General features: G+C 36.4%; 1 protein-coding gene across 3 annotated transcripts; it reads right to left on the minus strand.

Annotated features, from left to right (window-relative positions):
- Positions 1–19,260: 19,260 nt before the first annotated feature.
- Positions 19,261–27,161, minus strand: LOC113114239 (serine/arginine repetitive matrix protein 1-like). 3 transcript variants are annotated; one of them, XM_026281093.1, is made up of 10 exons: positions 27,041–27,161; positions 26,016–26,060; positions 23,593–23,776; positions 23,370–23,472; positions 23,184–23,264; positions 22,985–23,104; positions 22,191–22,882; positions 21,893–22,092; positions 21,038–21,197; positions 19,262–20,503 (listed from the first exon to the last, which is right to left on the minus strand). In XM_026281093.1, the coding sequence occupies exons 2-10, from the start codon at positions 26,016–26,018 to the stop codon at positions 20,328–20,330; spliced, it is 1,719 nt and encodes a 572-aa protein (XP_026136878.1). In that variant the 5' UTR covers positions 26,019–26,060; positions 27,041–27,161; the 3' UTR covers positions 19,262–20,327. The 3 variants fall into 3 exon arrangements, with proteins under 3 accessions (XP_026136881.1, XP_026136878.1, XP_026136880.1); XM_026281095.1 differs by having other exon boundaries at positions 26,025–26,060; positions 27,041–27,160; XM_026281096.1 differs by lacking the exon at positions 21,038–21,197 and having other exon boundaries at positions 19,261–20,503; positions 27,041–27,158.
- Positions 27,162–72,089: the final 44,928 nt, after the last annotated feature.

The following is a 72,089-nucleotide window of genomic DNA, read 5'->3' on the forward strand; positions in this document are numbered from 1 at the left end:
AGCAGGTGGCGCTATGACTATAAGTGAATATGGGCATGTAGATCTGTTAAGGGCAGAAGTCTTATCTACCAAGTGAAGTTTGGGGCAGATTGGACATTGTATGTCTGAGTTACAGCAACTTCCTTTTTCATGGCGAAACATCGAAATTTGTCAGGCTGCCATGGACACGCCCTTTAACGAAACCTCAAGATCTTCGCAATTTAACATTGCAAAGGGCTTAAGATTACACTGACCAAGTTTGGTGTTGATCTGAATAAATCTCTAGGAGGAGTTCGTTAAAGTACAACCCCTGAAAATGGCAAAAACAACACCAATTTTGCCGGGAAAATTCAAAATAACCGACTTCCTGTTGGGATTCGGATTTCATACCAAGAGACTTTTTTGTAGGTATTGGAGTGTTACATGTGTGTACCAATTTTTGTACATGTACGTGAAACATAGCTCGAGGCACATTCCATTGAATGTGTATAGGTGGCGCTATCGAGCCATTTTGCCACACCCGATGGAATATTGGCCTACAGATGTGTTCAGGCCAGGATTCTTATCACACATATGAAGTTTGGGGAAGATCGGACATTTTATGCCTGAGTTACAAATTTTTTTCCCATGGCGAGACATCAAACTTTGTCACGTCTCCAAGGACACACCCTTTATCGAAAACTCAAGATATTCACAATTCACTATCGCAAAGGCCTTTAGATTAAACTGACCATAACACAATTTTGATTTTATTAGTTTTCTAGGAGTAGTTCATTGCAGCGTAAAGCATTCACTTCCTGTTGCCAGCAGGTGGCGCTATGACTATAACTAAATTTGGGAATGTTGATCTGTTCAGGTCAGGAGTCTTATCAAACATGTGAAGTTTGTTGCAGATTGGACATTTTATGTCTGAGTTATAGCAACTTCATTTTTCATGGCGAATCATCGAAATTCGCCAGGCCACCACGGGCACGCCCTTAAACGAAAACTCTAGATCTTCGCAATTTAACATCGCAAAAGCCTTTAGATTACACTGACAAACTTTGGTGTTGATCTGAATAAATCTCTAGGAGGAGTTCGTTAAAGTACAACCCCCGAAAATGGCAAAAACGACAAAATTTTTGATGAGAAAAAAATAATAACCGACTTCCTGTTGGGATTTGGATTTCATACCAATAGACTTTTTTGTAGATATTGGTGTGTTACATGTGTGTACCGATTTTCGTACAAGTACGTGCAAACGTAGCTCAAGATGCACTTTGTTGAAAATTTATAGGTGGCGCTGTCGAGCCATTTTGCCACACCCACCTTAGCAAACCATTGCATACCTAATCTTTTGCCATTTCTGACGTGTGTGCCAAGTTTCATGACTTTTCGAGAAAGTTTCAGAAAAATAATAATAATAATAATAATAATAATTAAAGCTGCAAGCAGCGATGAACGGGCCCTCGCACCCGGGCTCACCGGCAGCGAGTGGCTTTAGTTAATAGGTGAACGGTGAGAAATATGCGTTTAAACTCATAAATATAAGTAGAATATATGAATGTTTATTCCATATATGTGCCAATCTTCCTGTTGCCAGCAGGTGGCGCTATCATTGTAATGGAATATTGGCCTTCAGATGTGTTCAGGGCAGGACTTTTATCGAACATGTGAGGTTTGGGGAGGATTGGACATTTTATGCCTGAGTTACAACAACTTCTCTTGCTGTGGCGAGACATCAAAATTTGTCATGGCTCCATGTACACGCCCTTTAACAAAAACTCAAGATCTCCACAAGTTAACATTGCACAGGCCTTTAGATTAGACTGAATAAAAAAAATACTTTAATCTCAAAAAAATTCTAGGAGTAGTTTGTTGCAGCGTAAAACATGTAACTTCCTGTTGCCAGCAGGTGGCGCTATGACTATAACTGAAAATGGGCATGTAGATCTGTTAAGGGCAGAAGTCTTATCTAACATGTGAAGTTTGGGGCAGATTGGACATTGTATGTCTGAGTTACAGCAACGTCCTTTTTCATGGCGAAACATCGAAATTTGGCAGGCCGCCATGGACACGCCCTTTAACGAAACCTCAAGATCTTCGCAATTTAACATCACAAAGGCCTTTAGATTACATTGAAGAAGTTTGGTGTTGATCTGAATAAATCTCTAGGAGGAGTTCGTTAAAGTACAACCCCTGAAAATGGCAAAAACAACACCAATTTTGAAGGGAAAATTCTAAATAACCGACTTCCTGTTGGGATCCGGATTTCGTACCAAGAGACTTTTTTGTAGGTATTGGAGTGTTACATGTGTGTACCAATTTTTGTACATGTACGTGAAACATAGCTCGAGGCGCACTCCGTTTAAAGTGTATAGGTGGCGCTATTGAGCCATTCTGCCACACCCAGTGGAATATTGGCCTGCAGATCTGTTCAGGCCAGGACTCTTATCACACATGTGAAGTTTGGGGAAGATCGGACATTTTATGCCTGAGTTATAACATCTTTTATTCCCATGGCGAGACATCGAACTTCGTTGCGGCGCCATGAACAAGCCTTTTAACGAAAATTCAAGATCTTCACAACTGAACATGGCACAGGCCTTTAGATTAGACTGACCACAAAAAAGACATTGATGTCATAAAATTTGTAGGAGTAGTTCGTCGCAGCGTAAAATATGTCACTTCCTGTTGCCAATAGGTGGCGCTATGACTATAACTGAATATGGGCATGTCAATCTGTTCAGGTTCGGAGTCTCATCAAACATGTGATGTTTGGGGCAGATTGGACATTGTATGTGTGAGTTATAGCAACTTCATTTTTCATGGCGAATCATCGAAATTCGCCAGGCCGCCACGGACACGCCCTTCAACGAAAACTCAAGATCTTCGCAATTTAACATCGCTAAGGCCTTTAGATTAGGCATACCAAATTTGGTGTTGATTTGAAGAAATCTCTAGGAGGAGTTCGTTAAAATACAACACATGGAAATGACCAAAATTACACAAAAAATGCTCATAATATTAAAAATAACCGACTTCCTGTTGGGTTTAGAATTTCGCTCCAAGAGTCTTTTTTGTAGGTATTGGTGTGTTACATATGTGTGCCAATTTTCGTGCATGTACGTGAAACATAGCTTGAAGGCTGTTGATTTTCTTGGTATAGGTGGCGCTGTCGAGCCATTTTGCCACACCCTCTTCTGAATCCTATATCACACGAAAATTTTCACCAGGTTTGACGCGTGTGCAAAGTTTCATGACTTTTTGAGCATGTTAAAGCCCTCAAAAATGCGATTCATTCGGGAGAAGAAGAAGAAGAAGAATAATAATAATAATTAAAGCTGCAAGCAGCGATGAACGGGCCCTCGCACCCGGGCTCACCGGCAGCGAGTGGCTTTAGTTAATAGGTGAACGGTGAGAAATATGCGTTTAAACTCATAAATATAAGTAGAATATATCAATGTTTATTCCATATATGTTCCAATCTTCCTGTTGCCAGCAGGTGGCGCTATCATTATAATGGAAAATTGGCCTTCAGATGTGTTCAGGGCAGGACTTTTATCGAACATGTGAGGTTTGGGGAGGATTGGACATTTTATGCCTGAGTTACAACAACATCCTATTTCATGGCGAAACAATGAAATTTGTCAGGCCGCCATGGACACGCCCTTTAACGAAACCTCAAGATCTTCGCAATTTAAGATCGCAAAAGGCTTTAGATTACACTGACCAAGTTTGGTGTTGATCTGAATAAATATCTAGGAGGAGTTCGTTAAAGTACAACCCCTGAAAATGGCCAAAACAACACTAATTTTGCAGAGAAAATTCCAAATAACTGACTTCCTGTTGGGATTCGGACTTCGTACCAAGAGACTTTTTCGTAGATATTGGTGTGTTACATGTGTGTACCGATTTTTGTACATGTACGTGAAACATAGCTCAAGGCGCACTCCGTTTAAAGTGTATACGCACTCCGTTGAAAGTTTATAGGTGGCGCTATTGAGCCATTTTGCCACACTCGATGGAATATTGGCCTTCAGATCTGTCCAGGCCAGGACCCTTATCACACAAGTGAAGTTTGGGCAAGATCGGACATTTTATGCCTGAGTTATAACATCTTTTATTCCCATGGCGAGACATTGAACTTCATCACGGCGCCATGGACACACCTTTTAACAAAAACTCAAGATCTTCACAACTAAACATCACACAGGTCTTTAGATTAGACTGACCACAAAAAAGACATTGATGTCATAAAATTTCTAGGAGTAGTTTGTCGCAGTGTAAAATATGTAACTTCCTGTTGCCAATAGGTGGCGCTATGACTATAACTGAATATTGGCATGTAGATCTGTTCAGGTCAAGAGTCTTATCCAACATGTGAAGTTTGGGGCAGATTGGACATTGTATGTCTGAGTTACAGCAACTTCCTTTTTCATGGCGAAACATCGAAATTTGTCAGGCCGCCATGGACCCGCCCTTTAACGAAACCTCAAGTCCTTCGCAATTTATTATCGCAAAGGGCTTTAGATTACACTGACCAAGTTTGGTGTTGATCTGAATAAATCTCTAGGAGGAGTTCGTTAAAGTACAACCCCTGAAAATGGCAAAAACAACAGCAATTTTGAAGGGAAAATTCAAAATAACCGACTTCCTGTTGGGATCCGGATTTCGTACCAAGAGACTTTTTTGTAGGTATTGGAGTGTTACATGTGTGTACCAATTTTTGTACATGTACGTGAAACATAGCTCGAGGCGCACTCCGTTGAAAGTGTATAGGTGGCGCTATAGAGCCATTCTGCCACACCCGGTGGAATATTGGCCTGAAGATCTGTTCAGGCCAGGACTCTTATCACACATGTGAAGTTTGGGGAAGATCGGACATCTTATGCCTGAGTTATAACATCTTTTATTCGCATGGCGAGACATCGAACTTCGTCGCGGCGCCATGAACAAGCCTTTTAACGAAAACTCAAGATCTTCACAACTGAACATCGCACAGGCCTTTAGATTAGACTGACCACAAAAAAGACATTGATGTCATAAAATTTCTAGGAGTAGTTCGTCGCAGCGTAAAATATGTCACTTCCTGTTGCCAATAGGTGGCGCTATGACTATAACTGAATATGGGCATGTCAATCTGTTCAGGTTCGGAGTCTCATCAAACATGTGAAGTTTGGGGCAGATTGGTCATTGTATGTGTGAGTTATAGCAACTTCATTTTTCATGGCGAATCATCGAAATTCGCCAGGCCGCCACGGACACGCCCTTCAACGAAAAGTCAGGATCTTCGCAATTTAACATCGCAAAGGCCTTTAGATTAGGCATACCAAATTTGGTGTTGATTTGAAGAACTCTCTAGGAGGAGTTCGTTAAAATACAACACATGGAAATGACCAAAATTACACAAAATATGCTCATAATATTAAAAATAACCGACTTCCTGTTGGGTTTAGAATTTCGCTCCAAGAGTCTTTTTTGTAGGTATTGGTGTGTTACATATGTGTGCCAATTTTCGTGCATGTACGTGAAACATAGCTGGAAGGCTGTTGATTTTCTTGGTATAGGTGGCGCTGTCGAGCCATTTTGCCACACCCTCTTCTGAATCCTATATCAGACGAAAATTTTCACCAGGTTTGACGAGTGTGCAAAGTTTCATGACTTTTTGAGCATGTTAAAGCCCTCAAAAATGCGATTCATTCGGGAGAAGAAGAAGAAGAAGAATAATAATAATAAATTAAAGCTGCAAGCAGCGATGAACGGGCCCTCGCACCCGGGCTCACCGGCAGCGAGTGGCTTTAGTTAATAGGTGAACGGTGAGAAATATGCGTTTAAACTCATAAATATAAGTAGAATATATCAATGTTTATTCCATATATGTGCCAATCTTCCTGTTGCCAGCAGGTGGCGCTATCATTATAATGGAATATTGGCCTTCAGATGTGTTCAGGGCAGGACTTTTATCGAACATGTGAGGTTTGGGGAGGATTGGACATTTTATGCCTGAGTTACAACAACATCCTATTTCATGGCGAAACAATGAAATTTGTCAGGCCGCCATGGACACGCCCTTTAACGAAACCTCAAGATCTTCGCAATTTAAGATCGCAAAAGGCTTTAGATTACACTGACCAAGTTTGGTGTTGATCTGAATAAATATCTAGGAGGAGTTCGTTAAAGTACAACCCCTGAAAATGGCCAAAACAACACTAATTTTGCAGAGAAAATTCCAAATAACTGACTTCCTGTTGGGATTCGGACTTCGTACCAAGAGACTTTTTCGTAGATATTGGTGTGTTACATGTGTGTACCGATTTTTGTACATGTACGTGAAACATAGCTCAAGGCGCACTCCGTTTAAAGTGTATACGCACTCCGTTGAAAGTGTATAGGTGGCGCTATTGAGCCATTTTGCCACACTCGATGGAATATTGGCCTTCAGATCTGTTCAGGCCAGGACCCTTATCACACAAGTGAAGTTTGGGCAAGATCGGACATTTTATGCCTGAGTTATAACATCTTTTATTCCCATGGCGAGACATCGAACTTCATCACGGCGCCATGGACACACCTTTTAACAAAAACTCAAGATCTTCACAACTAAACATCACACAGGTCTTTAGATTAGACTGACCACAAAAAAGACATTGATGTCATAAAATTTCTAGGAGTAGTTTGTCGCAGTGTAAAATATGTAACTTCCTGTTGCCAATAGGTGGCGCTATGACTATAACTGAATATTGGCATGTAGATCTGTTCAGGTCAAGAGTCTTATCCAACATGTGAAGTTTGGGGCAGATTGGACATTGTATGTCTGAGTTACAGCAACTTCCTTTTTCATGGCGAAACATCGAAATTTGTCAGGCCGCCATGGACCCGCCCTTTAACGAAACCTCAAGTCCTTCGCAATTTATTATCGCAAAGGGCTTTAGATTACACTGACCAAGTTTGGTGTTGATCTGAATAAATCTCTAGGAGGAGTTCGTTAAAGTACAACCCCTGAAAATGGCAAAAACAACAGCAATTTTGAAGGGAAAATTCAAAATAACCGACTTCCTGTTGGGATCCGGATTTCGTACCAAGAGACTTTTTTGTAGGTATTGGAGTGTTACATGTGTGTACCAATTTTTGTACATGTACGTGAAACATAGCTCGAGGCGCACTCCGTTGAAAGTGTATAGGTGGCGCTATAGAGCCATTCTGCCACACCCGGTGGAATATTGGCCTGAAGATCTGTTCAGGCCAGGACTCTTATCACACATGTGAAGTTTGGGGAAGATCGGACATCTTATGCCTGAGTTATAACATCTTTTATTCGCATGGCGAGACATCGAACTTCGTCGCGGCGCCATGAACAAGCCTTTTAACGAAAACTCAAGATCTTCACAACTGAACATCGCACAGGCCTTTAGATTAGACTGACCACAAAAAAGACATTGATGTCATAAAATTTCTAGGAGTAGTTCGTCGCAGCGTAAAATATGTCACTTCCTGTTGCCAATAGGTGGCGCTATGACTATAACTGAATATGGGCATGTCAATCTGTTCAGGTTCGGAGTCTCATCAAACATGTGAAGTTTGGGGCAGATTGGTCATTGTATGTGTGAGTTATAGCAACTTCATTTTTCATGGCGAATCATCGAAATTCGCCAGGCCGCCACGGACACGCCCTTCAACGAAAAGTCAGGATCTTCGCAATTTAACATCGCAAAGGCCTTTAGATTAGGCATACCAAATTTGGTGTTGATTTGAAGAACTCTCTAGGAGGAGTTCGTTAAAATACAACACATGGAAATGACCAAAATTACACAAAATATGCTCATAATATTAAAAATAACCGACTTCCTGTTGGGTTTAGAATTTCGCTCCAAGAGTCTTTTTTGTAGGTATTGGTGTGTTACATATGTGTGCCAATTTTCGTGCATGTACGTGAAACATAGCTGGAAGGCTGTTGATTTTCTTGGTATAGGTGGCGCTGTCGAGCCATTTTGCCACACCCTCTTCTGAATCCTATATCAGACGAAAATTTTCACCAGGTTTGACGAGTGTGCAAAGTTTCATGACTTTTTGAGCATGTTAAAGCCCTCAAAAATGCGATTCATTCGGGAGAAGAAGAAGAAGAAGAAGAATAATAATAATAAAAACAAAGCAGATACAAGAGGGTCCTCGCACCTCGGTGCTCGGGCCCTAATTAAAGCTGCAAGCAGCGATGAACGGGCCCTCGCACCCGGGCTCACCGGCAGCGAGTGGCTTTAGTTAATAGGTGAACGGTGAGAAATATGCGTTTAAACTCATAAATATAAGTAGAATATATCAATGTTTATTCCATATATGTGCCAATCTTCCTGTTGCCAGCAGGTGGCGCTATCATTATAATGGAATATTGGCCTTCAGATGTGTTCAGGGCAGGACTTTTATCGAACATGTGAGGTTTGGGGAGGATTGGACATTTTATGCCTGAGTTACAACAACATCCTATTTCATGGCGAAACAATGAAATTTGTCAGGCCGCCATGGACACGCCCTTTAACGAAACCTCAAGATCTTCGCAATTTAAGATCGCAAAAGGCTTTAGATTACACTGACCAAGTTTGGTGTTGATCTGAATAAATATCTAGGAGGAGTTCGTTAAAGTACAACCCCTGAAAATGGCCAAAACAACACTAATTTTGCAGAGAAAATTCCAAATAACTGACTTCCTGTTGGGATTCGGACTTCGTACCAAGAGACTTTTTCGTAGATATTGGTGTGTTACATGTGTGTACCGATTTTTGTACATGTACGTGAAACATAGCTCAAGGCGCACTCCGTTTAAAGTGTATACGCACTCCGTTGAAAGTGTATAGGTGGCGCTATTGAGCCATTTTGCCACACTCGATGGAATATTGGCCTTCAGATCTGTCCAGGCCAGGACCCTTATCACACAAGTGAAGTTTGGGCAAGATCGGACATTTTATGCCTGAGTTATAACATCTTTTATTCCCATGGCGAGACATTGAACTTCATCACGGCGCCATGGACACACCTTTTAACAAAAACTCAAGATCTTCACAACTAAACATCACACAGGTCTTTAGATTAGACTGACCACAAAAAAGACATTGATGTCATAAAATTTCTAGGAGTAGTTTGTCGCAGTGTAAAATATGTAACTTCCTGTTGCCAATAGGTGGCGCTATGACTATAACTGAATATTGGCATGTAGATCTGTTCAGGTCAAGAGTCTTATCCAACATGTGAAGTTTGGGGCAGATTGGACATTGTATGTCTGAGTTACAGCAACTTCCTTTTTCATGGCGAAACATCGAAATTTGTCAGGCCGCCATGGACCCGCCCTTTAACGAAACCTCAAGTCCTTCGCAATTTATTATCGCAAAGGGCTTTAGATTACACTGACCAAGTTTGGTGTTGATCTGAATAAATCTCTAGGAGGAGTTCGTTAAAGTACAACCCCTGAAAATGGCAAAAACAACAGCAATTTTGAAGGGAAAATTCAAAATAACCGACTTCCTGTTGGGATCCGGATTTCGTACCAAGAGACTTTTTTGTAGGTATTGGAGTGTTACATGTGTGTACCAATTTTTGTACATGTACGTGAAACATAGCTCGAGGCGCACTCCGTTGAAAGTGTATAGGTGGCGCTATAGAGCCATTCTGCCACACCCGGTGGAATATTGGCCTGCAGATCTGTTCAGGCCAGGACTCTTATCACACATGTGAAGTTTGGGGAAGATCGGACATCTTATGCCTGAGTTATAACATCTTTTATTCGCATGGCGAGACATCGAACTTCGTCGCGGCGCCATGAACAAGCCTTTTAACGAAAACTCAAGATCTTCACAACTGAACATCGCACAGGCCTTTAGATTAGACTGACCACAAAAAAGACATTGATGTCATAAAATTTCTAGGAGTAGTTCGTCGCAGCGTAAAATATGTCACTTCCTGTTGCCAATAGGTGGCGCTATGACTATAACTGAATATGGGCATGTCAATCTGTTCAGGTTCGGAGTCTCATCAAACATGTGAAGTTTGGGGCAGATTGGTCATTGTATGTGTGAGTTATAGCAACTTCATTTTTCATGGCGAATCATCGAAATTCGCCAGGCCGCCACGGACACGCCCTTCAACGAAAAGTCAGGATCTTCGCAATTTAACATCGCAAAGGCCTTTAGATTAGGCATACCAAATTTGGTGTTGATTTGAAGAACTCTCTAGGAGGAGTTCGTTAAAATACAACACATGGAAATGACCAAAATTACACAAAATATGCTCATAATATTAAAAATAACCGACTTCCTGTTGGGTTTAGAATTTCGCTCCAAGAGTCTTTTTTGTAGGTATTGGTGTGTTACATATGTGTGCCAATTTTCGTGCATGTACGTGAAACATAGCTGGAAGGCTGTTGATTTTCTTGGTATAGGTGGCGCTGTCGAGCCATTTTGCCACACCCTCTTCTGAATCCTATATCAGACGAAAATTTTCACCAGGTTTGACGAGTGTGCAAAGTTTCATGACTTTTTGAGCATGTTAAAGCCCTCAAAAATGCGATTCATTCGGGAGAAGAAGAAGAAGAAGAAGAATAATAATAATAAAAACAAAGCAGATACAAGAGGGTCCTCGCACCTCGGTGCTCGGGCCCTAATTAAAGCTGCAAGCAGCGATGAACGGGCCCTCGCACCCGGGCTCACCGCCATCGTGTGGCTTTAGTAAAAAGGTGAACGGTGAGAAATATGCATTTAATGTCCTAAATATAAGTGGAATATATCAAAGTCATTTCCATTATGTGCCAATCTCCCTGTTGCCAGCAGGTGGCGCTATCATTATAATGGAATATTGGCCTTCAGATGTGTTCAGGCCAGGACTCTTATCAAACATGTGAAGTTTGGGGAAGATTGAACATTTTATGCTTGAGTTACAACAACTTCTCTTGCTGTGGCAAGACATCAAATTTTGTCATGGCGCCATGGAAACGCCCTTTAACAAAAACTCAAGATCTCCAAAAGTTAACATTGCACAGGCCTTTAGATTAGACTGACCACAAAATATATGTTAATCTCAAAAAAATTATAGGAGTAGTTTGTCGCAGCGTAAAACATGTCACTTCCTGTTGCCAATAGGTGGCGCTATGACTATAACTGAATGTGGGCATGTAGATCTGTTAAGGGCAGAAGTTTTATCTAACATGTGAAGTTTGGGGCAGATTGGACATTGTATGTCTGAGTTACAGCAACTTCCTTTTTCATGGCGAAACATCGAAATTTGTCAGGCCGCCATGGACACGCCCTTTAACGAAATCTAAAGATCTTCGCAATTTAACATCGCAAAGGGCTTAAGATTACACTGACCAGGTTTGGTGTTGATCTGAATAAATCTCTAGGAGGAGTTCGTTAAAGTACAACCCCTGAAAATGGCAAAAACAACGCCAATTTTGCGGAGAAAATTCTAAATAACCGACTTCCTGTTGGGATTCGGATTTCGTACCAAGAGACTTTTTTGTAGGTATTGGTGTGTTACATGTGTATACCGATTTTTGTACATGTACGTGAAACATAGCTCGAGGCGCACTCTTTTGAAAGTGTATAGGTGGCGCTATCGAGCCATTTTGCCACACCTGATGGAATTTTGGCCTTCAGATGTGTTCAGGCCAGGACTCTTATCACAAATGTGCAGTTTGGGGAAGATCGGACATTTTATGCCTGAGTTATAACATATTTTATTCCCATGGCGAGACATCGAACTTCGTGACGGCGCCATGGACACGCCTTTTAACGAAAACTCAAGATCTTCACAACTTAACATCGCAGAGGCCTTTAGATTAGACTGACCACAAAAAATACATTGATGTCATAAAATTTCTAGGAGTAGTTCATTGCAGTGTAAAATATGTAACTTCCTGTTGCCAATAGGTGGCGCTATGACTATAACTGAATATGGGCATGTCAATCTGTTCAGGTCAGGAGTCTCATCAAACATGTGAAGTTTGGGGCAGATTGGTCATTGTATGTCTGAGTTATAGCAACTTCCTGTTTCATGGCGAATCATCGAAATTCGACAGGCCGCCACGGACACGCCCATTAACGAAAACTCAAAAGCTTCGCAATTTAACATCGCAAAGGCCTTCAGATTAGGCATACCAAATTTAGTGTTGATCTGAATGAATCTCTAGGAGGAGTTCGTTAAAATACAACGCATGGAAATGACAAAAATGACAAAAAATTTGCTCATAATATTAGTAATAACCGACTTCCTGTTGGGTTTCGGATTTTGCTCCAAGAGACTTTTTTGTAGGTATTGGAGAGTTACATGTGTATACCGATTTTCATACATGTACATGAAACGTAGCTCGAGGCGCACACCGTTGAACGTGTATAGGTGGCGCTGTTGAGCCATTTTGCCACACCCACTTCTGAAACCCATATCAGACGTAAATTTTCGCCAGTTCTGAGGTGTGTGCAAAGTTTCATGACTTTTCGAGCATGTTTAGGCCCTCAAAAATGCGATTCATTTTGGAGAAGAAGAATAATAATAATTAAAGCTGCAAGCAGCGATGAACGGGCCCTCGCACACGGGCTCACCGGCAGCGAGTGGCTTTAGTAAATAGGTGAACGGTGAGAAACATGCATTTAAACTCATAGACTGACCACAAAAAAATACATGAATCTAAAAAAAATTCTAGGAGTAGTTTGTTGCAGCATAAAACATGTAACTTCCTGTTGCCAGCAGGTGGCGCTATGAGTATAACTGAATATGGGCATGTAGATCTGTTAAGGGCAGAAGTCTTATCTAACATGTGAAGTTTGGGGCCGATTGGACATTGTATGTCTGAGTTAAAGCAACTTCCTTTTTCATGGCGAAACATCAAAATTTCTCAGGCCGCCATGGACACGCCCTTTAACGAAACCTCAAAATCTTCACAATTTAACATCGCAAAGGCCTTTAGATTTAACTGACCAAGTTTGGTGTTGATCTGAATATATCTCTAGGAGTAGTTTGTTCAAGTACAACCCCTGAAAATGGCAAAAACAACGCCAATTTTGCCAAGAAAATTCTAAATAACCGACTTCCTGATGGGATTCGGATTTCGTACCAGGATACTTTTTTGTAGGTATTGGTGTGTTACATGTGTGTACCGATTTTTGTACATGTACGTGAAAAATAGCTCGAGGCGCACTCCATTGAATGTGTATATGCACTCCGTTGAAAGTTTATAGGTGGCGCTATCGAGCCATTTTGCCACACCCAATGGAATATTGGCCTTCAAATGTGTTCAGGCCAGGACTCTTATCACACATGTGAAGTTTGGGGAAGATCGGACACTTTATGCCTGAGTTATAACATCTTTTATTCCCATGACGAGACATCGAACTTCGTCACGGCGCCATGGACATGCCTTTTAACAAAAACTCAAGATCTTCACAACTAAACATCACACAGGTCTTTAGATTAGACTGACCACAAAAAAGACATTGATGTAATAAAATTTCTAGGAGTAGTTCGTTGCAGTGTAAAATATGTCACTTCCTGTTGCCAATAGGTGGCGCTATGACTATAAATGAATATGGGCATGTAGATCTGTTCAGGTCAAGATTCTCATCCAACATGTGAAGTTTGGGGCAGATTGGACATTATATGTCTGAGTTACAGCAACTTCCTTTTTCATGGCGAAACATCGAAATTTGTGAGGCCGCCATGGACACGCCCTTTAACGAAACCTCAAGTCCTTCGCAATTTAACATCGCAAATGGCTTTAGATTACACTGACCAAGTTTGGTGTTGATCTGAATAAATCTCTAGGAGGAGTTCATTAAAGTACAACCCCTGAAAATGGCAAAAACAACACCAATTTTGAAGGGAAAATTCAAAATAACCGACTTCCTGTTGGGATCCGGATTTCGTACCAAGAGACTTTTTTGTAGGTATTGGTGTGTTACATGTGTGTACCAATTTTTGTACATGTACGTGAAACATAACTCGAGGCGCACTCCGTTGAAAGTGTATAGGTGGCGCTATAGAGCCATTCTGCCACACCCGGTGGAATATTGGCCTGCAGATCTGTTCAGGCCAGGCCTCTTATCACATATGTGAAGTTTGGGGAAGATCGGACATTTTTTGCCTGAGTTATAACATCTTTAATTCCCATGGCGAGACATCGAAATTCGTCGCGGCACCATGAACAAGCCTTTTAACGAAAACTCAAGATCTTCACAACTGAACATCGCACAGGCCTTTAGATTAGACTGACCACAAAAAAGACATTGATGTCATAAAATTTCTAGGAGTAGTTCGTCGCAGCGTAAAATATGTCACTTCCTGTTGCCAATAGGTGGCGCTATGACTATAACTGAATATGGGCATGTCAATCTGTTCAGGTTCGGAGTCTCATCAAACATATGAAGTTTGGGGCAGATTGGACATTGTATGTGTGAGTTATAGCAACTTCATTTTTCATGGCGAATCATTGAAATTCGCCAGGCCGCCACGGACACGCCCTTCAACAAAAACTCAAGATCTTCGCAATTTAACATCGCAAAGGCCTTTAGATTAGGCATACCAAATTTGGTGTTGATTTGAAGAAATCTCTAGGAGGAGTTCGTTAAAATACAACACATGGAAATGACCAAAATTACACGAAATATGCTCATAATATTAAAAATAACCGACTTCCTGTTGGGTTTAGAATTTCGCTCCAAGAGTCTTTTTTGTAGGTATTGGTGTGTTACATATGTGTGCCAATTTTCGTGCATGTACGTGAAACATAGCTGGAAGGCTGTTGATTTTCTTGGCATAGGTGGCGCTGTCGAGCCATTTTGCCACACCCTCTTCTGAATCCTATATCAGACGAAAATTTTCACCAGGTTTGACGCGTGTGCAAAGTTTCATGACTTTTTGAGCATGTTAAAGCCCTCAAAAATGCGATTCATTCGGGAGAAGAAGAAGAAGAATAATAATAATAATAATAATAAACAAAGCAGATACAAGAGGGTCCTCGCACCTCGGTGCTCGGGCCCTAATAATTAAAGCTGCAAGCAGCGATGAACGGGCCCTCGCACCCGGGCTCACCGCCATCGTGTTGCTTTAGTAAAAAGGTGAACGTTGAGAAATATGCATTTAATGTCCTAAATATAAGTGGAATATATCAAAGTATATCCCATATATGTGCCAATCTTTGTGTTGCCAGCAGGTGGCGCTATCATTATAATGGAATATTGGCCTTCAGATGTGTTCAGGCCAGGACTCTTATCAAACATTTGAAGTTTGGGGAAGATTTAACATTTTATGCTTGAGTTACAACAACTTCTCTTGCTGTGGAAAGACATCAAATTTTGTCATGGCGCCATGGAAACGCCCTTTAACAAAAACTCAAGATCTCCAAAAGTTAACATTGCACAGGCCTTTAGATTAGACTGACCACAAAATATATGTTAATCTCAAAAAAATTATAGGAGTAGTTTGTCGCAGCGTAAAACATGTCACTTCCTGTTGCCAATAGGTGGCGCTATGACTATAACTGAATGTGGGCATGTAGATCTGTTAAGGGCGGAAGTTTTATCTAACGTGAAGTTTGGGGCAGATTGGACATTGTATGTCTGAGTTACAGCAACTTCCTTTTTCATGGCGAAACATCGAAATTTGTCAGGCCGCCATGGACACGCCCTTTAACGAAATCTAAAGATCTTCGCAATTTAACATCGCAAAGGGCTTAAGATTACACTGACCAAGTTTGTTGTTGATCTGAATAAATCTCTAGGAGGAGTTCGTTAAAGTACAACCCCTGAAAATGGCAAAAACAACGCCAATTTTGCAGAGAAAATTCTAAATAACCGACTTCCTGTTGGGATTCGGATTTCGTGCCAAGAGACTTTTTTGTAGGTATTGCTGTGTTACATGTGTATACCGATTTTTGTACATGTACGTGAAACATAGCTCGAGGCGCACTCTGTTGAAAGTGTATAGGTGGCGCTATCGAGCCATTTTGCCACACCTCATGGAATTTTGGCCTTCAGATGCGTTCAGGCCAGGACTCTAATCACACATGTGCAGTTTGGGGAAGATCGGACATTTTATGCCTGAGTTATAACATCTTTTATTCCCATGGCGAGACATCGAACTTCGTGACGGCGCCATGGACACGCCTTTTAACGAAAACTCAAGATCTTCACAACTTAACATCGCACAGGCCTTTAGATTAGACTGACCACAAAAAAGACATTGATGTCATAAAATTTCTAGGAGTAGTTCTTCGCAGCATAAAATATGACACTTCCTGTTGCCAATAGGTGGCGCTATGACTATAACTGCATATGGGCATGTCAATCTATTCTGTTCCAGAGTCTTATCAACCATGTGAAGTTTGGGGCAGATTGGACATTGTATGTCTGAGTTATAGCAACTTCATTTTTCATGGCGAGTCATCGAAATTCGCCAGGCCGCCACGGACACGCCCTTCAACGAAAACTCAAAATCTTCGCAATTTAACATCGCAAAGGCCTTTAGATTAGGCATACCAAATTTGGTGTTGATTTGAAGAAATCTCTAGGAGGAGTTCGTTAAAATACAACGCATGGAAATGGCAAAAATGACACAAAATTTGCTCATAATATTAAAAATAACCGACTTCCTGTTGGGTTTAGAATTTTGCTCCAAGAGTCTTTTTTGTAGGTATTGATGTGTTACATGTGTGTACCGATTTTCATACATGTACGTGAAAGGTAGCTCGAGGCGCACACCGCTGAATGTGCATAGGTGGCGCTGTCGAGCCATTTTACCACGCCCACTTCTGAAACCCATATCAGACGTAAATTTTCGCCAGTTCGGAGGCGTCTGCAAAATTTGGTGACTTTTTGAGCATGTTTAGGCCCTCAAAAATGCGATTCATTTTGGAGAAGCGGAATAATAATAATAATAAACGGAGCAATTCCAATAGGGTCCTCACACCATCGGTGCTCGGGCCCTAATAATAATAATAATAATAATAATAATAATAATAAACGGAGCAATTCCAAGAGGGTCCTCACACCATCGGTGCTCGGGCCCTAATAAAAAACAAAGCAGATACAAGAGGGTCCTCGCACCTCGGTGCTCGGGCCCTAATAAAAAACAAAGCAGATACAAGAGGGTCCTCGCACCTCGGTGCTCGGGCCCTAATAAGTATTGAATGCATGTATTAATAAATAAATGCCACTCTGGGTCATTTGTGCCAATTCTGGGGACCCATCTTACCCCAAGTGTCAAATTTTATCCTCACAATAACCCACATCTGTTTATTGACCATAAAAATAAAATAATAATAAAAAAACGATAATGTATCCACAAATCTCTCATTAACAAACAGACACAAAAACTCTGACGTTCAACATGATATGATCACTATTATCCAGAGACACAAAATACAGTCGACTGAACTAAATCTTCCAAATGATGAAATTACAAAAATAAAAATAGCATAGCCATTAATCAAAACTGTTGAAATGAGATTAAGTGTCATCTATGGTCAAGAGAAAAAAAAGAAAAGAAAATAAAGTTGAGGTGTCATCTTACCCTGTCTTTAACCTACAAAATGTGTTGCTTATAAATAGTTATTATAATAAATACAATTTTGCCCACAGAATGGTGTAGTTATAGCTAAGTTTGTAGAAGAGTTTATTATCAGCTTTACACAGATGTGAGCTCGCCACAACCCTCCAGTGACCATGCTGGGACCACAAATAAGAAAGACCTGAGGTTTTTATGTATTCAGTAAAACAGCATTTTAAAGAGCATAAGAGGCGTAACCATTGGCTGCTGTGAAGCTGTTAGAAATGTTGTGTAAATTCTCAGACTCTGTCTGGCTGCACTTAAACAACAGTCGAACAAGGTTCATTCACTTATATTCAGTCCTCTAACAAACCTCCTGCTTGTCTGTGAATGATGGGGAAAAGCCTTAACAGATCATTTATTTATACATCAAACCCAAAAGAGACATGTGCAGTCATCTGCACTCATTGTACAGCAGAATTTAATTATCATCAAAGCTTGCAAAGTTTCAAATGTGAGAAAGCTCATTAAGTTCTCAAAAGATGCACATCATTTAGGCTGCTGAATGGGAAATAAAGGCACATCAATGTCATTTCTAAAAAAAATAAAATAAATAAATAAATACAAATATATTTCAATCATTTTTAATACATCGCAATAATAGAAATATATTTCAGTTATGTGCTAAATGGGAATGTAAATACTGTGATTATACTAAAGGTTAAAATTTTAGGACAAATGACTGAAGTTGTATTAATGAGTGAGCCACGGAGCAGAAAAGCTCTTAATATGAGTCATTAATTAATAGCTTTATTCCTCTGAGAACAGAAGTGATTTGAAGCTCATTTCATTGAAGATTATTTCAACTTTTGGAGAGAATTTGAACAGTTTTGGTGAAGGGGAAAGAAAAGTCTAAACATGTTTATATTTTAATCCTCTGCCTTAGGATGTGCATACAATACATAAGATTTATTTACTTATGTTTACATTTATTTATCACTTTATATATCAGCATCAAATATTATATTCACAGCAAACTGGAAAAAAATATGATTAAATTAAATCATAATAATACTTCAATTAATCATAGTCAATTTAACGTGCTATCATTAAAATATAATATAATATAATATAATATAATATAATATAATATTAAAACAAACAATCAAAAAATTACATATATATTAAAATAACAATTAGTATTTCAAATTAATATGTGATTAAAAACTGATCAACTTTATTATTATTACTATTATTATTATTATTATTATTGTTATTATTATTATATTATACATTAAAAAAAAATCTTATCTTTAAAGCAGGATACTCTAATAAAAAGCATTTTACAGTCAAGGACGACTCACAAACTTCACACAAAGAAAATTCTTCTTTAAATAAATATACATGGTTAAGTCTTGTACTTTCCATACATAAGAAAACACTGATTTTGATATGAACACACATCAGAGACATTTATATCAGCAAACAATGCTGTTTTGCAGACAATAAAACTCTAAAATGCTTCAAAACAGCTTCCAGCCATATCAAAGATTGTCACTGGTTATGTTTTCTTCTTGACTATAAAGGACATCATGCACATGCACTGACTTTGAAACAAATGGCAAAACGACAGATGACAGGTGACTAAAGGAATAACATCTTTGAGATTACAACCTTATTTGTCATGATATTATTTTGGAACATTTGCCATTGGAGTATCTTTAAATAAATATTCAAAAGTTTATTTATAACATATTAAAAATACAAGCAAACAAGTAAAAAGAGAAAGATGCTGCCGAATCCATTTCCTCATTATACAAAAAGAAGTGAAGTTCAATTGAAAAGCTGAATCCCACATAGCAATTTTTTTCTGGCCCAGCTCCGGGCCACACAATCACTTTTCCCTCGGCCCAAGTACCGCAAAGAATGACGGCCCTGAAGTGGCCCAGAACTGGATTAAATACAAGGGTCACACATGGGCCATAACTGGCCCGAATCTCAGCCAGTAAGTCACCCTTAACTGGCCCTGAACTGGGCCAAAACAGGTTTTATTATTGGTACCAATTCTCAGCCATAAGTTAACCATATCAACACCACCCTTTAACCAGAAACCCCAAAACTGAGCCATAACCCAGACTAATCTTACCCAAACCATGTGAACAAAAAAAGGCACAAGAAAATTCAATTCTCAAAAATAGTTCAGACACAAACCAATAACCCTCGGTCCAAGTACCGCAAAGAATGACGGCCCTGAAGTGGCCCAGAACTGGATTAAATACAAGGGTCACACATGGGCCATAACTGGCCCAAATCTCAGCCAGTAAGTCACCCTTAACTGGCCCTGAACTGGGCCAAAACAGGTTTTATTATTGGTACCAATTCTCAGTCATAAGTTAACCATATCAACACCACCCTTTAACCAGAAACCCCAAAACTGAGCCATAACCCAGACTAATCTTACCCAAACCATGTGAACAAATAAGTCACAGAAAAATTCTATATTTTATTCAATTTAAATTTTATTTAACAGTAATACCAGCCAAGAATATATATATATATATATTACACCTAGAATTGTGTAACAGTGTGAATGCTATTTTATTTTGTACATTCGAAGTGTAACATCTTATTACAACCCGTAAAAGAGCATATAATTTCAAAATGTTCAAGCTTAGATACTTTAGTAATGCACAAGCCAAAAAAAGAAAAGAAAGGACAGCTAGAGTTGTGCAACTGTGTGAACGCTATATGAGCTACCTAACTAAATGAATCTAAAAGAAATCTAGTACTGAAATTTGAACATTATAATCTAATTTACTCTAAACAAACATAGAGCAAATTAAAAAAATTTACACATCAGAATGTGTGTGTGTGGGAGAAAGTGATCCTATTTGGGCCTCTTTTTTCCTTAAGCACTCTCTCCTTCCTCCATCTCGATCAGGAGCAAGCTGAAGCCATCTTTGAATGGTTGATTCAATCTCCTGATCGGTGGCATGTTGTGTGAGGCGATTTTTTCTGACAGCAGCTAAAAGACAAAATACTAAATGAATAATACAAAATTAACATACATATAGAAACATTCATCCACCTACTGTACATAAATTTAGGTAACAAATTAAAATAAGGTTGCTTTGGTTACATTTTATACAGAAAATGATTGCTTATGTGGCATAATTGATTGACTAACTGGCTTGTCAGACTTTGACAACAGTATTATAACAAACAAGACCATTTTAGCAAACAAAAACCTTAAAAATATTTATATATGGAAACTGTGGTGTAAACAGTAACCAATGAACCGTTGAAGTACTGATAATGTAACGCATTCAAAGCATAACATCTTATTTTCACCCCCAAAAAATGCATTTAATAATCTTAAACAGTTGTTTACTTATTGCATTGGTCAATTTAAACTTTAAATTATGATACAGTTTTAAAATAACAGTTGTAGAAATTGAAGTACTGGGCATAAAAAAAAAAAAAAAAATGTTTTAGACTGTACAATTTTAAATTAATTAGATTTTTTTTTAAAAAGTGGTCATGCTCACAACAGACTTACCAAGAACAATGTTTCGTAACTGCAAGCTTTTAAAGCTGATTTTCCCATTAACACCACGCATATTTATATTCTTGGCCAGGGAGTTTGTGATTGTTGCTGTCATTATTCTCCAAACTCCATCTCTGGTGTCTGTCCCACCTTTCATTGCCAACATGCTTATCTGTGAATTAACATTTATTGGTTACACTTTATTTCGATAGTCCACTTTAGACATTCTACTGACTGTAAGTAACTTTGTAACTACGTCAACTACATATCAACTAAATCTCAGAAATTTGCAACTACATGTCTACTTACTCTCAGAGTAGACTGTTAGGGTAGGTTCAGGCTTAGTATAAGTTTACAATAAGTTGACAAAGAAAGTGTTAGAAGATATTAAGCAGACAGTCTACTAATACTCTACTAACTGCTAGTTGACATGTAGTTGCAAAGTTACTTACTGCTAGTAGAATGTCTAAAGTGGACTATCAAAATAAAGTGTTACCCATTTATTTTATTAATTGTTCAAATAAAATGCCAATTATCCACTAAAGGGATAGTTCAACCAAAAATGTAAATTCTGCCATCATTTCCTCACCTCCACTTGTATGAGTTTCTTTATTCTGTTGAACACAGCAGAATTTGTTTTAAATGTTAACCAGACAGTAGATGGTAACCACTGGCTTCCATATTTTTTATTTTTTAATACCAATGTTACCTTTGTCTGGTTACCAAAATTCCTCAAAATGTCTTCTTTGTGTTCATCAAAAGAAACCAACTCATCCAAGCTTAAGTTTTACATTTTCACAACATACAAAAAAAAAAAATTTTTAGTAAGCCTAAACAAAACATATGTCTTGAATATAACTGACTTACCAATTGCTTTTGAAAGTCAGGAAATTTTCTCAATCGCTCCTCCAAGTTTTGCAGAGACTGAAGATCAGCTACTGGCAGTAGGTTTGCTTCAAGGCCTATGTCTTCTTCACTGACAGATTTTAGACCCTGAACTGTCCTATAGATTATCTTCATTTGGTCCATCATGATCTCTTGATTTGTGAGAATGTTACGCAGGAGGGCTGAAACAAAAGCAAGAAACTGAAATAAACCCATATGGTACACAATATGTAAAAGTAGTACACGATAGTATCACATTTCCCAATAAACAAATACTTACAAGTATCAAGAACAGCTTGATGTCTTAATAGTCCTTGTGGCTGGTGATAAACAATCCCTCTCTGACACCGATCAGGGGAAATGCAGCTTCTTTGCAGTGGGTCAGGGGGAGAGTGACTTCTTTGAAAAGGGTCAGGGAGAGTATAATCTATCTCAAACAAGTCAGGAGAAATACAGCTTCTCTGAAGCAGGTCAGGGGAAGTGTTGCGTCTTTGTAACGGGTCAGAATTTGCATGGTTTCTTTGAAGCGGGTCAGGGGAAGTGTGGACTTTCTGAAACGGCTCAGCAGTTGTGTGGCTTCTCTGAAGCGGATCAGGGGAATTGCGGCCTCTCTGAACGGAGTCTGAAGTTTTGTGGCCACTTCGAAGTGGATCAGAGGAAGTCTGGACCTTCTGAAATGGCTCAGTAGTTGCACTTTTTCTCGGTCGTGAATCCGGGGAAGCATGGCATCTCTGAAGCAGGTCAGGTGGAGTGCAATCATTGTCAGACAAGTTGGGAGAAGTACAGCTTGTGTGGAATCTCTGAAGCTGGTTAGAAGTGCGGCTTCTCTGAAGCGGGTCAGGGTTAATGCGGCTCCTCTCAAGTGGATCAGCAGTTGCATGGTTTCTTCGAGACTGGTCAGAATGTGTGTGGGTCCTCTTAGGTACATTAGAAGTATGATGACTTTGGGAATTAGGAGGGATATTTGGTAAACTATGTCGGGATTTGAAGAAAGTTAGAACAGATCATTTTAGGCATTTTCACAAGTTAAATTAATCAATTACCTTACTCAAAATAACAACTTATACTGCTTACAATTTTGTTGGCTTAGATTTGGCCAACACAGACTTCTGAGTAGATCCAGTCTTCTGCATCCTTTGGGAGTCAGAAGCAAATGAGTGAAAGATCTTCGGAGCTCTAGGCAGTTCTTCTTTTCTGTTCAGAGAAAGAGAAAGAAGCTATATGTCATGTAAGAAATAAGTAGACAAAAAAAAGAAAATTAATGGAAACTTACCTTTTCTTTGCATTATCTTTTGACTGATCAACACTGATTTTTTCATCCTCATCTTCTCCAGGAAAAAATAGGTTCTTTGGCCTAAAGAATCACTTTGTTACTTACATATCATATACATGCATATCTGCCACATTTTACAATACATTGACTAAATAGAATCATAGATTACAAATAAAGACAACTCACATTCTTCTTCGTTTGGGTTTAATTGGGGAATCCTCCCTATCTGTTGCAAGGTCTGTGTGTTCGACAGCTTCAGGTAGTTTTAATCTTGCCTCACTGTAACTGTCTACAAAAGATTACAATAATTATATACATACATACATACATACACACATATATATGTATATATATATATGGCCAACGTATCTGAAACATTTCAACACACAATCTATAAAGTAATACTTACTCGATGTAAATATTATTCTGACCCTGTGTGGAGTCCATCCTTCCCCAGGTTGCTCCTTATTTTTTGTGGCTTTTACAACATCCACTTTATTTGGTGGCCACATACATTCATTTTCTTTGACCCAATTGGAAGGCACCACTTCTACTTCATTAGTTTTTTCAAAAATCACAATGTGATACATTGTCTAAACAAAATAAAATTGTAATTTAGTCATTTATATGCCTTTTCAAAATAATCTGTAGGAACACTTTTGAGTGGATAATGTGAGAAGAGAGACTATTTTTGGGAACTGTAATTGCACACAACATGTACCGCAGATACAAAGAAAGCAACAAAATATAAACTGCAGATTTACTGGACCCATAAACAACTGCATGCTACCAAAAAAATGTTTAAGTATAATGTAAATCAATAGCTGCCGTGTGGTTTGTTTAAATGCAGCAAAGGTATCACAACAAACTTGTCATGAAATGGCAGTCTGACATATTTTTGCACACTCTCCACTCTCTGAAAATGTTTCAGTGTCAAAGACAAGTTAGAAACCACAAAGATGTCCAACTCTGTAGAGTCAAAAGGGTATTCAAAGAATGATTCCTTGCATCTGTAGTCCCTACCGACAAAATATTCCACTCCCCTATCAACAATAATATTTTCAACCAAAACAAACTTGTTCTTTATTTTGATGCAGGAATCTCTATTTGTAGTTTTGATAACGGCACCATCCATGGACAACACTTTAAACTGTTTTACTTGTCCTGTGAAAAATTGTGGTACTGGCCCTTCAGTATGTTCCGATTTATAATCTTTGGATGTCTTTGCATTAAGATTACAGTTGGAGCTGGCTTCATCAATTTCAGACAACCTGCGGATCACTTGTGTCAAAGGATTTCGTGGGCCTCTAACCAGTTTTTTAAGATGACCCAAGAAATTCTCATATGGAAAAGATGAAAATAAATCCAAATTACCATGGATTTTTACATTTTCACAAAGATGGACCAAACCATGAAAATTGTAAACTAAAAATTCTTGTCCATAAAGCTGACCAAAATGTTCAACAAAAGACACCAAAAGGGAACTGGCCAGATTGTTCATCTTCAAACAATATTCTGAACTCAGTAATATGTGTACGCCAATTGACAAAAGCATGAAATTGTCATAAATTTGAGACTTTAATACACCCTTCAGTACAACAGGTCCAGTGTACAGCAGGAACTGACGAAATTCTGAGGCCTTCCACCTACTTTTTTCAGCCAGTGTACGTGGTCTTCTAGTGAACTCAGAAGGAATGTAATCCCTCAAAGAAAGTAGTCTCTCTGAAATCAAGGAAGCTTGACTGCTTGACATACGACAACGCAGGGGTCCAGGAGGACCCATCCACAAATCAAGCAGACGCCTCATAACCCCTAAGCATACTAAGTGCATGTAATCATAAGGGAAGCTGGCAACCATGTCAATATTAAGGTCAGCTAAAGGTGAGTGTTCATGGTGGTGTTCTACATCTGTATTTTTTCTAAAGCATTCGTCCGTTCTACGTCTTGCACTTAAATCAGGAAATGTCATTCGATGTCCTATACGGACACCAATTTGGTGACACTTGTCACATCCATGGTATGCACAGTGTGATTTCACTCCTTTCACAAAGGCTCGGGCTGGAGTGTCACATACAACAGAGCAGATGTTCAAAAAGAACCTCTTTCCCTGAAAAACAAACCCACTGCTCAGTGACTTTAATTCACACACCAGATGTTGCAAATACTCTGACAAAGACTTTGGTTTAGTGTTGCCACAAAAAAGACCAATCAACACTGGTTTCTCACTGTACCCCTGCAACATACCAAGAATGGGCCAAAACTGAGTACTACTGCTTTTGAACAGGGGTAGGCCGTCAAAATTCAGCTGTAATTTAAATAAGTGTCTATCTGGGACAATAGACCACACCTTATTCAACAGTCCATAAAACGAGCTTAGTATTCCAAAGTAGTGAAACATTCCACCTGATAGAGTTTCTATTTTGTATGCTGTTTTTGTTTTAAGTAATGTTCGCCCATCTTTTGGCAGAGAAGGATGGTGAACTTGTAAAATGCAGAGCAGGGCTGATAACGCAATCAGGGGAATGCTAAACTCAGTGGCCCAGTCAGCAAGAGAATCCTTCAAGTCATAAATAGTGTCACTGCATGCATCACTATGATCCATTTCCTCCTCATCAGACAGAAACCTATCCTTTGGAATCTGTTCATTCCCACTATCTCTGCTGCTCTGAAACTCCTCCTCAAACCATATAGAAGTTTCATCATTGAAGCTGTCTGCATAATTTATTTCAAACTCTTGCCTGCTACACTCACTATCTATTGTCTGTATTAGTTCATCAACTTTTTTTAATGCCCGTCTTCTCACATTGCTCCTCTCATTATAACTCCAATTACCATCCATACCAACAGTCTGTCAAGTTTTCTTGCCCATGCACAGTCCTGTAAAAAAATAAAAAATAAAACAAAATTAACATTGAATATGCCTCAACTATTCCAGATTTACCAATATAGGATACTAATGTAGCTCTAAAACTCATTTGTATTAATAATTTTGTTAGATCATGGAAAGTGAGTGCTTTTAGGCCAGTTTGCCATCTTTTTAAATAACTTTAATTTAATTGTTTTTATCAATCAATTTATATCCACATCTAAATATTTTATATTTAATTATTTTAACCATAATTATTACATTCCCTTTAATTTCATAGGACAATACTAGCCACTTGTATAGTTGTTCTCCTGGTTCAGTTTTGCCATAAATGGCAAATTGTTCATTGCATTCCTAGATGTGACCTCTAAACATTACCCAGGTTGAGAACTATTGTTTTAGACAACAACAAAAAAGTTATGTGATCAATTTCATTCCTTCAATGTAGATATTTTAATAGTACAGTATAATTATTTTTCTCTCAATCGCCTACAAATATGGCACACATGGGAATGAGATGACTAGCAATACATGACTAGCAAAAAGAACTAAGCAGGCCTCTGTGATCACAAATAAAAAACTTGGAGCATGTCCTTTTCATGTTAAACAATGATTAATCCAGATTTGATTCCACATGACTGGCTAAAACAAAAGTATCAGATATATAACGTTAGTTAAGTCAAAGATTAGATTTAGATATCATACAATCTGAATTTTCAACCATTGAATCACATTATAAGTCAATTGCGGTTGCTGAATTTGCTTTTCATTTTAACAGCATTAACGTTACATTGTTCCGCACACATGAAGCACCGCGCCTCGGACATTCCGCAGGCCGGTCTATCGCACCCCGTTCGCGTCTCATTTTCAGGGGCAGCTGAATCAGCTACCATATAGGCAAAAGTTCACTTCAATAAAGAAAAAAGTGGCATCCGAGTTTGAAATCAGGTATTAAAAAAAGCGCCAAAAAAAGAGAGTGAACTTCACTTACCTGAACAGCGGTTGTCTGAGACGTCTTCTTCAACTTCAGCGGGAGAAATTAACCGACGCATCACGTGAACCTCATTCACCAACCAGAAAAGCTGCTGTTACCGTGGAGATCGCGCCAAAAAAAAAAAACAATAGTTGACTGCAGTTGTTTTAAATAAACTGTTATTTAGAAAAAAAATATAGATATTAAGTTTTTAACATGATTTGGTCGTCCTTAAAATTTAAAAGTATGGAAAACGTAGACTTATTTGTGGATTAGTGTTGTTGTTTTTTTTATTATTTACACATTTATAAAAACAAATTAAAATAAATACTATAATAAAAAAAAAAAACTAAATTATGTTAGGAAAATGGGTTTAATGATTATTAAATTTTGTGAATATTGCTGAAAACTAAATGCTATATCTATTCATTATTAATCTTTTTTTTAAACAATTGGACATAAATTTTTTTTCACTGTCTCATTTATAATTCAATTAATATAATTATTATTAATTATTAAAATATTTACATCTTTTTCAGAACGGGGAGGGGAGAATAATCTTGCCTTGAAAATATAGGCTAGTAGCAGGCTTATAATTGTCCAGTACACAAATTATGGCCCATAATCGCTACACTAATTTGGGCCAGACACCTCTCATGCACAATCGGCCCAAATGTTGTCTGCCGTCATGCAGTGCCATCATTGCCACACTTGGCCCACAGTGGGCTGACATGATCTGGGCCACACACCTCCCATCCACATTCGGCCCAAATGTTGTCTGCCGTCATGCATGCAGTGCCATCATTGCCACACTTGGCCCACAGTTGGCTGACATGATGCATGCCAGTGCCGGCAACACGCCAGCAGTGCCACGAGGAGGCCACATTTGGGCCAAGTCTGTTTGCTATGTGGGATGTAGGTGTATTTTGTTGCGCTTGCTTTGTGTTGTGACAGTTGCCAGACCGACAGAATCTGGCATCATGGCAACCCGTTGGTTACGACCTTGCCATCAGGAAGCCTAAGGCAACAAAGTGCATGAGACGAGTTGTAAAAATCAGCTCATGTTTGGTTGGTAACTTGGCAAGTCATCATGCTATCAAGGGCATAAAATGTCACACTGCAGTAATTCAGAAATTGACAAATAAGAATGTGATTATTGTTGTGGCCCGTGAGGAACGGGATTCCTGCTGGAGATCCACAAAAGAAGCCAAACATAAATCATTTATAAAATCTGAGCCCAACGATTAAGTATAATATAATATAATATAACATAATATAATATAATATAATATAATATAATATAATATAATATAATATAATATAATATAATATAATATAATATAATATAATATAATATAATATAATATAATAAATTCTGAAAAGGACTCTTACATGATTACGTTGATCATTATATAATATATATATAAAATGACAATGACAACTCATGGTCACCTAACACCTACACAAGGTAATGGTTTATTAAGTAGACATAAAATCAATCTTTTACAAATTAGCCCATCAATATGGTCAAGCCGTCGATGACCCAGGCACTTAACCTTTGCAAAGGTTAAATCTTTTCTTAATCAGCATGGCGTGTCTTTAAGACAGAGTGGTACTGTATAGAAAACCTATGAATGTTAGCATTATGCGATGGAGTCACTTTTAATAAAAAAAAGTGATGCGGACAGATTAATGAAGGGTGTGTTTAAAGATATGGTTGCAATCTATCACAAAAAATTCAAATGCTTATTAGTTCATTTACTAATCCTTTACTGTTCTGTTAGTGTGTAACTCATAAAAAGTAATAACTGAGCACCAAAGCAACATATCAGAATGTTTTCTGAAGGACCAAAGACAGATAATTCATGCAATCACCATAATAAAAAAAAAAAAAAAAAAATGCCACAAGTTTTATATATAAATATATTAAACACATTATTATATATTTGAGTAAATGCATGCATCCTTGCTGAGTATGAAACAGTTTATTTAGAATGATTTTTTAAATATATAACTATTTCAAACTTTTGACAGGAAATGTAAGTCATTGGATGAACAGTATACAAGAAGTTTGCTTGTGTTTTATATTGTATATTTAACTGTAATATATTCTATACTAGGACATATCACAACAAACACATTAAAAATAGCATATAGCAGTGGCGCATTGTAGCACTAATAAGAGAAAGAAGTGTTTCTTCTGTTTTACATACAGTACATCCCTGACACAAGCTTTCAAATAGGTGTGAAAAAAATAAATAAAAAAGGGGGCCGTCTCTCCCATCCCTCTCTGTAAATAATGCCTTCATTTCATACAACCTGTTCAAACAGCAGATTATGTTATGTAAATGCTAACTTCTATAAAATGCGTTTATGTTTTGCTATAGTAAACACTTATTTTCTTTCAAACATTATAATTACCATCACTCCACAGAGGGACACATTTGCTTCATAATTGTAGAAAAAAAAAAAGAAAAGAAAACTATGTTGTGACTAGAAGAGCTCCACGCAGTTTTATCAGGCTTTGTATGAATTTTAATGGGAATACAATTGCTACATTTACATGTTAACTGGCTTGCGAGGCCCTAGAGAGCTTAATCAGAAGCAAGGTACTCTAAAATACTTCAGACCCAACATTAGCATAGATGTTCCCTGTCTGACTTGTAAATCAAAGATGGAATTTTCATGCACACTTTTTTTCTTTTTCTTTTTCTTTTTTCTGAGTATTTCATATTTGTCAACACTTGACCTTTGGACAGGCATCTTAGCAATTAGCAAAATAGATTTGAAGATTCTTTCAAATATCAGCACTAATTAGACCGCATTTACATTAGTGGTCCAAAAATATCATGTTGTCAAAAGCTCAGTCAACACCTCAGGTCTTTTCACACTAACAGTGTTTTGTGCCCCTCGAATTCAGCCACTGATTAACTGGCAGGGCAAAAACATGCAGACTATAGGGGGCATACTGTCTGAGACCATGCTCATATTTGGGTTTTTATAACTTAACCCTTTATTACTTGATTACGAATTATAACATATTAACAATTAGCTATTATTACAACATTATAACAATTAGTGTGAACGGGGTTTGTTTTTTGTTTCCCCCACAAAATAATGTATGTATCAGCTTGTCAAAAATAAATAAATAAATAAATACAGCTTAAAAAGTTTAATAAATAAATAAATCAATCAATCAGAAGTTTTGGCTTTCATGACATGAAAAGTAATCTGCAAAGGAGTGGAAAAAGTTTATATATATATATATATATATATATATATATATATATATATATATATATATATATATATATATATATATATATATAATATAATATATATATATATATATATATATATATATATATATATATATATATATATATATATATATATATTAATTATTAATTATTAATTAATTGATTTATTACTAATGTTATTTTTATTGATGTATTAAAACCAACAGATCTACATGTCATAAAAACAATATCTTGGTAACGTGTCTGTTTTCTTCTGTAACTGGCTACAATTCTAACCTTGAGATCAGGATTAGTCAAAAAAGATTGTGTTGGTCACATTTTATTTTAAAGTCCAATTCTCGCTATTAACAAGCCAGTAACATTGACATTGGCCTCAATAATCTCCTACATTGATGCTTACTTATAGTTAGTAAGCTATTGTTAAATTTAGGTATTAGTTAGGATAATGGATGTAGAATATGGTCATGCATAATATGTGCTTTATAATTATTAATCAACAGTAAATATGTTAATAATAGGCATGCTATAAGCAACTAGTTGAGAATTGGTCCCTATACTTAAGTGTTATCATAATATTTTCAGAATCATTCATACATGCGATTATTTGAGAACGAGAAATTGAGAACTGAACAAATAGTTGGCTCTGAGGAAGATAGGAATTGCATATTTGTTGCAGTTTTTGTGGTGATTATAGAATAATACAAGACTTCATCACCATGCAGATACTAGTCAAAAGCCAAAACTGCTACAAAATTCACAAAATGTTGGAGAAAGTGTGATGTGTTAGAGCAAACCCGACCCTGTTTTGCACTCAGCACCCCATGAACTAGGTTTTTAAGTATTACAAAATAATACTTTATTTTGTTTTAATCTCCGAGGTGCATTGTGGTCTCAGACTTTTAGACCCCTCCGTACCGCATATCTGGTTTATTTCTTTCAATGATAACACAGTGTGACTTTTGCGGGTATCTGTCAGGATAGGCTTTTCAGTGCGCTGTCACCTAGAGGGGGAAGTTACCTCAGAGCTGCCTGGTCTGGGCCACTGAGAGCCCACGAGGGAAGTGAGAGACAAATGCTAGTAAATAACCAAAATGACAGATCCAATCCTATATGTATTACCCAAATAGAGATGGATCGTTGCAGAGGCAAACCAAATATTAATAAATAGATGTGGTGCTTAGATGTGACGATAGCGGCAGCATTAAACCCATTTATCTTCCACTTTGCTTTTCGTCCTGGCAGTAATATTTCTCATCAGTCAGCAAGTCCGGTGTCAGCCGTGGCTCAGTCCGGCGATAGAAGAATCTCAGGCTGATCTGAGCCAGTTCAGCCTCCCGTTGTCAATCAATGACAATCCTGAGCTAATGAACGTATAACAAGCTTTGGAAGTGGTGAGTAATTAAATCTTCTCTTCATGAAAAGATCCTTGAAATGGCTGTTGACAAACTGTGGCTCGTCTGGTGCACTCTGTCCAATACACAGCAGTACAAAGAAAAATATACTTCAATAAAAAGTTATAAACATTATCAAATAAATAAAGTCCAAGCCTGGAAATATTACCGTGTAGGATGCTTTAGAAACTGCTACATAAAGAATATAAATGGAATAGAACAAATGGAATCCAGAACTGACATCCATTAATTTTACATTATAAAATAGTAGGATCTCAAACAAAAAATGATTGTGTAATCAGCATTTTAATTGAGTCTTAATGATTGCAATTAGCAGATAACAAAAGTGAAGAGTCAGCAGCGCTTGATTGACACAGAAAAGAAAGATTAAAGGATCTTTGTGCAGAAACATTGATCTACTTTAAGAACAACTGCCTTTATATAACCTGCCAGTTTCTGCTTTACTTTAATAATATGGTCAACTTTTATTTCAAGGTCCAATTTTAACTATTAACTATGACTTTTGCCTCAATATACTCCGAATTACTGCTTAAGGTAATAGTTTAATTTTGGTACAGTGGATTAATTGATGTAGAATATGGTCATGCAGAATATGTGCTTTATAAAGTACTAATAAACCACCAATTATTCTCTAAACCAAAACGTTAGCATTAATATTACTAATATGTGAATAAACTGCCTAAGATTTGTTTGATACGAGTCATCTAGGTTAGTTTAACCAATTCAAAAAATAATAACTAAAACAATAATAACAACAATGAACTGAAATGAGAAACAGGCCATGCATTATTACAAAGTTTTGTACGTCAAATACTGAAGAGCATAAATAGTTTATCACCAAAGAATATATTTGTAAGTTATTCTTGTAACCCAGAAAATGTTTGTTTTATAGATACAGTACATATTTGATGAAACAGTGCCATCTGAGACCAAAGCAAAGCATCCTGTTTGAAATCAACAAACATGAGCATTGTTTGAGAAGTCTATGGCAGGCCTGTTTTTGTCTGAGTCCGTTTGCCTTCGTACTTACAGTGACAGCCGGAGACGCAGAAGTGTCTGAATTCTCAAGAAGTACAAACCAAACAAGTTTTATCCATATCATCTCTAAGAAAAAAAAGTTTAGCACAGCTCTAATATCAGTAGCTACACAGTCTGGTAAAGCACCTACTGTATTCTCTGTCAAAATCCATTAAATGTTTTCTGGTTAAAACACATAAGAAGCATGGAAGCTGTTCAATCATTTTTAAATGTTTTCGAAAGAACGCTTCTTATGTTCACAAAGTTTGGATTTATTTAATTAGAAATACAGTAAAAACAGCAGTATTGTGAAATATAACTACTGTTTTCTTTTTATGTATTTTTTTTAATGCATAATCACTCCAGTTTTCATAACTTTGTTGTATATATACATACACACACACTCACACACACACACACATAACAAAGTACAAGTATTTACCTTAAAAAAAGAAAATAATAATAATAAAAATATAAAAATTCCTTAAGCAAGGATGGCAGATTTCAAATTGTAAATTGCATACTTCCACGGGGTCCCACACTGGATTTCTCCAATGGATATCTGAAGAGCCACTCATGCTTGAAACAATTTACTGACATCTGACAGACCTCGGAGAGCTGAAAAATTCGACATTGAATAAAAAGAACAGTTTATGGTAATAAAGCGCTTGATTGATTTTAGCCTGTTTCCTATTTTCAGTCTACACTTTCTGTTTATCGTGATTGTAGCAAAACACACGTTCAGTCGTGAACAGACACTGTAAGTGAAAGTGAATGTGAAAGATCATTTCTTGCTTGTCAGAGTCTTGGCATGCCGGTTTCACACATCACTCTTAAAGAAGAATGTGATGGGATCCAGAGACAGGACTACTCGTTTAGTCCTGTCACTTTCTTTTTACCTCCGCTTCAGGAAAATGAGTGAAAACAAATAGATAAGCTCAGAAAGGAAGGGCACACCCAGTGTGATTTCGCAATGCCAGTCAACGTAATGAGAAAAGGAAAGCCCTCTCTATAGAGTCTCGAGATAAGGGCTGTGCCTATCACTGAGAGGACCTCACTTGCTCCCGTCTTTCACCAGAGAAGAAAAACAGCCAAAGACCTTCACAGGGGCCCGGAGAGGTCGTCACTGTCACATGTATATTAATGACCCCAGAAAAGCACGAGACAAAGTTACAACATGCCAAACTTGAGACGACAAACTTCTTAAAGTCACCTTAACGCTTAGACTTCACTTATTTTTTAATGACTTTCTCATCATGTAATCCTCTTTGAAACAGTGAATGAAAGAATTGCTGCAATGTTACACTAAAGCAAACCCGTTCCCTCTGGGATTCCGCTTAAAACTTGGCATAAGTTGCTGTACGTCCACACTAATTACCACTGCATGTTCTCAAAAATTTCATCCAAAAATTTCATAAAGCGAGAGGGTGATTTGCAGAGCGAATCTATCTGATTTATGTAGTCTTTTTGTACAAGGATCACAGAATTAAAAGATATTGCATCCTGCCTGTGTAACGACGAGGCAAAGCGCATTACGCTCTTCTATGGTTCATTTAATGCAATTGTAAATGTGAGAAGACAGAGTGGATAAAAAAAGGTTGTCATTAAGTATCATATATTCAATTTATATTTAAGTTAGAAGAAAAAAACTGTTTTCCTCTTAATAACAAGTTTAATCACTTTTTTATACCAAGAATATATATATATATATATATATATATATATATATATATATATATATATATATATATATATATATATGATATAAATAAGTATATGTATATATATATATATTAGATCTAAATTTTCAAAGTAAACAAATGTTTCAATATATATATAAAAAAATACATTAAGTAAAACAAATGTTTAAAATATATTAAAGTGCAGAGGAACACATTTTACAACTATAAAAAGCAATAATACATCATTTTCTTTTCTGGATTGTTTTAGTCCACATTAAAATGTAAAGCATATAAAGTAAACAAATGTTTCTAAAATATAAAAATTGCAAAAAGTACACAATTCAATATCTAGGGCCTGTTTTAGGCCAGATTAGAATGTAAAAATCTCAACAAATGTTTAAAAATGAATGGTGCTGTGATAAAAACCATAGTGAATATATAATTCGGAATGGCTGTTTGTTGTAACGGCTGCATTTCTGCTGTTCCATGAGCGCCATCTACTGCCCAGATGTATGAATATCTATATCAGCAAGAGACCTCAGCAGATGATATTGTTAAACTAACACAACACAACAAGACAAAGGCGTTAGATAACAAATGACATAAAAATGTATTTAAATCAGCGTTTACAACCAGAAAGCCCTGCCGTGTTGTGGCACCTTGAAAAACACTTTGATACTGTGAGTGATGAATGTGAGCAGCTGATATATATATATATATATGATCTACTGAATTTGCATTATCATTCACTCATGCAGTCATTTACACACAAAATTTTTAAGCAACATACACAGTGTTGTAAACCATTCATAATAAACATCTAAAATCATTCTTGGTATTTTGAAGTGTCCACGATAACAATACAATGCGTGTTCATTAACGCGATATAGCATTATAACGTATATCAGCACATATCTATTTGTCTCATTTTGTTAAAATCCACTTGTAGTAACATTAATATTTTACAGCGCTCAGAAAATAACAACTATTAAGTCTGTAAATGGGGACTGCAAAATTAGGCTCACCAACAGATTTTGCATAAGACTTTAGGTTGAGAAAATATGCACTCATTGTCTGGATGTAAGGTATGTCTCATTTTTTTTTCGTTGGTATTGCTTACACCGTCTTATGCCCTGGGCTTGCCGCCAGGTAGGCAGACTTGGCTCCAGGTGCATTTCCCTTTGGGCAGAAACACCACAATGACTAAAACTGAAGCCAAAACAAATGGCAAGTTTATCTCCTGCTTCTCAGAATTAATTCTTTATGAGAGATACATGTGCTCCTTGTCGTCATCTGCCTTTGAAGACATGTTTAAATTTGGAGCATGAACAATGAATTTACATGAAGACTTCATAGCATTAAAAATGCAGCCCTGGGAATTTCAACTGCATTCTTTTCCACTCAAGTCACTAAGGGATTGCATGTCAGCAGGTTTTTTAGAGGATTTTGAAGGTCAGATTTTAACCTGAATTGCATACATAAGCACAGATGCTCACCTAAATATAATGTCAAAATGCTCACTGTTTCATTAGTAAAGCTATATTATCTAAATAATATTCAGGCTGACATGATTTTATTATGAACAAAAAAAGTACTACAAATAATATTGAAAAGAAAAAAAGATAAACAATATACTATATTGTATAATGTATTATGATGACACACATAAAACTTTATTTAAGTATTGCAGCTCTTTTCAGCATTGATAACAATAGATATTTCATATTATGATGATTTCTGAAGGATCATGTGACACTGAAGACTGGAAAATTCAGCGTTGCATCACATAAATAAATTACATTAGAAAATATATTCAAAATGTTATTTTAAATTGTTATTATTGTTTTTTTATCAAATACATGCAGACTTTGTGGACATTAGAAACTTTAAAAAATATATAAAATCTTACTGATGCCAAATTCTGAGCAGTAGTCTACTATTATGAGGAACACCTTTTTTTCTTTTTGTTATTTTACATTATAGCGCAAATGACTAATGACTTGTATTAAACTCTAAATATTCCTTTATCAAACAGATTTGAGAATGTCCATCCTAAACAAACCATATACATTTGGTACTTAATGATTAAAGTAAAGTGTTTTTTCATATTCACATCATAAATAAACAGAAATAGGCACAGTCTCATTTTGGATTCTTGTTTGTTTTTTGCACATTTAATTATGAGCGATTGCTTAAAGCAGCCAGTGAGGTGGCCAGCTCGGCAGCAGTGTTGGACCTATAAATAATGTTATCAGTTCTATCTCCAGTGGCTTGCTTAATTACAGCAACCTTGTGTGCCTAATTACGCGCAGATGTTATCAAGACCAAAGTGAAAGTTTCTTGTGGAAAATCAAATAAACAGCTGAAGTTATAAACCAATAAGCCTAATAAGATGCCATAGAGAACTATCATTTTTTATAATATGAAATTATAGGTTATGCTATAAATACTTGATCATAAACCACTGTTAAATGAACAATCAAGAAGCTTTAATTAGATTTTAGTAGCCTTTGTGATTCCTGCTGTCTGACCCCAGTATTTTTAAAATCAGTTATAGTTATTAATTAGTAAGGTGTTTTTTTTTTTTTTTTTTTTTTTTTTTTTACACACACACACACACACACATTTGTTTTATGTGAAAGGTGGGGACATCCCATAGGTGTAATGGTTTTTATACTGTACAAACTGTATATTCTATGGCCCTACACCTAACCCTAACCCTCACAGGAGACTATGTGCATTTTTACTTTCTCAAAAGAACAAACCAAAAAAAAGTAATTCTGTATGATTTATAAGGGTTTTGAAAAATGGGGACATGGGTTATTAAGTTGTGTCCTGATATGTCACAAAAACAAGAGCACACACACACACTCACACACAAACACATAGAGATTTGTTTGTAATGTGATGTTTATTGCCAAGTGACCTGCTTTGTTAATTCTAGGTGGAGTACACCTGGTGTATTAATTAAAAAAAATAAATGAAAAATAAAATGAGTCTTATATTTGTCTTAAATTGATTGTTAAGGGAACAAACTGGAAACAAACTCCTTAGCTTTTCTGAATATACATGCATATACATATATTTCTGCACAGTTGACGTTTTGTGGATTAAATCTGCATAAAGAGGACCACTGTTCTCTAGAAGGCAAAAAAAAAAAAAAAAAAAAAGATTTTCATCTGCACATCAAAAAGGTGTGAACATATGCCTGCAGCCGAGAAACGCGACACATCAGTCATGGTTAGTCTTGCAACAGATGCTTCCAGTGATCTGTGTGGCTTTTTCAGGTGGTGACAGAGGTAAGCAAAGCCGTATCCCAGAGGTTTGAGGCATAAGTGTGTGAGAGAGGTTCATATTTCTCTGGGGTAATGCAGCTGATTGTTCAATCACGTCACATGCCCCACTTAGGGAGGCTGGAGAGGCAATCATGTGCATCTGAAGGAAAAGAGATCGATTGCTCCATCTTTTCCCTCCGTTGAGCTCCTCCTCAAGCCGTGTCCATCTGACACGCTGGCAGCTGTTGAAGCCGTTTGCAGCAGGTAGAGCCTCTTGGATGTGAATTTGAGGTAGAAGCTTTGCCCAATTTATGACCTTTGGGGACTGCAGTTAAGCCAGAGGACACAGTTTTAACGTTTATATAGCAACCACAGAGCTGCTACTCAAACTAATGTAATACAAAACCACATGATACATAGTTCACTCTTGATATTGTACTTTATTACAGTTTTATTTTATTTTGACCACTTCAACTGCTAGGGATAAGAGATGAGAGAGCATATAAAACTATGGGGAGAATGGTTCAAATAAATAAACGCGGTGTCAAAGTATGAGTGGTTTGTCCCAGGAGTTAAAATATGTTTAAAAAATAAAAATAAATCTTGCATAACTGAAATTGTATAAAATATTTTATTCTTGGATAGCAGTATGTGTTCATGCAACACAGCAATTTTGAAAGTGTTAAATTAAGATTCACAGTGAGAAAATTAACCCTTTTTTGGTGTTTATATAGGTCCAGACTAAGTAGAGTTAAACTACACACACACACACACAAACACACACACACGCACATTGGGTTTTTGTGTTTGAACTCCATAGATATAATAATTTGTACAGTCAATTTTTAAAAGCAATGCAAAAAGAAAAATCCAAAAACAAAACAAAACAAAATGAAATGCAATGAAATGTTTCATGAAATGAAACAAAACCTATTAACAAAAAAAAAAAAAAAAAAAACTGAAAACAAAAATAAAAACAAATACTTAGTACAGTTCTCCTAACAAGGACCAACATTTTGTCTAAAATTTTAGGTTTTATCATTATTTTATTTTATTATTTTTAGGAGTCTACCAGTCTGAAAAAAAATGGTTTTACTATCCTGTTGGGGAATATTTGGACCATGCACACACAATACATACATAAAACTGTTCAACTGTAATATATATTTGTGAACACACTTTACACAGCAGACATAAGCAGTAAGAGAACCTCTTGAAAGTACTGCAGAAATACTAAGAACTAGTGTAGGAAGCACTCAAGGAAATGTTTCAGTGTTGGTGTGAATTTGCTGTGCAGCTGTAACCATCCTCAGCTACAAGTAGGGAATATGTTAAAGAATATAGATGGATCAAATGAATGAAAAAACAGTTTGAGGTCCCGGCTGAATTGTTAGCAAGTCCTATGCATGAGTTTGGAAGCTGAGCTCAAACATTCCTGGTTGATGTCAGCTGGTATATCCACAGGAAGCTCATGTTCACAGAACGTGAACTTCAGCACAAAGGAATAATCTTCTCCCACAGTGAAAGACAGAATGCGGACCCGTGCGAAAGGAACACGCCTGTGCCGTTTTAAAGGAAGAAGCCTTCCAGAGTGAAAAAAGCATTGGTTTTTAGTGATGCATGGCTTTATAACCAAAACGGTACAAAATATTAGCACACATACTACATAGAGTGTATAATTTTTCAATCAGGCCAACCACAAATGAGCTTACAAAACCATTACCTAGCAATTGTACCACATGCACACAAGAAAAGCACTGACTTGCAAAACAGAAGTGAAGTTTGAGCCTCACACTTCTTTCCGGACCCATACGTGCCGTGTTTTAGGTTAAAGTGAAATGCGTGCTTTGAAGGAAACTAATTTAGCATGCATTACAAGGCCTGTCTTTCATACTGAAGGAAAGAGTTCCGTTCCGTTTGTTCCTCCTTACCACCTAATCTAATAATCACGTCGATCCCAGCGGAGAGTAAGCGAGAGGCATTTACATAACTCAGCAACAGAGAAATACTCAGAGCATCAACGTTCTTGTTAGGAGTCTACCAATCTGACAAAGAAAAATGACCAGAGCTACTGGAGTGGCAGCACTTGACTCAAGACTTTGATTCCCCTCCATCCCTACAGAATTCACTTTTATAGTGGGTGTACCAGTGCATAAAGTCTTCACTGGTTGAGACCTGACAGCCTCGGATGCCAAAAATCCATCTTCCAATGCAATTTAGCACAGAGGGAGCAGGGAAGATGGGAAAATTATACAGGACTCTAGTCTGAGTTTTAACAGGTAGCTGTGGAGACCCGCAGACACATTTGAAATAATGACAGGTTGCTGGAATCTGACAAGTCAAAGTTAGTCACTCTAAAATAAAAATCCAGTCACCTCTGAAACATGAATGGCACTGGTGAATACTACGGCTGTCCTCATGTCTAGACTATTTGAGGAAGAGTCACCTCTAAAACCCGATCCACTGTATATTTTCCATTCACTGCCTGGGATGATATACACTACTAAAAATCAATGTCTTTTTGAGGAGTAACAACACCAAACATTCTAAATGGAGTGCACTGTTGTTTACTGGATACTTGACGTTGTTCTAAATCATGCTATTCGAGATAATGATTACAACAGGTTAAAAGTGAAGCATGTGAAAATGACTAGTTAGCCACTGGACTCAAAATGACCTTTTTTTTTTTTAGTTGACAATTTACACAATAAATAATGATATATTTGTTAAAAAGACAAGGGTCCTAATTAAACCTATATGCTGGAACACTATGATTGCCATTTATATTTTCTTTGCAGAAGCATTTGGCCATATTCCAGCAGTGCATTACAAATTTTTTGAGAACATAATATACATCATGTAGCAGTGGTTCAATTTGAAATCAGACGTAAGCAAAAAAAAAAAAAAAAGGGGGGGGGTTTAATCAGTTGCAAAATCGATAATGGCTATTAAGTAAATTGGATACCATTTCTTTAGATAGAACCAGTTCCTAAGAGTAACTCATAAACAAAATAGCAGGATACATGCATACTTCAACGATGCACCAGCACCTTGCACTTTCCATTCATATGCTGGTTTTCATGAAAACCAAACAAACAAACAAACAAACAAAAAATTATCCAGTGGCTTGAGGTTCTTGTGGAAAACTCTTTAATTTGACAAATTGCTGAGGAGGGGAGCTTTTGGGAAACCTTTTTTGAAGTCAATATTTTACACAATTCCACTTGGTGAAACTTTGTTTTTGTGAACGAAACAACAGAATCATCAACCCTGACTGTATTGTGATAATGGCATTATGAAATCAGACATAAAGTGGATTTCATGGGTTTGAAGATTTACAGTAGGTGTGATCAGATTATGATGACAGAAAGATTATGCTTCACACACAGGGAAAAGGAGATGTTTTGCATGATGGCAGCCCCACACACATATATGAATATGGATATTTATCTATTGTTTTAGGAACAATATGTCAGTGCTTTAACACTGCGTTGAGCTAACAGTCATTTCTCACAAATCACCCTTCATTATACCATCCAGAAGCTGCTCCTGAAATGAAATCGTTCAAAACTGAACTGAGGACTTGAAAGAGACATACATTATTGAGAAAAAAGACAGAATTAGCTCGTCCCGTTATAACTAAATAGACCTATGTGAGAATCCAGGAAACAGCTGTGAGCCGTTTTAAAAAAGGCCATCTGTTTTAAATGGACGCACTGTGGTGGTGTTTCTTATCGCTGTAAGGAACAAACGGCCACGCTGTCAAATGCTGAAAAGCCAAAGGCTTGATTGGCAGAGTGTTAAACTCCATGTTTGAACTTGTTAGTGCATCAGGCCATTTGTTAGCATTCCACATCTGACAAGGTGTCTGCTTTTAATCACTCTTTTCCAAACAAGAAAATGCTTTTCCATAATCATAATTTTGTTTAATTGTTTCACCATTACTACCACAGACAGACAGACAGAGAGACAGACAGACAGAGAGATAGATAGATAGATAGATAGATAGATAGATAGATAGATAGATAGATAGATAGATAGATAGATAGATAGATAGATAGATAGATAGATAGATAGATAGATAGATAGATAGATAGATAGATAGATAGATAGATAGATAGATAGAAATATTGCATTCATAAAACAAACAGCTGTCCATATTTCATATACCCACAAGCCTATTTATCACTTATGATTTGATGTCATCTCCCTTGTTGTGTGAATTTGAACACCAGCCAAGCGGCTGGTGGAAGTAAATGCTTTTAAAGATGCACTGCTGGAATATGGCCAAATGCTTCTGCAAGATGAATTAAATGGCAATCATGTTGTGGCAGCGTATTGTTTTAATTAGGACCCTTGTCTATTTAACAAAAAGACCAACAGAGCTTACAAAATGCAATAACGGAATAAATGGGGTGCTTGGAGAAATATCTGGGCCAGTTGCTTACCATTTGGATTTCAACATGCTTTTAAAGCTATTCAGCTTGAAGTACCTTTCCTGACAACTGTTTTTTTTTTTTTTTTTTTTTTTGGCTTGTATTTACACAGCATGTAATTCCAGTCTTTCAATATAAGTCCAAGGTCATGCAATTATTACTTGGTTAATCTATTTGTGCTTACAATATTAAAGCTGAATATTTTCACACCACAAAAAAATAAAATAAATAAATAAATAAAAATAAAAAAGGCTTAAATTAGTGTTACTGGTTTGTTTCAGGGTCTTATTTAACTTTGGAAACTAAACTGTACTAGGTTTATTTATGTTCAAAAACAAGAAATCAAAGATTGAAACGCATGAATATTCCCATGAACAAGCAGGCCAGACAATATGAAAAAATCTACATACAACATATGCTGAATAGGAAAACTGACAATTTCATAAATGCATAAACAGCAGAAGTGTGATTTTCCACACTTACACATGAAACAAACACTTGGCCAAATATTTTACTAGTATTAGCCATTTCACTCACTAACAGATACATTTGAGCCAATGCACCATAGAGTTTGGAGTTTGGACACACAAGCTCAACACCAAAATATATAGTAACTGTATCAGTTTAAAAAATGTAAAACTCATTAGGGCTGTCACAATATTAGAGTTTTCATATCACAATTATTGTGGCAATAACTATTCACGATATCGATATATCACGATATCTATAGAAACATGGGGGGCGGGGGGTATCAGTCAAATTATTTTTAACTTTGTTTAATGTGTTTTTCTTTTTCACCAAACAAACATAAGGATGTTGATAAAACACAGGGCACAAGACTCTGCCTTTCTCTGTTAACTAATCAGCTAATGTAATTAACTAATGTTAACTAATGAACCTTATTGAAGAATGACCGCAGATTTAAGTGCATGACACTGCGACCAACTTAACATTTCGAGTTCAATGTACTGTAGCAATGTGGTCACTCAGTTTTTCAAGATCTGTTTTAATAATGTAACTGTTATAAGATCTGAACAAAGAAAAAGTGTTACTATGCACAGGACGTATTTTTACGTAAAGTAAATGAGGTACTTATTAAAATAATCACCCTTTACTTCAATATATGAAAACAGTAAACCGATGTTAGCAGGTTAATATAACGTTATCCATTCTATGACTAGTAAAATAATGGCAACTTACTCTGATAAACACAGCTGTCCCCGGAGTCTCATTAGATATAGCGACACCAGTAATGCATACATATATTTTTTTGAATTCGGACACAGTGACAGCACACAGGAAGAGCTTCACGGTGGACAAAGATGGCGATCACGTCTTTTCCTCTCACAAATCAAGCACTTTGCCTCAAAGGACTTCAGATATATATATATATATATATATATATATATATATATATATATATATATATATATATATATATATATATATATATATATATATATATATATATATATTTTTTTTTTTTTTTTTTTTTTTTTTTTTTTAATGAAATTATGCAGGAGTATATGCCTATTATATATTGTGTCTTATTGACAACTGGTAGATTTAGGGACAGGGGTTGGGTTACCCGCTCATACATGTGTAAATAGTGTAATAAAAATTAATCTTTTGTGACTGTTTACATTGAAAAAAGTGACGCCAAATTGTCCTGACCAAGGATCAATATATGACAAGCTGGGAGTGAGACTGTGTTGACTTTATTGCTTGCACTTTGCACTGTCTTTAAATAAAAGAAAAGCTTATTTATTAAGCTTCATTATTATTGCATTATATCACACAGGATTCATGATTTTATGCTTATGCCAATATGCAATGTTCAGCATCTGAGCAGTGTAGAGGCAAGTTGCATCAGGCTCAGGATGATCTGTGTCATGAATCAGCCTAAGTTATGACATCAATTAAATGTCATCCAACCATCTTACTATACTTGTCTGTATGACTCCAACATCTGTCACAACAAATGTAGTCAAGTTCCTGTTTTGGAACTAATTTATGTCAGCGGCTTGTTTTTAAATATCCCAAGCATTTCTCGGAGGATTTTTAGATACCACTGTAAGAATGACAATTACACTAGTTTTTAGTTTTTTTTTTTTAAGTCTCTATTGTATACCAAGGCTGCATTTATTTGATTAAAAATACAATATATATTATAAAATGTATAATATAAATACAATATTAAACTATTTTTTTTTTTTTACTTGAAATAAAATAAACTTTAAATGAAATAAAATAACATTTTTTTTTTTTCTCATTATTATTTCCGCTAGTTGCCAGATCGGTATTTTTTCCATTTATTTTAGTTAACTTGTTGTACTAAAATAAAAAAAAACAAACAAACAAAAAACCTTTCAAGCAGTAGTGTATATTTAAGTGCTATTGAAAATTATTTTGTGAATTTTATTTTATTTAAATACAGATAACATGCAATTGTCAAAAGGATTTTCAAATAAATATGAACTGCAGCAAATAACAATTACCGGTACAAAAGTGACGGGGACCACACAATTTTTTTTTTTCTTCATTCGATCAGTCTGGTATCATGACTACTCAAGAGCTTGCAGCTATACACAGATTTACATGTGCTATTATCATCCTCAGTGGTGTTGGGAATAAACCTGTGGCAGTGTCAAGCCGGCCTCACTTTAATTAACAGGGACAGTGCATGGCTTGGAGCTGTCACTCTTGTCTGGGCCTATAAATGACATTCAGTGCATTTCAGCCCAGTCGTGTATCTGCAAACATCATTTCAGAGGACGTATTCTATTGAACATGCTGCATACCAAAGCAGTTTGAGGTTCATCTAAGGAAATCACTCCTCCTTGAAGAAAATTTTATGGTGTGCTGGATAAACCCACAGCTTATGTTTGTTTTCAGAGAAATTCCTATCAAAATTCCTGCGAGAGCACTATATATCTCAGTCAGGTGAATACTCAGACACATGCCGAGATTGACAAGGACAACGTAGTTACACTTACACACTTTTGGGTATGAATATGTTTAAAGCTTATATCTTCATTCCACACTTTTTTTTACAAAACAGATGGGCGATTCGACTCTAAATAAAACATGAACGAAAACAAACAGACTACACATGCAAAAATCATGTTGCGAAACTTCATGGTGCTGACAATCACTCGTTTATAAGTATGTTTTGTAAAGATGACTGACAACCAAATGCCCTTCAAACTAATGAGAGTCTGACAATTACACTCCAGCCTGACACACTTTATGTATGCCGATTATAAATAATTAATCGCTACAAGTAACCAAGCCTGTCAAGAAAATGTCATGTCTCATTTGGATGCGCGGAGCAGCTCCGATTACCCTGCAATATGTAGCATAAAATATAATATCAGAGGATATCGCTTGCTTTCACCTCCGTTTGCAAAGTTATAACTGTAGCTCTAAGTATAGCTCTTTTTTAGTGCAGCCACAGTCTTTTTATCAGTCCACTGTGGAAAGGGTGTCTGGGCTCTGTATAGTGTGTGATAAATAATTTAAGCCTGCTCTTTCCATTCTTGCTCTCATAGAGAAGTGTGGGAGAAAACATCAACAAATTATATTATCCGATATAAGAGACACTGATAGTGTAGAACGTATCGTAGATCGATATAGATATGGATATATACGATTATGTATGTATGTGTGTGTAGATAGATAGATGAAAAACAAAAGGTGAAAAACAATGAAAATTAAAAAAAAAAAAATAACTCAGTCGCACAAATTGAATGGGCTCTTCAAATATGCTTCATCCTTTGTTAATATTTTTCAAAGATTCACTTTCGCTAATCGTGGATTCTGAATGCATTGCCACAGATTTCGCTTATGCTTCGCAGTTTTTCGTTTGGTGTTTTGGCACAAACTTCTCATGGGGGTGGGCTTAACAGTGATCTACTCTGATTGGATAGTGAGCTTTTGATGGACAGGTGCTCTATGACCGGGAAGTACAGATGTCACTCAGTGCCGCGCATAGTGGCACGTTCATTTTTATTGAAGTCAAGTCAAGTCACCTTTATTTATATAGCACTTTAAACAAAATAGATTGCGTCAAAGCAACTGAACAACACTCATTTGGAAAACAGTGTGTCAATAATGCAAAATGACAGTTAAAGGCAGTTCATCACTGAATTCAGTGATGTCATCTCTGTTCAGTTATATAGTGTCTGTGAATTCATTTGGAATCATGTCAAAGATATCGCTGTAAATGAAGTGAACCCAACTAAGCAAGCCAGAGGCGACAGCAGCAAGGAACCAAAACTCCATCGGTGACAGAATGGAGACAAAAAACCTTGGGAGAAACCAGGCTCAGTTGGGGGCCAGTTCTCCTCTGACCAGACAAAACCAGCAGTTTAATTTCAGGGTGCAGCAAAGTCAGATTGTGCAGAAGAATCATCTGTTTCCTGTGGTCTTGTCCTGGTGGTCATCTGAGACAAGGTCTTCACAGGGGATCTGTATCTGGGGCTCTAGTTGTCCTGGTCTCCGCTGTCTTTCAGGGCAACAGAGGTCCTTTCTAGGTGCTGATCCACCATCTGGTCTGGATACGTACTGGATCCGGGTGACTGCAGTGACCCTCTGATCTGGATACAGACTGGATCTGGTGGATACGGTGACCACTGAATAAGAAAGAAACGGACTAATATTAGCGTAGATGCCATTATTCTAATGATGTAGCAAGTACATCAGGTGTTATGGGAAGTGTTCCCGGTTCCGGTTTACCTAATTAATGCAGCCTAAAAATCCTTTAACGGATTTGGATATTAAAAGCATATTAGTGTGTTATGTATAAGCCAGGTTAAAGAGATGAGTCTTTAATCTAGATTTAAATTGCAAGAGTGTGTCTGCCTCCCGAACAATTTTACGTAGGTTATTCCAGAGTTTAGATGCCAAATAGGAAAAGGATCTGGTTTCTCTCTGGTTTCATGATAATTGTACCTTTTATTGTAAGCAGATCAGACAGCAGAACATTAGAACATTACAATGTAACATTGTTCTTTAATGCATTAAAATCACTCAATTAAAAATAAAAAGAAAGAAAGAAAGAAAGAAAGAAAGAAAGAAAGAAAGAAAGAAAGAAAGAAAGAAAGAAAGAAAGAAAGAAAGAAAGAAAGGAGAAAAACATTATAAGAAACACTGGGGGTGTGACGAGATACTACACGAGAAAAAGTGGAAAGGAAGTGGAAAAGTGGAAGTGAAGCAGTCAGTCAATATTTATTATTTAATAAACTGATTTCTACTTTAATACAAAAGTATACATAATAAACACGATTAATGTATGCATTTGAAATAATAAATCAGTGGTTCTCAAACTGAGGGGCGCAGCGAGAAGACATAGTTAGGGCCCTATGAAACTTTTTTTATTTTTTCTCACTATATAATTTATATATTTTATTGTTACCTAATTCTGTGTTTTAGCATGTCTAATTATTTGAATGTATAAACAACTTTTTTTTTTTCTATCTTAAAGTAGCCTTATGAATATTTTTTCCTCAGAAATTCTATGTTGTGTATTTAATTTTTTTTATGGATATCACAATGAAGGCATAAAACATTATTTTAATTTATCATTTATCTTTTAATTATTGAAAAAATAAGAAAACAAAATTTTTTGGCAAACAAAGGGGATTTACTATTCAAAGTAAAACATGGAAGACATTTTGTGAGATAAATCCTTAAATAAATAATATGTGTTTCATTTTTGTAGTAGAAGAAGTAGTAGCCAGCGACATTCTGCTGAAAAACAGTACCAGACTTTTATTTTGACGGGTTGTCGCGAATACCTTTATAGTTCTGTCCAGGGGCGGATCCACCCTAAAAGAAAGCCTTGCCACCCCTGCTGCCACCCTAGTTGGCAGCAACGTATTAAAGGTTATGGCCAATTAGAAAATTTACGAGCGCGAATCTTTCGTGATTCGTGATCCCGCTCCGAACTCCCGAATTGATTCAAATGATTTGCGATCCCCAAATTGACACAAATGATTCGCGAACCCGCTTTGAACTCCCGAATTGACTCAAATGATTCGCGATCCCGCTACGAACTCCCGAACTGATTCAAATGATTCGCGATCCCGCTCCGAACTCCCAAACTGACTCAAATGATTCGCGATCCCGCTACGAACTCCCGAACTGATTCAAATGATTCGCGATCCCCAAACTGACTCAAATGATTCGCGAACCCGCTTTGAACTCCCGAACTGACTCAAATGATTCGCGAACCCGCTTTGAACTCCTGAACTGACTCAAATGATTTGTGAACCCGCTCCGAACTCCCAAACTGATTCAAATGGTTTGCGATCCCCAAACTGACTCAAATGGTTCGCGAACCTGCTTTGAACTCCCGAACTGACACAAATGATTCGCAATCCCACTCCGAACTCCCAAATTGACTCAAATGATTTGTGATCCCCATAACTGACACAAATGAATCGCGATCCCACTCCGAACTCCCAAACTGACTCAAATGGTTCGCGAACCTGCTTTGAACTCCCGAACTGACACAAATGATTCGCAATCCCACTCCGAACTCCCAAACTGACTCAAATGATTTGTGATCCCCATAACTGACTCAAATGATTCGGGATCCAGCTACTAACTCCCGAACTGATTCAAATGATTCACAATCCCGACACTCTAATAATTTACAAAGTATTAATATACTGTAATATATATATATATATATATATATATATATATATATATATATATATATATATATATATATATATATATATATATATATATTTGTTGTTGTTGTTGCTATAAAAAAAGACCTAAGCCATCAATAGCCTTTAAAAAACACTTACAGGACAATCAAATCCTTGTTTAGGCTACTGACCAAACATTTAATTCAAATATTCACTTCATCTTTCATTTTTGGCCACCTTTTTGCTATAGATGACACAGGCTTTATAATTTCTTCAACAAAAAAACGTGCATATCACAACCCTTACAAAAATAAACCATGGTTTTATCATAGTAAAACTGCTTTATTTAATTTTGCTTGATTTCTGAATGCTTTAGACTATAATAAATTAGAGTCATACAATTAGAGTCATACAATTGTAATGTGTAAATAATACAATTTATTCATTTAGTTTTTTTTTAGTTTTTTTTATTAAAGTAATTTTTTTTCACCCCTATAGTATTTTATTTTATTTTTTTCCATCATCATATTTGAGGAAGGGGGTCACAACAATAAATCCTGCTTATGGGAACCCTTAAGGTGTTGTTATACACGTCTCTGGGAATGTGTGCTCTACTACACACACACACACACACACACATTGAAGCACGTGTGGTGTTTTCAGCTCTTCACTATATTGATGCATGATGTAGGCTACCCATGTGCACGTCAGCACGCTATGAGAGGATTTCACCATTTCATTTGATAAAACTATCGTATCGTATACACAGACTGACAGAAACGCAAAGTGTTTACGACAACCTGTCAAAATAAAATTTTGGTATAACTTGAAGAAATTCAAACAGAAATATAGTACTATTGCACAGTAGAGTATGCTATACTTCAAGTATTAGCCTACTTGATATGCTATACTTCCTATTAGCTAATAATAATAGTTAATTAAAAAACACAGAAACTCTGGTTACAACCCACCAAAATAAAAGTTTGGTCTTACTCAAAGAAATTATGTAAGAAATTGCTTAGTAAAATATACTTTAAAAAAAAAATATACTAAAACATTATTTTAAAGGAATATCACACAAGTTTTCATAGATAGAGTTTTATGTAGCTCTTGACTGGTTGAGTTAGATGGTGATTAACACTAAACAGTAGAAAATCAGTTGAGTCTCCCCAGCTGGAAATGTCATTGGCTGTTAAAATCTTGTGTTTCTTATAATAAATTGACATATTGATAACACTAAACCTTTTATAATGCTCTTACTTACATGTTGATGTATACTGTATGCATTAGTGAGTGTGGTGGTGCTTATGGGGTATGGTCACTTATTCCTTATATGAACTGTTTCAAATGCAAGACATTGATTGCATGAGATTAAGTTTGTAAATGATAGCCTGTGTCCTTTTTGTAGTATGTACATATATTTATCATCAGTCTGTGATAGCTGTGACTAAATTCAGTACATTTACATCTGCTATATGTTGCCACCCCTCAAAAATTCCTGCCCCCTTCTCGCCACCCCATCAGTATTTTTCTAGATCCACCCCTGGTTCTGTCTAAGTGAAATGACGCTAATTTTACTCAAATCAAATGGTAAACTACTCATGAAGGGTCTCTCAGAGCAGTTATGGAGACGTTGTTCATGTGTTTCCGTCCTCATTTAGTATGTGTTTATGTATTTACAGAAATAAGCCTCTATTTATTCATGCAATTTCTGTTTATATTTTCCACTTGCATTCTTTTAAATGTTAATTCATAGAATTAATTTAATCAATTATTTTATATAAAGCATCATACAAAGATTGATATGTATGGTATATATATAATGTAGTAAAAGAAAATCATATAATAAAATAAATCTTACTGACCACAGACGTATTTTATTTAACATATCCTGTGCATATTGTATCTGCTGACTGATCTACCGCCTATTAATAATGATATAGCAAAGTGAACTAGTTATACTTGGCCATAAATAAAATATAACTTGGATGCAGTTATGGCAGCACTGGGAATATTCCATACTGTAGATCTGCAGAAGCATTCGCAGGCATGTGCGGCAGTAAATTATCAGGCCTAAGGACATCTGTACCCCAGGAGCCCAGGAGATGCTTACTGTGTCAACAGCCTTGCGCAGCAATGTCACCACACATCACACCTAAGCCATTACCGGGAAAATGACTGGTCAGGTTTTCTCTGATCACGAGCGCCTGATCTCCTGTCAAAGAGAGAGGGGGAAAGCAGTGGGACGCTGCAAAGACTTTCAGCACTGAAATACAATATCCAATTCCGGATTCGTGAAACAAATGCACAGAGCCATGTGGTTGCACTGTATTAAAATATTAACCTAATATCACAGAATACTGCATGTTACAAAATGAGGGCAAAATACAGGTCATTCAGAGTTGTAACTAAAAGAAATAGCACGATAGATGATTTCCCATAATGCTAAGAGGATTTTAACCTATTTCCCCCCATCAGTTTGAAGCTCAACCATTAGAGATGAAAGGAGGTCAGGGGTTAATTATGGACTCCTTCCCCTGCCAACACTGGACCTGCCACCAGCCCCTCATTTGTCTGTGCTTTGATATCAGCACTATTAACTTCATCCATGAAAAGACACTTCCCTTCCCAGTTTAAGTGAAGCGACCACAGACAAGGATATCCATTGAGGATGATCCAATGTCCTTGAGTATTACAACATGCCAACATCACAGAAACTCCTTCCCATTTCACCTTTATGTTATTTTTATGTAGCAACACACATAGAAGGAATAGTCTTTCACTAGCCTTTAATAATAAACTCTGGAACTTATTCCTCTAGGTTCACAGGAGACAAGTAATACATCGGAATATAAGAAAGATGAGAAAACTGAGGGCTTATATATACAGGGGATAATAATCAACAAAACATGGAACGGGTGTAGGAAACAAACTAGCAATGAGAACTTAGTAATTAAAACAAAATAAAAATAGAATTCAACCCTGACATTTATTCATATTTTGTATTAGCTTTATATTTTAGATTTAGATTTCAATTTCAATTTTAGTTTTAGTAATTTTGTATGCACCTGTCATCATCTTTTATTAGTTATATATTTTATTACTACCTTAGGTAACATGAACTAACAATACAAAATATTACAGCATTTATTAACCTTAGTTCATTTCATTACTCATTTACTAATAAATTATTAAAATAAATAGTCGCATTAACTACATTACATTACATTACATTAACTAAGTACATTAACTAACAATAAATAGTTGAATGTTTATTAACTTAATTAACGTTTCTAACTTCAGAAAATATTAATAAATATTTTATCAAATTTATTGCTCATTGTTATTTATTGCAAAACGAATGAGAATTTATATGATAGCTAAAAATTGACCTATAGTTATAGGTAAAAATTGATAGCCTGAATGCACTGTAAGTCGCTTTGGATAAAAGCGTCTGCTAAATGTATAAATTTTAATTTCAATTTAATTTATATATATATATATATATATATATATATATATTATAGAAACGTTTTATTTAAGTTTTATAAGTTTGAAAAGCTGTTTTATATCTAAATCTAATATTTAGATTAAGTTAGGGTTAGGGTTAGGGTTAGGGTTAGCGATACATTTGTTAATCTTGGTTAATATTAGTTTATAAAATGTCAACTGTCATTAGCAATAACTAAGAATAATAAATGCTTTAGAAGTATTTTTCATTGTTAGCTCAAGCTAAATTATGTTAACGAATATAATCTTACTGTAGAGTGTTACCGTTTTAGCTTTAGTTAACAAGTACAGCAGTAATGGGAACAATGTTTCAGTGCTTCAATATGCCTATAAAGGTCTTTAGCTTCACATCATTACAGTAAGTGGTGGTTACATTTATAGACATGTCGTTAGAGAATATCTGTATGAATATTGTGACCCTATGTTTTGGGAAACATAAACCATAGAATGATATACTACAATGAATAATGAGTAGTTGATTCATTATAAGCTTGTTAACCAAGGTCTAAACACTGAGAAAAGGATTAGTGCGTTTACAGTGGAATCAATTATCTACAACCAAATGCTTATTAAAGTGTCTAAAGGCATTTTTGTGAGAAGAAAACACCATGAACAGCACATTTTGGAGCACACTGAACTGTAATGCAGTTCAGACAGTCTGCTGTGATGAGATATCAAACCCCAGCCAACATCAAGACTGGGATTCAAGAGCGAGCTGAATAAAGTGTGACCTTTCAATCACCTAACGCATTCTGGACTGAATTCTGCGCCCAGAATCCCTCGGTGTAGGACAAATTAAGTTGGTAGAGCTAAAATGTACTGAATTATTAATAAAAGGGTTCATATAAAAGAAGACAAAGTGATTCTGCGAGAAAGTTTGAAACTAGAACTTCAGTTGATTGTAGATCTGGGCCTTGGCATCAATTGCCAGTGTTGTCAGGATAATGAAACACAACAGCTGAAACAAATTGCTCCCTCAGCAAATGTAGTCTAAAATAAGATCAGTTATATGCATTTATTGATTGAAATAATCATCCATCAGTGGTTAATTAGAACATGCCAAATATGTCCATTTTAATTATTGGTTTTTAAGCATTTCACCAGAAAGATTAATAAAAAACACATTCAAGGGTGTAAGAAGGGCATCCAACTTATAGCATGTTTAAAAATATCACAGCTATATGATAGATTAATAACTAAAATAATTGTTTTAGCTTTTCTTTATTTAATTATAATGATTTGCCCAACAAAGCCAATGTGTGTTTTCCACAAGTGCCAAGGCGAAATACATTTATATTTGACCTATGAAGCCTGCAGCTTATTTCTGCATATACTTAACATTCATTTTGGTAATGGCAATCTATCATTAGCACAAAGTCAAAAAGTGGCCACACAACAAAACATGGAAGCACAGCAAGACTAGGACACAGTTCTGGAAGGATCGGCCTCCTGCGTTTACAACGCTCAAGGGAACGTCTCCAGTCGACATGCTCCCTGATCTGACGTGACGTTTCTGACAGAAAAAAAATAATGGGAATACCAAAGAGGAGCCTCAGATCTGACAAACATTTAGACGTTATTACCCAGTTACAGTGAATAACTACTGTGCCACTCAAATCATGCCCGCATGGCCACTGGCAATACCAGCCAGCCACCTAATGCCAGCAGACAGCAGAAACACACATCAAGCACAGCCATAAATTCAAGTAATTGACAAAAGATAATGAAGAGTTCAAGAAGACACACTGGGCATCCTGTCGTTATTAAGTTTCTATGTTATTCTTTGCATGCTATTTATATGAACCAAAGAAATTTAAAGAGCAGGGTAATGTCTAAATTGTGTGCAATCTGAAACTGGTGAATGTGAACATTATTATTTTTTAGAGGTATGATGGGATTGTTGATTGGGTACATTGCTGTGTAAAGATGCAGCTAATTGACGGTTATTTTTCAGTTTAGTCTTATAATGTGTGGTTTGAATAGTTCAGTTCTTTCTCTCTTTCATGAGCATCCACTCTTTATTTAGTTCTTTCTGCTGGCTGAAAAAGAAAGTTTGATCAATTGGCTGGATGGAACATTAACCACACAACTTTTATGCAGCTTGGACAAAAATAAAATACCTCTTTGTGCAATCATTTTTTTTTTTTTTTTTTTTTTTTGAATTAATGCGAGGGTAAGCTAGTGGAATGATTATGATCAGAAAGATTTAATTTAAAATCTAAAATATTTAGAGAGATGTCTGGTTGAAATTTATTCCAGTCGATATCGTTGTCTTTTGACTGGAATATCAGAAAAGATGGAATTAGTGTTCCACAAAGAAGGCCAATTTCTGTTTGAAATATAAAATGGAATTATTCCAAAGTTCCTCCTTTGGGCTCAACTAATGTTAGACTCGCTAATCACTGCGGTTAAGTGCCTTGGCAGCGTGGCCATTGTAAAGGGGAAAGTACAGCCCATGTGAGAGATGAGAGAAGGCAGGAAGTGTTATGACAGACCTATAAAGTATACACACACACACACACGTACACTGTATATACATATATCCACCTAGGTTAGTGAGATATGAACCAGTCTTCAGCAGGTATAGAGTATTTCAATATATTTCTCTGGAAAATCTAGATCCATTTTTGGCCATTCAACAAGATAATATAAGCAAATGAGGTGAGCAGACCCCTTTAAGCAACATGTTAAATGCAATTCACGCACACACACAAGTGTTTTCCCCTGTAGATTACGGTTAATAATGAAACAAATGTTTTCTCTTATTTTCGTGCCTTCTTTTTTCTTCCTAATAGGCACAGTGGAAACTGTACTGGTAGTCACTGCAGCATACTGATGAAGCAGAGAGACTGGCTGAACAGTGACTGCTGCATATTCTTCTGGGTAAAGTTGCACTCTCGTGGAAGGTGGAAAAGCTATAATTATTCCATATGCATCATCCTAAGCAAGCTGTTTTTCATTTAAATCAAGGATGAAACAGGAATGAAAATGCCCTACATGTCAGTCTATGCAGCGCAAGTCGTGACAGGCAGGAAGTTAATTTACTGACAACGATAAACTCAGAGGAACACTCTTAAATGACACAAAAACACAATTTATTCAAAAATCATATAAACAAAAATTCATATGTAATGAATACTAAAAAGATAAATATTTAGACAAATATATGAAGGACCAGTGAATGAATGAATGCAATATTAGGACTAAATAACTGTCTTTGTATTTTCTCTACTATTAATCATTTTCCACATTCATTCATTCATTCATTTATTCTTTTCCCCCAGACATATTTATTTAGTCACTCCCATGTAGCAAAACATTTATATAATCAACTAACCATTATTACTGTAAGTAAATAAATAAACAAACAAACAAACTCCTTTGATATGTCCCACCAAAACCGGAAAAGCTCTGTCCACACAGAAAGCAACTTATCAAGTGATTTGATGATGTATTTAGCCAGAGTTTTGGTCTTGTCTCTAAACCAGATCTAAAAGCAGACCGTAGACAGCGATCCTTTTATTTACACATTAGAGTTCATGTCACATCATCCCAGGTAAATTACACACTTCTTTGCTTGTGGTTTATAAGGCCTCCTGATAATCAGGCTGAAATGTTTGTGGGATCATTTGAACTGCTCTGATTTAATGGAGCCTGCTCAAATCCTGCGAGGGGTCACTTATATCTCATAAAAACCTTGAGAAAAGCTGTAAAATCAATGACCTGGTTTGTTACTTAATGAGTTGCTGGTTTGAAAAAAGAAAGGGGAAAAATGAGTTTGTGATTGCTGTGTCTTGCCTTTTACCTAACAGTTTGGTTTTTCTGCATTGCTGTTATTGAAGATGTGGCACAAAGACAAACAGAGCTCTCTAAATCTCTTCTTATTCCAAATACAGACGAGCAAAATGACTCAAACCGTATAAACCATCAATAAATAACAAACCTACAGCATAAAGCCTCACATAGAAACAACAGCATCCCCAGCACATCGTGGCCTACGACCTACGCTCCAGTAGGCAAAGGTAAAAATTCCAAGAAAAACAACATGCACCCACCAACATGTTTTGACATCAAACTGACTCTCCAATTGACTCAGCAAGCATCTTTCGTAGTGAATCAGGGAGTGATTTTTGTTCCAGTGGAGATAATTTACATGTCTGCACACACTGCCTAATGCAGCAATCACACATGCATAGATTAGAATAGATTGGACAGTTTTTTTTTTTTTTTCTTTTCTTCCTCTTTTTTAAATGAAATAGGTGAAATAATTGTACCTATGCTGTGACTGGAATCAAATGTTCTAGGAGGTGAAAGCTGCTGGATCTAATAGCAATGCAAAAACACAGAAAAAACAAAACAACAACAACAACAACAAAACCTTCTTGAACAAGTGTCTGGACAATTGTATAAGAGGAACAATAAAAAAATACGATGACAAGTATGCATCCTAATATCATGGAGTGCATAGAGTTTATATACTGCTATAAAGTATGGACACATGAAAGCAACTAAAGTGAGAAATTATACCTAACTGAGTAATACAGCTAATGCTCATAATTGCAGTTTCACATACTGTACAGAAGACTCATACACTCCCACATACATAACTAAAACAGAGTTTGAAGCACGAAAGAGCTTTAAATCACATAATATGCATATATATGTACATGTATAAATAATATTTTATTATAATATTATTAAATTATATTTCCGGTTGCTATTTGTCAAGCAGGTATGCCTAGGTATTTACAGTAAGTCATGACAAAACTAAGTGAACCAAACAGTAGTGTCAGAAATAAAGGAACATATTATGGTAATTTAAAATAACTAATTTCAATTTGTTTATATTTTAAAATGTAATTTATTCCTGTGATGCAAAGCTGAATTTTGAGCATCATTACTCCAGTAGTCAGTGTCACATGATCCTTCAGAAATCATACTTAAATGCTGATTTATTATTATTATTATTATTGCTGTTGTTGCAAACATAAATACATTACCATTCCAAATCTTTGGGCAAGAATAATTGTATTCAATAAATGCTGTTCTTAAGTGTTCCTAAAAAAAAAAAAAAAAAAAGGTATCACTGTTTTCACAAAAAAATATTCAGGTGCACAACATTAGTAACAAGAAATGTATCTTAAGGCACCAAATCAGCATATTATTATAATTTCTAAAGGATCATGTTTCACTGAATACTGGAGTAATGATGCTGAAAATTCAGCTTTACATCACAGGAATAAATGACATTTTAAAATTAATTTCAAATAAATACAGCCTTGGTGAGCACTAGAGAAAAATACTATATTTCAAATTTCTACCGCTGATGTCTATGTATTCAAATATGACAGTTCCTTTTTCCATTTTGAAGCATTTCTTTATTTAGTCAAACAGCATATTCTATGCTCCTCAATGCTGTCTGAGTTTTTGTGGTATTAATGAGGTAGTTAGACTGATCTACATCTGTCTGTTGACTGAGATGGCAGTCTATCTGAGATGAATGAGTTGCTGAAGCTTACACCAGCGAGTAGCCTTCGCACGCCAGATGGTGGGCATTTCTTGGTAAGCGAAGCGAATCTATCCTAAGTATTTAGACATCCAGCCCACACCGAGTTGTTCAGGTATGCTACACATTTTGGTGCAATTTTAGAAGTAAACAGTCTCAAATGAGCTGGATGAGATATGTTAATGTAATGAGGCATGTTAACTTGCTTCGTGTTGATAAACGGATTTATTTGTCCTTGCATCAATTACCATATTGCAAATAGATCGCGACCGCTGTGGAAATTGGGCAAATGTGCCCGCTCGAGTCTACTTATGACTATTCATGCATATACAGTCTGCTTAAAGAGACAGAAATGTTAAGGGTGGCATCGCATGACTTGGAGCAGCTCATTACACATGCAAGTCCATCCGCGTAAATCTATAATCATTAACATCTGCAGTGTCTTTTCTCATTGAACTGTTTTGGTCCTGTGTGGCCCACTCATCCTGCTTAACTCTTCCCGTGCAAGCGCAGCAGAAAGTGGCGAGTTCGTGAGAGATAGCGAGCACATCTCGGAAACTTTTCCACATTTATTTCAAGGCCCTGGTCGACGCCTGCAGCGCTCACATGTTAATGTCTTTCAAAATTTCATTAGTTTTTCAATAGACACCCCTAGCCGCCGATTTTTTTCTTGAGCTCTATATAAATAATAAATACAATTGTGTTTTTGCTATTGATTCAGACCGGAACAAAATAATGCTGAGGACGACATGAGAATTTGTGGACTGCTGGAACAGAAAGTCGTTAAGCATGGAGTTGACCTTACTTTAATTTGAAGCTTAGGACACTCACTGTTGCTATTCGAAATACATTAATTGTTGTATCGATTTACTCAGGGAGGGAAAAATCTGATTAAAACAGAGCTTGCCAGTTGTTTACATGTCCTCACGAATGCTCTTTTTTCAAATGCATCACCTTGGCAAATCAATGACAATAATTGTCAACGTTGAGAATGTATCCATTGAGTCAGTCGGCCGCATCAATTGGCAGGACAAGCCAGGCAAGAAAAATTAGAGGTGATAGATATTTCAGACTGTTTGAGGACTGAAAACAGCTGCCAAATCAGCATTAATTCAGAGAAAATCTGTACGTGTTGGATGGAGAGAACTGCGTTATTATTCTTCACTCTTTTTATATATTTTTTTTTTATTGCAGGGATATACAGGACATATTCAAATAAACCCCTATATTGCACGCACTTCACCGTGTAATAATAATAATAAATCAAATGCTAATAAATCATAAGCATATATAAAGGTGGGTGATAATACCTCTGCGTTCCAATTCACCAACAGAGCGTTTTATATCTCTGCTCATTTAGAGCACAATTTCCAACGCCAGCCTCAGAGCAAAACGCCATTTACGCTAAATGACCCTTTTTTTGCAGGCAGCCAAGGCTGTAAATAGAATATTATTTACTGGATTGGCACTGTTAAAATTAATGTTGCAAAAATCCCTTTCTCCAGTTGGATTGTGGCTTTAATGAGCCTTTACTGATACGAACTCTGATGGCACCACGGATGGGGGGCTTCAGGGATGTCAGGAGTGAACTCTGCATTCATCGTCCCTCAGCTGTATGATACAGAGGTTCCACAGATAATCCGCTTTCACACCACGCATCGCCGTTGTTATGCCAGTATTGTGATCCTCAAAGTGTATTTGCATGTTACTTTGGAGAGTGGAAATGTCTCCACCTTCGAAGCTCTTAGAGCACTTTAATTTATTGATTTCGCTGCTCTTTTCTCCATCAGCGGCCCACTCGTATCTGCACTGCACTAAGCCAGAGCTGCCTTAGCAAAAAAGGAAAACTCTGTAGGATAGCAGATACAGCTTTTAGGGTGGAAAGTTGAGTCCATCCTTAAGCCACCTGCCAGAATAGTTCTGAAGTTACAATATAGGGAGATTTTATGTATTTTTTTTATTTTTTTAGGTAAGAAAATCCTCTCAAAGTCAACACAAAATCAAAATTGATTCTATTTACAAAAGGAATTGTTCAGCCAAAAATCAACGTCCAGGCCATCCAAAACTATAGCATTACATCACTTGGTCACCAGTGGATGCTTTGGAATGAATGGGTGTCATCAGAAATAGAGTCCAAACAGCTGATAAAAACATCACAATAATCCACAGGTAATCTCCACCACTCCAGAACATCAATTAACATATTGTGAAGTGAAAAGCTTTATTCTTTAATTAAGATTTATTTATAAAAAAAGCAATAATGGATTAAGAAATGTTTTAAGTTAAAACATTTTCCAAACACACAACCAATTGCTTTATAAGATGTTGACTGATGGACTGGATTGGTGTTTGAACTCTCATTCTGACGGCACCCATTCACTGCAAAGGATCCATTGGTGATTAAGTAATGCAAAATTATAAATCGGTTCGGATAATAAATGAACATGTTCATCTTGGATGGTTTGATTTTCATTTTTGGGATAATTATTCATTTAACACCTCAACGAAAAAAAGAAATGCCTCCATAATCTCCATAATGCTCAATATCTTAACTCATATTGGATAATGTTAACCAATAGCCAAATACTGCAGCAATTTTCTAAGCACATTCATTTTGGCCATGTTTCACGATCCCATAAACTGCTGAACAGCGAAAAGTCCTGTCCAGAAATGTTCTCGTTTAAACCCCGTTTCATTTCATCATACATCAAATTACTGAAGTGGGTCGCAAACGGTTGACTTTAAGACTCAAAGGATAAATGTTTTACTCAGTGGGTTAATTTCTGTTTAAAATGATAGGTTCAAGTTCACATTTAGCTGTAAAAGACTTCGGCCTTTCCAAAAAAGTCTATTGTCTAGTCTGATTTTGTTTGTGATGGCTGTCACGTCTGCATTTGTCCCTGCCTTGCTGAGAGGCTGATGGCTGCTAGGTAAGGCCCCTGTGGCATCAGCTGAAAGTCTTTTATCTGTATAGTACATTCAGTGCAATTGACAGGGATGCAATCAGAGGCATGTTCAAGATGATTGCTTCTGATTTTACAAATACGTCTTTGTTTTAAAAGAGGAGAAATAGGTGACTTCCGTAGACACCGACATTTATGTGAGTGTATAAATAAGAGTAAAACAAACAGAGCGTATCGGTGCAAAGTCACAGCCATGCATTGTTTAGTATTCCAGTGGGGTACAATGAAACCTAACAGCCTAGATTCTTACAAATAAACATCTAGCATGCCCAAAATTGCCATTAATTGTGTAAATTTACTGATTTATTTTGTCAAATCCCCCTATTGACTCTAATTTTGTATGTTGTAATGCCTGGATTAATGCATTCATAATTTTAGCCACCCATGTAATAACTCCTATTTGTTATAAAAATAACAAACCACCAACATCTTTGTGAGATACATGTGCTATAATACATGCAATATTGAGCAAAGCAAATTAACATAGGTGGTTCCTCAGAGTGAGAACACAAAGTCTTGAGGAGGCGTACAGATCATGTCCTTTGGTCTTCAGATGTACTGTATGTAGAAACACTGTCTGTAAAACTGTTCAAAGATGCCAGAGCTAGCGGGGCCCTCGGGGTCTACAGCCCCTCCAATTTTAGCCCACTCAAGCGAAGGTAAGTGCTCACAGCAGCGATTTCTATACACCATGTCCTAACAACACACAAGCCAAAATGTTTCATTTTTGTCAAGTAGAAATGTGTCAAAAAAGTAGATTATGCTGTACCTGATTCAGATAACTATAGGCTCTTCTCCAAACTGTATCACAGACAGCATTTCCAGTGTAGACAACTTAATTGATTTTAATGGGAGTGTTTTGGTTTTCACGTCACACTGCTTGTGTCTGGTGTAGCTGTGGCTTGTTGATGGTTGCTGCTGCAACTTGGCACATAGAATCTGACAAATGCTGTTCCAGGTGTAAATATACTGGCTACGGTATTGAAATTTGCTTTAACTGTTGCCTAATCTGAAGCTTTTTTGATTTCATTTTTATCATTTGTTTGTTATAAGTTTGACAGAGAGAGAGAGAATGTGTATAGAATTAAAATTAAGCATTTCAATTATAAATGATTTGTTCATGTAATTAGCAATTAACATAGAACTAGCATTACTTAAAAAGCTTAGAGTCTGTGAGACTTGTTTGGTCACACTTTATTTGAATGTCCAATTCTCGCTATTAACTATGACTTTTACCTCAATAAACTTCTAATTTGCTACTTACCAGTTAGTAAAGTAGTTGCTAGGTTTAGAATTAAAGGATCTAAAATATTATCATGCAGAAATTAAAATGTGCTTTATAAGTAGTAATGAACAGGCAATATGATAGTAATATGCATGCTAATAAGCAACTTAATGCTGACAATTGTTCCTGCTTACCTGCTTAATATTTTTGTGGAAAGCATGATTTCTAATGATTCTTTGGAGAACTGTAAGTTCAAAAGTGCAGCATTTATTTTAAACAGATATCTTTTGCAACGTAATTCATGTCTACTGTCACAAAACAACACAACTAAAGTTCATATTAAAAACTACTTGATGCTTAAAGTACAGCTATGTGAAATGGCATTTGGTATCAATGACAACAATTTTGTTAGATGTTATATTTTAAACTGAATCTACTGAGTGATGTCACAAAAGTATTATTCCTAATGATATCTTCAAACAGCTGAACAACCCGACTGCTTTGATTACAACTGTTATGATTTCCATAGTCAACCGCTGCAAAAGCTGGATTGTACTGTATGTATTTGTTTTCATGCCAGTTCATTTTTAAAAACAAAACAGATGAAAGTACTTATTAACTGCCAATAGTCTGAAAAATAGACACTTGTGTGCGTGTGAGCACTCCACCCTACAGAATGTGCACAAACAGACTTTAGATCAATAGCTTGCCAAAATCCCTCATTATTTGCAAATGGAAAGTGTTCTTTTGTACAAGATGTCTTAATTAAGCTAAAACAACAGCCCTGATATTGACATAGAAATGTTGCTCCCAGCAGAGAGTGCTTTTACAAGAGAACCAATATCCCATTCTTGGCCAGGTAACTGCTCAGTATAGATTGTGAAGGATTACCATTTCCATTGTTCCGCACAACAGTGACTCCACTCTTTGTCTCTCTCTCTCCCAGTTTCTGTTGTATTCACTGCAGCTGTCTCACAATCAGACCATATGCAGATGGCACTCCCTTTGTACTTGTTAATGGCGATCAAGATCATAAAAAAACGAGCAAATGACAAGAAAATCAATAGGCTGCCTCATTGTTTTGCTGGTATTTGTTCCATTGTGCCTCTGAAATTGCACTTTCGCTCAAACTGTGAACAACAAAAACATGAGCGCACATAGCAAAACAGTCCACCAGGAAATACATGACTGAGATTGGATATGGACATAGGTTTAGATTCGGGGGGACGTGTGCCCTCTGCAAGGGAGTGAACTGTCCCATCCAATCATGCGTCTGTCTTCTTTTAAATGAATTACGGGGCAATATTTTGCAAGCATTCATGGTTGTAAGAAAACTCCTGCGTGTGTGACAGAACTTTTAAAGATTTCTCATTAAAGTGTTAATTGTAGGCAAGTACAAGCAGCACTGTAAAAAAAAAAAAAAAAAAAAAAAATTAATGCTTTATCTTTTTGTTGTTGTTGTTACAGAGAATCATGGGGAATGTAGTTCAATCACAATAGTCTACTTTCACATATACTAAAGTTTGGGGTCAAAAATCCAAGGCTGCATCAAAAATACAGTAAAAACAGTAATTTTGCAAAATGTTTCATGTCTATTTTTTTTTTTAAATTTTAATGGAATTAATTTCTGTGATGCAAAGCTGAATTTTCAGCATCACTGCTCCATTCTTTGGTGTCACATGATCATTAACCCCTTACTAGTAACCCCCCTTTTTTGGCATGGAGACCGAAATTACATACCCAAAATAAAAAGGTTTCTGCTCATGATTCTTTCTGACTAAATACATAATCAACCTTTGTTCACAAAGCTGACACTTTAAAGTTTACTGTTCAGGAATCAGAATCACTCAGACTGTTATGATAATAGAGATATATAAGCTCAAACATAAAAACAAAAATAAAAATATTAAAAACATATGTTTTAAATGTATTTAAAAAAATGTTGATGTAGGAAATGAGTTTGAAAACACAGTGTAGCTAAGGCCACAAGTCTTCCAAGACTTCATAAAAAATTTTATAATCGAATCTGTAAAACTGTGAATTTTATGAAATATTTTCTAAGGCCATGTCATGTGTGTTTTTAGAGAAGGCTAATCAGATTGATTTATGGCCCTTGTCATCTCTGTAAGATCTCACATGTAAACTTTCCTGTGCTCTTTGTGTATGTTTCACTGTTGAAAACTGCCCGAATCATGATTGTATTGTTCTCACCAAACGGTTCTTTCACACCTCCGCCAAGTATGACACATTATCCGCATTATTCTTTTATCATTATTCTTTTGTTTTTATTCCACCTTTATTAGCCTTGATTGTGGTTTTTCAGGCTTTACAAAGCAACAAAGCAGCGATCTCACTTCAGTCTCTCTTTGCATTTAGCCCTTATTTATCAAAAGTCTTACTATAAAAATACAACAAAACATTTTCTTACGACCTTACGTGAATTATTGAGACAAAAAATGCATTATGAAGAAGAAAAGCACCTGCTATTAGTAGCATTGGTGCTAATGTTAGCATCAAGCTACATCTGACAATTTATGAAATTATTAGTACACTTTTACTCAAAACTCACTTTAAACCCCGATCGAGTGTTTATAATAACTTCCTTTAGCGATCAGGGGTGGAATTTGGTCGTTTACTGTTGTAAAAATATGTTATTTGTAGCCTTTTTCATCGCTGCACAAGTTAGCATTTCCGATGTACATTTTCGATTTTTTTTATAAAAACGCCCCAGATCTCAAGAAATTCTCATACCAAGCTTTACCATCGTAATCGCGGGTTTATTATTCGGATATTTCGTGTGTACAGAGGTGTTTCAGTGTTGTTTTGGCCAGATAACTACCAGGAAGTGTGCAGGAAGCATGTGACACGATGTGGCGGTGTCCATATATGACACTGTAAGATTGACGTTTGAAAGACCCAATCAGAGTCTGAGTCACACACCGCACGAGCTGTGACTACTGCACGCACACACAGATCGCTGGGAGAGGCTGTTTATCATCTGATCGCGTAAATCCGTGGAAAATGAATAGAAATGACGATTCTGTCTGAAGAAATATGAAGTAAACATCAGTAAATATATCCATATATCTCCGCAGATATGCATCTTTGGTCTGTAAATCCTTATTGACGCTGTTCAGTGAGTCTATGTGAACACAAATAAACCGCTCTTGACGTGACTGAATATGAGGGAGTTGTGAATTTCTATTCAAAATGTGGCATAATACGGATTTATTATTTTGCACTCCTGACATAAATCACTAAATATCTGTCACTGCAACAATGTTTTATCAAAATATTGGTCAAATATAGAAGCTTGAGTCTTTAAACTTTCCATTGATGCACAGTTTGTCCAGATGAAGTAAGACAGTGATGTTTAATGTGCTGTGAAAGTGAAACAATAATAAACTGGGGCCGTCAGCGATGTTTGCACGCAAATTAAGAACACATTATAATATGTTGATTTGATGTTCGAGAAATATTTATTATTATTATCAATGTTGAAAATGGAAACCATGATGCACTTTTTTCAGGATTAAAAATAAATTAATAATAATAATAATAATAATAATAATAATAATAATAATAATAATAATAAACAACTTTAAAGTAAAATATAAATGTTTTATTTTACTATTTATATTAATATTATTATTCATTTTAAATGTCCTTGGTAAATAAAATTATATATATATATATAAAAAAAAAAATCATTATACATTTTTAAATACAATTTGTCATTAATCATACACAAATTCATACAAAAAAAAAAAAAAATAATTGTATTGTTTCTTGAACATAAATGTAAAATACACAAACTGTGTGTTAAAAATGAGTATCCTTCAGTATTCAGATGAACCCTACGTCACTGGATGACGTTATCTGACCTAAAACAAGATGAATTTAACCATCTTTTTTCTATATGCAATGTTTTCATCTTTCAATAACATCATCTCAAATCATGCACATTTCAAATAAAAGTAAATGAACTGCTTTGTGGTATATTTTCATGATTTCTGGTTTTATGCTTCATATCATGCAATTGCATGGTGCAGCTGGAATATCCATGCGCATTAGAGGAAAGAACATTATATTCCAGCATCCTGCATGTTTCATGGATCTGGCAACCAACTGAAATATGCATAAAATGGATGCACTCCCTCTTGTTGAAAACTATCTCCTTTTCTCTCCTGTCTGATCCGTACTGTACTGTGGCAGAGCCTCTTATTTCATTTTGAATAATTCAGAGAGCCGCCTGCTCTTTTCATTTGAAGAAGCTTTGAGGACAGACCCACACACTGTGGCCCACTCAACTGAAATTTTCAGCCACCATATAAATTGAACCCTGCCACCTTTGTAAAAGTTAATGACTTTCTAAGTGGCAAGGATTTACATACGGAACGCTGGATGACCAACAGCGGGATTCTGATACGTACAGCCCAAGATGATTGGCAGCAGAACTGATCAGGAGAAAGAGCAACAACGACTAGCAAAATGTCAAGAGGAGACTCGAGATGTCTGTGATGTATTCTTAGTCAGTCTGTCTGTTTGGTTTTGATTCAGAGGAAGAATTATGCGGATCCGTATACTCGGGATAAATGTCTGGAGGCATGAGGACTGAACAAATATGAAAGTGTATAACCTGTTGGCTGAAAATCCATGTGTAATGGCCACTGTGCAGGTTTAAGTGCATGAACAGCATTTCAATAGAATAAGCATGTCCATATTCTATCAATAAAAACATTTACATAATCACTAGTAAACCCAGTGTCTTCTGCAATTAGAAAGCAAAGAGGTCCTTAAATGAATAGTTTACACAAAAATGAAAATTTGCTAAAAATGTACTCACCTTCAAGCCATCCAAGATGGGGTAGTTTGTTTCCTTATTTGAAACAGATTTGGAGAAATTAAGCATTACATCACTTGCTCAACAAAGGATCCTATGCAGTGAATGGGTGCCATCAAAATGAGGGTCAAAACTGTTGATAAAAACATCACAATAACCCACAAATGATCCACATGATTCCAGACCATCAATTGGATCACAAAGGTTGAAAATCATTGCTTTATATAAAGGGTCTGATGTAATACAGAACCCAGAATGACAAAGGAAGTGCATGAAATCATCAGCAACCTACCGAGATGTGATGCCTTCATGGAATAGTGCTTCACAACCACTTCCTCTACCACAGGACTGAGATTCACTAGAGAGCCTCAGCAAACTTAAGAAATGACAATATTAGTTTGAGGTAATGTTCACATAAACCAATGTTATATTTCTCTACACTGTTGTGCCCTGCGTGAACTAATTTTCCATCCCACTACAGTGTGTTTCTTCCCACACCTGCCCACTTTCAAATTTGCGTTGCTACACACAATGCCTGCTTTCAGTAAATCCAGTTTTTTACATAATTCATTTTAGTCTCCTAAACACCAGTAGAATATATTTTACTTCTGGAATTAAGAAATTAATCATACTGACTTATGTTCATTTATTGACACTCCTAGTGTCAGGGGGTTTTGAGTAATATCCTGGAGTCACACAAAATCACATTTATGCTGTAAGTTGCATTTCTGTCATTCAACTCTGAATCCTTTTAAGGACTTCTTTGGTTTCCGACTAAGGGGGTTTAAAAAACAAACATAAAACGACTTAGAATAAAACAAAACAAAACATGCTTAAAAAACATGAATTCTATTATAAGATGTGAAGTCATGTAAATGAATAAAACCTTGAATCACCATCTGTTCGTTTTCTTTTTAAGAAAATGATAAAAATGGTGGAAAACATTTAAAATGAGTTTATTATGGCCCCAGGGCCCTTGTTTAAGAACCACTGATACAAGGGACCATTCTTAAATATAGCTAGCTGACTGACATGATGACACATTTATACATTACTAAACATATAAATAGCTACAAAAGACAAAAAAAAAAAAAAAGTCAAACACAACTGAACTGGAACACACATTTCAACAAAAGTAACAAAAAATCAATGAACTAATAAGAAACCAATTATGCAATCCAGAGTTCAGTTGACACGACATTAGCACTCCTTACAATTCAGCTGGGAATATGGTCTATAACCCATAAATTACATGGACTAGGCCAGTTTTACTGCTGACTAATAAAAAGAAAAGAAAAAAAAAATAACCCTTAAGCAGGTCTTTAGAACTAGCATGCCGTTAATAAAGTTTGGCAAAAAACGTGAAAGTTGTAAAGGTTTCGATCTCTGTGACTTCAGTCGTGAGCCTATTATGTGTTTGACATTCTAAAACAACGACATGCAACTTTTACTGTCTAGCATGACGGCCCATTCTTTTGTCACAGCAGTAATACTATCATTTTCAGCTTGATATAATGCGTGACAGCGTTCTGTGCTAGTCTGGTTAGCAGTGTAGCCTAGCACATGTAAGCTTTGCGACAAGGGCCCTATGGCACAACTGAAACCTCAGTCTTGGATTTGATTCTCTATGATGAGTCAACATCATAATAAATCTCCAAACAGCAGTGAAATGTATGCAGGATGCGGACATTTGAATCGCAAACATGCTGTTGTCGTTGTTAAAACCAGCTAAAGCTACAATACCTGCAGCTCTCTAAACTTTCACCTGCTGGGACCTGTCAAAAGCACTTAGACGACTATGCTGTACACTTCACAGAGCATTATACATGTAGTCCTCCCCACATAATGCGAAGGGAATGATGCCAAGCTCGAACAACCTTGTCTAACATTTGTAGACACTAATGCCATGCAGTGTGCTTGCTTTGCCGTTAGCACCTTTCAAGCACTGTGACCGACTGCGAGGTCCCACTCAAATCCAGTTTTTTGGGTTTTCTTTTTTTTGTTTATACTGATAACAGAGCACTGTGGCATGCATTTGCTGACCCAGTGGTGATACAAAAGCAGGAGCGTAAGCCTGCACATTAGCAGGTGCTGGTGAGCATTAAAAGAAATGCAAAGCAGTCAAAAGAGAGATGGAGTCAGCACACAATAGTGCTGAAAATGATATTCAATCCGGCCCAGCCCGCTCAGAATTGTGTCCGACACAAATGCAGCGACGATGTGAGCATTTTTGGAGAGCGCCCAGCTTATCCTGGCTCCATGCTAGGTGTTGCTGCTATGGCTCGTTATACAATAGCTCCTTTTGCTCATTTGTGCATCTCTGATGTTGTCAGATGGAGGGAGAACAGGTTGCTAAGTAACTATTAAAGGGTAAGGACAATCCCTACTTAAAAAAAAAAAATAATAATTAAATTAAATAAATAAATACATATATAATTGAAGAGACTAGATGCGAAGCTGTGCAGAATCTTGTTAATTACATTCAGCATGTTTCATAATTAGCCTTTGACATGAGTGCACGTTATAGTATGATGTTTGATTGTTTGGTTTCTGAGACAACAAGAAATGTCATGTGGTGTAACTATCAGGTAAAAAGCAACAAAATCTTCTTTTTGAATGTACTTTTATATTATATTATTATTTTTTAAAACAAATATCACAACTTGTTTACAAATAATTCTCAGTAAATTTTTGAGAATACATTTTAAACAAACCCTACTCATAAGGTCACATTTTATGATATTTCAAAATGATTTTTTTGTTTGTTTGTTTTTTCTTCTGTTCCATTTTTAAATGTGTCTATACTGTTTTTTTGTTTTTTGTTTTTTTAGTTTTAGTTCTTTTAGTACATCAAGTTCAACTAAATGAAAGTGAGAGATGCTAACTTGCGAACTAGCTATAATAATAATAATAATAATAATAATAATAATAATAATAATAATAATAATAAAGCATTATAAATGTCAAGTATTTTTTTTTCTAAATACATTGTAAAATAATTGGATTTTAATGTAATAAAAAATGACATTAAAATTTGTGCAATGCACATTACACAAATCACTATCCTTTTTATTCATAGTTATACCAAGGTTTTATCTATTTTGGAGTTGCCATATTTAGTATAGTATTAATACATGGCTGTCACAAACATATCACGTTTTCACTGGGTATTGTTATGATATTAACATTATTATTTAGATCTTCACTGGCCATCAAGGCACAGCTAATTGGTACTAAAGCAGCTACATTTTACTCATTTACATTTACTCATTTTTTCCCGTACAAGCCATTTGATTTATGCTTTGGCTGGCCTGGTGGGGTGTTAATCAAAAATGGGGACTTTCTCAACAGCAGCAGCAGCACTGGCACACGTCTTACCATCAATTAGGCCGGTTCAAGATACAACCCTGAATGTCTTCATAGATAAGAGGCCATTTACTGCACATTTCATTCATAATGTTGTAAGGGCTACATCTTCTCAGTTATAGAGCAGGGAGCCGATTTTTCTCTGTCCTGAAAATTTCAGAGGCCATTAGTCCTGCGGCTGTCTTCACTTATAAATGTCACTCATAAGGCCACCGCTTCTGTCATTTCTCCATTAAAACTCAATTTTTGCACTTCTTAGTCTTGATAGACTGCCCTCCACAACAGTACTTTAATAAGAGCTGATTGTATAACACTTTGAAAAGGGAGCGAAAATTATATGGGGAAAAAAAAAAGAAATCACATTTGGTTCTCCATGAGAATAAAGTCAGAGCTCTCTCCTGCTTTAAGTCAATTTTTCATTATGCTCAGCTATTGACCTTTCCTCCAACAGGAAGTGCTGCGACTATCTTTGTGAGGATTGTAATTGACAAGATGTCTCTTCTAATAGAAAAATGACCACATTTTCTCACAAGTTAATTATAAATTCACCCGTTGCCTGTGTGCTGGCAGACGAGACAAGAGCTCAGTAAACCTTGGCCCATGTCAGGCAAACAATCATATCGTCCATTATAACCCTGCCACACACATGCTGATTTTAGAGTTTTTCCTCATGGGCTGAAAATTCCTAATCTTATAAATTGCTTTTGGACATTTGAAGAAACCCAAACAGACAGTATATTGTACCATTCACTCTGAAATATATAGTCTTATGTTAATATTTATTTTAAATTATGCCGATCCACCTTTTATGTGGTGCTAAATAAATGTTATGTATATTGTCATTATTTACTAGGGATACACCAATATTAAAAATTAAACTAACACTGATAAAGCTGACAATTATTGTCATGCATAATTGATAATTGACAAACAGACAGATATTAAAACTGTATTTATTAAAATAGTGACTCTATTTTAGGCTTCAGTGACTGAAGCCTTGCAGATTGCAAAAGCTGATAACAAATTTCAGTTCTCATTCTGCTGGATATCTCTGCTGCCTTTGATACTGTGAATCAACAATGTCTTCTGTCCACCACTGGGCATCACAGGAACTCACGTCGCTGCTTTGAATCTTATCTCCCAGGTTGGTCTTTTTTAGGGTTGCCTGGGAAGTGGAGGTATCCAGAGCCCATCAACTGGTCAATGGGGTTCCTCATGGATCAGTCCTTGGACCCCTCCTCTTCTCCATATACTGTACACTACATACAGGTTTCTCCTACCATTGCTATGCTAATGATGCACAGCTCTATCTCTCATTTCAATCAGATGATCCAACAGTAGCTGCACGGATCTCAGGCTGCCTGACGGATATCTCGCATGAATGAAAGAACATCACCTGCAGTTCAACCTAGCAAAGATTGAGCTTTTTGTCTTCCTTGGCACTCCAAATCTAAAGCTTGATTTCACCATCCAGCTAGGTTCATCAACAAGTATCCCATCCTCTCCAGTCAGAAATCAAGGTTTAGTCTTTGATGACCAGCTGACCTTCAAAGACCATATTCCAAAAACTGCTCAGTCATGCAGGTTTGCATTGCACCACATCAAAAAGATCAACCTCTTCCTAATGGGATAAGCTCCACAACTTATCCAGCACCTTGTCAGGTTATTCTAGGCTGTACTCCTGCAATGCTTTTCTGGCTGGACTTCCATTATGCCCAATTAAACCTCTACAAATGATTCAGAATGCAGCGACACAACTGGTCTTCTAACATTTTATGCAACGTGATCTCATGAGAATACGGGTGTATTTTTACGTTAAATGTGGTTCTACCACACGTACATATACTTACGTTTTCATGCACATAGAAACGTACAATTTAGACGTATTTATAGCAGTAAAACGTACAAAT

The sequence above is a fragment of the Carassius auratus genome, chromosome 14 (assembly GCF_003368295.1).
Source record: "Carassius auratus strain Wakin chromosome 14, ASM336829v1, whole genome shotgun sequence".
Lineage (NCBI taxonomy): Eukaryota > Metazoa > Chordata > Actinopteri > Cypriniformes > Cyprinidae > Carassius > Carassius auratus.

What these genes read in the sequence shown, in the direction of transcription:
- LOC113114239 (XM_026281093.1), bottom strand. An exon ending in AAACCCAAACGAAGAAGAAT is followed by an intron (nt 23,265 to 23,369) that starts GTGAGTTGTCTT and finishes GTGATTCTTTAG; the next exon opens with GCCAAAGAACCTATTTTTTC. An exon ending in GTTACGAAACATTGTTCTTG is followed by an intron (nt 20,504 to 21,037) that starts GTAAGTCTGTTG and finishes TTTGTCTTTTAG; the next exon opens with CTGCTGTCAGAAAAAATCGC.